We start from the raw sequence: 53373 nt of genomic DNA, 5'->3' as shown, positions 1-53373 counted from the left end.
ATGCTTGCTTCAGCTCATGAAGGGCTATTCATGCTTCACCCACGATTGCATTCTTTTATAGCAAGTGTCACAAGCTTGAATCTGTTTTACAGAACATGGGTAAAAATACCATTTAACCTAATGAGACAGTGAGTGCATTTACATGCACTTAATAATCCGATAACTGCAGATCCGATTTTGTCAGTAATCTGATCAACACGTTTATATGCTCTTGAGTAATCAGATAATGGGAAACTCTGGGTCTACATGAGTCGGGCAGTAATCAGATTTCTACTTTGCAACCAGCCAATAAACTCACAGAAGAAGACGTGACGTAACATAACTCAAACTAAATCGTGCCAGAAAATTACCTGAAAATATGAACATACATCATCATTTAGAAGATGAAGAATATTTAAATCCTTTATTTCATGTTTGGTTTCAGTGCCTCTCCAAAAGTGTTTTGCTGCCATCTCGTGACATCCACCGTCTGTTCTCACACATGCGCAGACTGAGAAATTCGATAGAAATTGAAGTACAAGTTTACATGCACTGAGAAATATAATTACTGAGCTCGAATTCAGCTCTCTTAATCGGATTTCTTAATTGGATTTCTGGATCGGAGTATGGTGTTTACATGACCATTTCAATAATCGGATAACTGCATAAAATCTGTATATGATCGGATTATTGAGTGCATGTATACACACTCATTGTTGTGCAGGTTGTTTAGTGTCATCTGATAACGCTGACTTTCCAGTTTAAAATGGTTTGCTCTCAAGCTGGTTGGTGTAGCATGGATATGTGAGGAGTTGAAATAGATGTGTTAGAGCTGGGAAATGACTAAACTGAATTAGTATCATGGTCTTCCAAGACAGTTGGGTTTAACATCCTTGTTTAGATGAAACACAGGTGCCTGCAAATGCTTCAAACTCCCTTTGCTTCTGGGGAGCTTTCTAACTGCTATGAAAAAGAGCTTCCTATAAAGAAATCCCCTTAGTATAGTGAGACAATCCCCAAAAAAATACAGTACCCTGCAGAAAATGAATGATCCTTACTGATGCTGCTTTTAACAATTTAACCAATGCATTTTTTAACAAGAAAAAAAAAAGCATGTGGATGATTTTATACATGTACTGTTCAATGCTCACTTCTCACCACATCTGCTCAGAAGATGGCTTGGTCATAGATAATTGTTATTTGCAATGTCAAAACCCCTACTGTTTCTCAGTCATGATCTTGGTGTATCCCTGCAAAACACATTTTAGTGCTTTCCTTGCCACAAAACATCCATGTAAAGCCAGGAAGAGCTTGTTAATTAACTGAGCTTGTTAATTAACTGAAAGTTATGTATGTTGGAGAAAAGATAATGTTAAAAAGTGTACTGCAGGGGATACTAAAGAACCATGGCCAGTAAAAATGTTAGAAACTGTAAACCTTCCAGGCATCATGATGCCAGTGACCCCTTGACCCACTGTTGTTTCCTGAACTTCCTCATTCTTCATCAATCCTGAGTAGGATTTCTGACAAATGCTGACACAAAAATGATAAATCTATGATCCTGTTTACACCTGGTCATTTCATGCATCTTGACTATCAGGATGATACTCAGACATGCATTATATATAATATCTTTTTTCTAAAATGCATTTTATCCAGATGGACAAAAGTAGAGGGGAGCAAACTTAAGTAGTGAGTCCCACACATCCCAACACATATCTACACACAGAAACTTCTAAAAATAAGCCTAACTTTTAAACAACAACTAAAAACTGCTAAGCTAGCAATGTTATTAGTTATTAGCATTGATAAGCAATGATTCTCCCTCATTATTGTTGTTAGGACTAACATCCTGCTGCCTCTTTTTTGTTATCAGCATCTGATTCCTTATCATCAGAGTTGTCCTTGTCCTCGCTCTCAAGTTTTTCACTTCTCGAAGTCATATTCTCATCTGTTGAGCTCTGTCTGCCCCTCATTTTGGTCAATTAAGTATGAAACAGAAGTTTTTAGTTGACTGAAAAAAGTGAGTTAGTAAACCCAAGGTTGAGTTAAAGTGAACTATACTGTCATTTAGTTAAAGCTGCACTATATAAGATTTATATATATATATATATTTGTTAAAATTGAAAGTAGCATTTCTGAGTCAGGAGCAAAAAAAACCCACAGAAATATGATGTTTGTGCACTGCTGCGAGTCACCCTATAAAGCCTTTTAAAACTCAAAGTTGTCAGGTTGGATTTTGTGGACCAAGTCATGTCTTTACACATTTACACATTACCATCATATGCACAAGGTCAAAAAGAAGGTCCAGCTCGATGTTTAGGCCTCAAATACAAAATCTACATTATGCTGATAAAGAAATGATGACAATAATAGATTCACTTAGTAAATTCAGTTACATCCTCAGAAGATGCATTCTTCACCAAGTTTTGTCTGAGTTCTCTTTGAATACTCTTTCAGCGTGCTCACCATTATAAGATATGTCTGCTCAGGAAGGGTCTGAATCAAAAACGACCTTACAAAATGTCATGTGCAATTACACAGATACTGGAAATCTGGAATATTAAGATTTTTTTATTTCTACTATTTGTTTTTATTTTTGGTCACAAAAAACAGAAGCAGACTTGGAACAAGGAACAACACAGGAGTTTGTTGTGAGTTGTTGTGCTGATTTGTATATTACGTTCTCTGCAGCAGAGATATTTCAGAATGAGTCACTTTGCATTCAACAGTAAGTGTAAATGCATGTGGTTAAAATCCAGATACAGTCACATGAAATGACCATGTGTTAATGGGGTCTAAGTGAAGTGGCAGGCCAATAAATATACTGTACACCACCATTAAATTCTTACTAGCCTAAATTCACCATTAACTTCTCTTTATAAAAAATTCCGAAACAAACCAACCTTTAGCAGACCTCTTCACTCCATTTTACAGTTACAAACAAGCAAAATGATGGTGGCTGATATGTTGCTAGTTACAATGTCAGAAACAAAGATACTGTAGGAACCACCTGTGATCCCTAATGTATCAAGTGACATAAATGTACCTTCAAGGGCTTGCTATGGTATGCCATGGTAATAGTGTTAACTGACAAGGTCTAGATCCTTATTATGCTTGTGAGTATAATGGTTGACTTAGTCTTTGAGGCCCAAGTGACAAGTATCTTTAAATGTGCAGTTCTTTGCATTTTTTTTAGAGTGTAGCCTTTGATTTATGTTGCTCCATGCTAGCTGGGAGTCAGAAGAATATTCTTAACCCATCCTTCCACTCAAGTTCATGCTGCCACATGAAATTATAAATATACCTCTTTGCTTCCACTGAGAGTATGAACTATCAAGTTACCATAAAACAACCATTGATGAATGTCACTTTGTACTAGCAATGAAACCCTCTAGTTTTCTCACTGTATTCCAAAAGCATATCATGAATATGTATTTTGGTAGCGGAGGGTAATTTGGGGCACTTTACTCACGTAAATAAAAGTTGTGTTACATAGAATGTTATTATAGGTTATATGAAATGTAGGAAGTAATAAGCAATGTTTGCTACATTGCAGGACATGATGAATGTCACATGGAATGACTTCAATGAAACTGAAATTAAGGCACAAACATCATAACAAGAGACTTCCTTAATCTCACAGTATCACACTAATAATCTCTCGCTGTCTCTCTCTCTGTCATATCCTCTATCGCTACCAAGTGCACATATTTAGCAGTCTTCCATTACACTTCAGGGGCTCTGGCAATCTCAGTTGTTTGAGATGCTTTAGACAGAGCGATTTTAAATCCTTTTTCATCTTTCTTCTTTTATTGTCTTTGTTTGTTATTGAATTGAGGTTGAGTGGGTTTGGCTTTCTGTTTAGAAGAAAGCACACCATAGATATCTGATTTACCTCATGTCTTATAAAATGACAGCAATAACTGCAGATTTTTACATTCTTTGTAGAATGCAGACACTACAATACATCCAGTTGTTTGTGCAGAATGGTTTTGGCATTTGCTGTAAGGGTTTGGTGCCATTCTGTCTGCCAAATGCACTGATGTACAATTTTTTTGTATTGATGTGGTTGGTGTTAACTGTCCCTGCTGTTGTTGATGTCTTCAGAAATTGTTATCACCTATTGCAAAACTTCAGAACTGCTGTGTTTTCGTTTTCATGAACACCTTTATGATCTCTGTTGTTACACAACATGTGTATTTCAGAACTTTATGCAATGTCACATGGAGAAATGGCAAAGTCAATGAATGTGAATGATGTGTAAGGTTTAGATCAGCAAATTTAAACGACAGAAACAGAAATATAGAAGTCAGTAGTAGAGATTGTCCATCTTCATAGCTAAGCCTTTTGTTGTTGTCGATCCTCTTGTCATTGTTTTATTTGCTTAAGCATGCCTAGGCTTTTAATATATGATACTACATACTACATGAATACTTTCTACAATTAATTGCTTAAGCATGCTTTAGCAACAATAGGCTTAGTGTAACTTCATATTTGATAAAGTTCATATAAGTGAATGACAAGATGATTTTCTTTTTCCAGAAAAGCAATACAGTTAAAAAAAAAATGTTGCCTGCATGTCTCAAACCCATGTCTATTTATTCTGGAGAATTGATATAGTCTTTTAACTGAAAGTATCCTTTTTATTACTTAATTTATCATTTGTTTTTATTCATTACTCTCAAAGTGATGGCTGCTCCAACTCTGCTTTGTTCTTTCATTTGAAAAACTGAATGTAATTCCACAGCTCCCCAGTCACCCAACCCCTTTGGTTTAAGTCAGACGCCTGCTGTCTGGTGTGGTGTAGCCAGAGAATTTCTAGTGAGGAGAACTGCCACTCTGTAATGCAAAATTGTAATGTGTAAATGGTCAATGCATTTTATACAGACAAATGTACTCATCTTCATAAAACAGCATAAAATGCACAAAAAAGTATAAATTTGCTGTTATATTTTTTGGTGCTTTTAGTGCTTTTCAACAGAACGCTTGATTCACATAAATCTAACCAAAACTTCATTGACCAACAGCACCCTACAGTATAAAGCATGCGTCCATCTACCACAGGCACAACTTTTGCTCAGTGAAGACATCATAAAGAATAATTAAAAGTTCAAATCGGCCAGCTGAGTAAAACAACAGTTCAAATTGGAAAAACTACATGTAAATATTCCTAGGCTACGGCGGACATGAAAAATGTTTTTGGACCATTCATGTCTTTTTTGGATTTATTTTTGGTTTTGGAAATGGGTAGAAAATTACGTACTCTATTAAAGATGGGATCTCGCTATTACATGTCTTCATATTCCCTGGACGTTTTGATCTTTTGAATGCAGCTGGAACTTCAAATCCAAACCCTTGTACCAGGGCCGTAACTATGATTAAATTTTTTTTAGTAAGTTCCATTTCGCAAAAAAAAAAAAAAACCTTTTCTGTTAATTAGACTATTTTTAATGTGAGTAGTTAAGACAACACAACAACTTTGAACATCCATTAATTTCTCATTTGATTGCTTATTTACCACTAGCCAACTTGCCTGTAACGTTAGCCTAAAAGGTGCAGCTACTGGAACTAGACTAAAACATGCTGGCTTAGCTAGCAATGTTATGAGGGGTCCAAATAAAACAGGAATTATGGGGTTTGCATTTTACAAGCATAAGCATGTTAATTTCTCCCTCAAAACTCTCACATCATAGCTATGTTTTATGTTAGCTTATGGTATCTGTGCTACCATCTCAAGGAGTCAAAGTTACTCCAAGTAACGTTAGATAGCATCTCAAATAGAGATAAACATAGCAGGCGGTTACGTCTATGGCCAAATTACTATTATTATGGCAAAATGTCGTGAGGTCAATTGAAAACCAGTCATTGCTTACTGTTTAGTCTCATCGCCGTTTACATATTGAATATCACAAAACTTTTCAAAAACTTTCAAGGACATCAGTGTCCTAATGCTAGTTATGGACACAATAACATACTAAAAGCTTGAGACAGTGGTGGACAGCAGGGGTTGCTTAGCAGTGTTTGGACGGCTGAGAAAATGAGATGAAAAGCATAATGATTTTGACTGGCCAAAATACAGTGACAGCGCTCAAAGAATACAAATCAGATTTCACTCATAATATATATTAATATTTTTTCTCATTCGTTTGAGTAGGCCTGTAATCAATCCCAATAGGCCTGCCCGTGGCTACACACTTGGGCAATACATCCCTCTACTTTCCCAAATTAAAGGATGTTTCTACATTAATGGCTAGAAACGTGTTTATTTGTTTATATATTTAGCCACTGAGCTTCCTTCATCCCCATTAACTAAGGGCGCCCTCTAGTTTTGCAGTCTTTTTTTGGAGGAGGGGCGGGGGGGTTAATGGGAGGCATAGCAAGTGGCCGGGTTCCTGTTAAACAGACTGTGGTGTAGCTATTTGTTTCGAATTATCTGGGCTCTGCTGATTTTGCCTGTATTCATGAACTGAACCAGAAGCTCGTGTGACTGCGTCAGAGCCGGTTTATGAGAAGCCTGGCCACTTTCAAAAACAGGACTGCCAAACAGCAGAGGGCGCCCGCGAGTGAGTCCTCAATGACTGGGAGTAAGTAGCGCTCAACCGCTAAAAACTAAAGGTTAAAATAGTTTCTAATCACTTTCCCAGAACGTTTAGTTAATTTTAGAAAGTAGAAGGATGTATTTCACTAAAAAAGCAAAGAAAACGTACCTAGATGTTTCCTTTTTTCAACAGCAAACGGGTTTTGGGCAACAGGAGGCGGGCATTACTGCTAGAGCGTGATGATTGATTGGCGCGCGGAGCAGCTCATTGGCTGTTCGCGCTCACTGACGTGATGAACATACATGAGGCGCCTTTTAAACTCCTATAGCTCGAGTTTAAAAGCTCTTAAAATATAATAGCGGTGTTAAAATGTTTTATGCTGTTCAGTGTTCAGGAAATGATTGGATTCTTTTATATTAAAAATGTTTAAGCATTTATAAACTATGATTTTGCTCAAATGCTCCATATCAACACATTAATTTTGGACTCCCTCGGGAGCGCCCTCTAGCGTCTGAAAAACCCGGAAGACATTGCAGAGTGGTAATTCTCATCTCTACAAGTTCTCTGGCTGCGTTCTCTCTGGGCTCAGCTGGCCACGTCTGATTAGGCAGCCTCTGCGCTAGAAGTATCCCGCATAACTGTAGTGTTCGGCTAGAATGTTAATCGCATGGAGCTCAGTTCTGCATCATCAGCCTGGCTGTCACACTGGCTCACTGCACTCCAAAGCCTATAGACATGTAAATAAATCTAACTTTCTACAAGAACGCAGCCAAACAGCTCAATACTCTCATTTTAGTTATCTGTATCACACCACTTGTGCCAATTGTACTGTTAGATTCCAATTACGAAAATGCTTGGCTCGCATCTGAAAAAAAATAGGCTAACGTTATACTTTCAATTTGTTTTTAGCGTAGCAGAAATGTAGAGCAATGGAAAAGTCATTCAAGTGTGGACATACCTTCTTGGCAAACAGAAACCAGACATTACTGTAAGATTAAACATTATCCGGTAGCATTTGGAAACGCATAATGCAGTTGTTTATATTGCAGCGCATTCTTTTGTGCAAAGACAGAGAATGAGCTTTTATTTTAAGATCTTCACCAGACGTGACGCGATCCTTAGTGTTTTCAAACCTCAGCCGACAAAATGATGAGATTAGTGAAACTGGATTTTACTGCCTGAGCGGCTCCTTCTCTCACTGCCAAGCCACGAGTATGTGAGATCTGCTCTGTGCTCCACATTCCACTACAGAGAGTATTGTCGCCCCCTGCCGTCTCTCTAGTTGTACTGCAGTTCCAATCTAAAGCTCTAATTTACAGGAGCATCACATAAAAAAGAACCTATAACACAATTTTAAGAGTTTAAAGATTTTAACACACAGTATTCACATGTATACATTTTACACGCAGTTGCAGAGTGACTTCGAAATTGTAACCTGTAGCATGGAGCCGTAATTATTCCCATATTGCACAGTTCATCTGTAAACTGTAAAAAAGAGGGATCCAGCCTTCTTAAAGGAATATTTTGGTCAGAAATGCTGACATTGCTAGCGGTGAAAGAGAGCGAATATCCACCAATTATTATGATGCAAATTAGGTCATGCTAAGCTAATTGATGGCCACTATTTTCCAGTCATCGTTAGCCATGTTAGCATATTTGTTTGAGCTGCTCCTCTAATAGAGCCGTAAAATTTCTGCATGAAGCAACGGCTCAATCCTGTCTTCACTGTCTTTGAGCCCTCTGAAAATGCTTACAAACCTCACTTACAAACATACTCCAGAAAGGGAAAGTGCAACTCTTACTTATTCAAACCTTTCTCTGTGTCCATCAATGTCCTGTAACCATCTTCCTTGACCTTCATGACTATGCACCTCAGTAGTAGATTGTACAAAAAAAAAAACCTAAAAGGAATAGTATAAGAAATAAATGTTTGCATAAAAGTAAAAGTTGTTGTTGTCTTTTGTAATCTCGCTATGCTACTGTACACTCACTACACTGTTGAAGAATTTCTTAAGGAAGAAATACTAAACATTGCTCTTACAAATTTTACGATTTATTTGTGTAGTTTTTACATCAATAAATTATATCACAAATAAATTTCAGGTTTATATTATTTACAGTAAAACGCAATGGAATAAAGAATCACTAATGTTGCATACAAAATGAGAGTTTACTGCCAGAGCAATGCTCATGACTTTCAACAAACCTTAAAGGAAAGTCAACACAATGTGATCAGTTGTGCTTCTTTAGTTTAACCACAGTTATGACCATCCTCACACACAAATGAAAAGCTACACAATTAGTAATATTACAAGAGTAAGCCAACTTTCAGATATTAACCCAATAGAACCTTCAAAAATACATCTCTGACAAAACATACAATGAATAAACAGTGCTATGCCCAGTATGCATTGCTGAGGCCCCCCTTCTGTTTTTTGGTGATGTATTAAGTGTTGGTCAAGATGTTAGTTTTATCATTTTGGCTATGAACTGAATTTAGTAAGAGTTCTACATTTCTACATTTGTTTTGCATAACCTTTATTCACCCAGAATGTCATTTAGGCCCCCCTGACCACAAATACTCAAAAAATAGATTGCATTTTTAACCAAAACCCAGTGATTAATACACATTACTAAGTAATGCTAATTCACAGATGTGCAAATGAAAAACACCAGTAAACATTAGGGACACAATACCAGAGATATTCCAATGAACATCCATGGCTCACATATTCTTTGGTGCAATGAATGTGCAAAAGCCACTGAATAGCAGGAGTATCAAACTGGGTTCCTCTCTGCAGAGATTAGTGTTTTTGTTCTTCTAACAATATTAATTCAACTCAAGAAGGCTTTGCTAATTAGCTGATGAGTTAAATCAGGTGTATTTAATGAGGAGGGATGATGAAGTCTACAGTGCTGTGGCTTGAAAGAAACCCAGTGTGACACCTGTAAAATAGAACATAAAATGGCACTGAAGACTCAAGTCTTACACTTCTTCGGGTTAAAAAAAGGCCATGGCAGTCTATCTGCTTAAATGGATCCCTGAGATACATAATGAAATGCACCACTTAACATGGACAAATTCAGTTATGAACAATACATTGAGTCACTTATATAACCATTCAGGTAAATCGTTGTGTCCTTATTGCGTACTGAGGGCAGTCCTGAATATTAAAAACCAGACTGCACACAATCCAGGGCAGTGATGTTATGTGCAAGCTTATCCTATGACTGACTCAATGTCCTCTTGAAGGATGCATTTCTGCTACTTTGGCTCAAGACTTCTGCTGAAAAGAACAGACCAGAAACAATCAGACTGAGTTCATGCTTCAGTCACACTGTGTAACTGTTATAAGCAAAGTTTGTGCATTTTAAAGTTTCCCAGAACCAGTTTAAGCCCCAATCTGCACATGAGCCTTAAGTCACCATGCCTAATACTAAAGTGATATTTAGGGTGAGTTGAAGCGGCATTTGTGATCTAGAACTTATCATCCAACATCAGTACCTGACCTCACTAAACCTTCACAGCAGTTTTGCAAAAAACTAGTGAACAGTTAGATGGGGTGAACCCCTGATTTTGGAAGAAACACTGGATGAGCAGGTGTCTAGAAACTTTTGGACATGTATGTTCTTATTATAAAATAACACATTGCTTTCATAATTAAATAAAGAGAGACAGGCACAAAGTTTCAATTTCAGTTTCAGTTTCAATATTTTACTTTTGTATTCTACTACAAAACATGACCATCTCAAATATTTTTGAAGGTCTTTTGACATGTGTGTTTGTGTGTGCGTGTGTATTTTGCTACAATAAGAATATTGGCTGACAATGAATAGTTTGCCCTCTGTATCCACATATTGAATGCAAATTATTTTTTTTGCTTTCTTTTTACATAACTGTATAGCTTATTATTTGTTTGTTGCAAAATGGTTGCTCTGAGATACAGTTGCATCCGAATTACAGTATCAGCATAGCAATTTGAGTAAAGAGTAGATTCTCTGAAATATTTACACAAATGTTAGTATTTCACTTCATCATATCTTCCTGAGAATTGTCTGAACATGAGCATCAATGGAAGGGATAAAACTAAGCAAACAAAAAAAAAAAAAAGATCTTTTTGTACAAAGGCCTTAACATGACCAGCGTCATTAATTTGCTAAAATTTGAATAATGCCCTAGAAGTAGTGTAGAATCTTGAATACTTCTTTATTTCACTTGTTAGATCATTTCCATATTTTGGTTTTTGCAACACGCTAAAACCTTCTGTTGTTTATTTCCAGGTTTAAATAAATAAAAAAAAAGAATTCTCTGTTCATATGAAAAAAAAATATGTTCAGTTTTTCACTGACCTCCATGACTGAGTGTACCCAGTTCAGCATCTGATCCATGTTTGTGTAAACACCGGGCCGGCCCTGTCTGGCACAGCCCACACCCCAGCTCACTACCCCAACCAGCATCCACTGCCTATCGAAATACACCAAAGGACCACCACTGTCCCCCTGTGTGTGAGTGTGAGAGAGAGAGAGAGAGAGAGATTCAAATTGTTTCATGTTTGATATATTTCTGCTCTTGATGCATCTGACTAATCTCAGAAAAGCTTTGCTCATTATCTGAAATCAAATTTGAAGCACATAAAACACAAAATGTGCAGTATGTATATTACGCTGATTTAGAGTCACAACAATCAGAATGATAATATCAACCTTACATACCAAAAACATATAAAGCTGTATATTCCATTTATTAATTTGCTATATACAATCAACCCATTATGTATGCCGTCAAAAAATGCATTATGCAGTATGTGTAATGACAACAAACTTAAATTGAATTGTATACCTGGCATGCATCCACTTTGCCATCCAGGTAGCCAGCACAAAGCATTCTGAAAGTGATGCTATTACCATAAACTACAGGATTAGAACACTGAACTTGGTCTATGAGAAGTATACTGGCTTTCTGTAAATCTGACGACAGCTTGCCTGCATGAGAGAGAGAGATACAGAGAAGAAAACTGAAAAACTTGGTAATAGCCACAGGAGACTTTTTGAAGATAAGCAATGCATGGAACAGGGACAAGTTTATAAGTTAGCATACACAAATATTAATAACAGTGAATAATAAGGAGAAGATAAGTGAAATATATGCAGAACACAGTAGGCAGTAAAAAAATGTAAATGTGATACCATTCTCCTGTAGATTGCCCCAACCAGTCACTACCAGAGGAGCTCCTCCTGTAAGGCCAAGGTTATGAGGTGGCAGACAAACTGGCTTCACTGAGGCTAATGAGAATTAACAGAAAGATTAATTTGTAAGTGCAAAACACAGTGATGATCATACAAATCACATTTCTGGAAAAGTTGGGACAGTTTGCAAAATGCAATGAAAAAAAAAAGAATGTGATTTGTTAATTCTCTTGAACCTTTATTTAACTAATTAAAAAGTATGAAAAAAGATTTCCAGTGTTTTCCCTCAAAACGTTGAGACGAGGCATGTTTACCACTGTGTTACATTACCTTTCCTTTTAATTACACTTGTGTAATCATTTGCAAACTAAAGATACTAATTGTTGCAGTTTTGGAAGTGACATTATCGCCCCTCTTGCATGACACGACTGTAGTTGCTTACCAGTCTGTGGCTGTCATTGTCTGAATCTATTCTTCATGATGTACCATACATTTTTCAACATGAGACAGATTGGGACTGCAGGAAGGCTAGTCAAGAACACAGTTTGTGTTCACGAAGCCATGCTGCTGTAGCATGTGCAGAATAAGGTCTAGCATTGTCTTGCTGAAATAACCATGTACTTCTTGGGAAAAAACATAGTTTTGATGGCAGTGTGTGACTTTCTAAAACTCCAATATACGCCTCCCCGTCAATGGTATCTTCATCCATGCACCCCCATATCATGATAGATGTTGGCTTTTGCTCCTTTCGTTGTTAAAAGTCTGGATGGTCCCTTATGCCTTTGGCACAGATAATTCGATGTCCGTTTTTTCCAAAAACAAGCTGAAAGGTGGACTCATCTGACCACAGCACACATTTCCACTGTCATTTGGACCATCTGAGATGAGCTCGGGCCCAGAGAACTCAGCAGCACTTCTGCACAGAATTGACGTATGGCTTCCTCCTTGTGAAATTGTGAGTTTCAGGTTGCATTTCTTGATGCAGCGGCAGACTTTGTTGTGACACCAGTTTTCCGAAGTACTCCTGAGCCTATGTGGCTATATTTAACATAGTAGGATGATGGTTTCTCATGCAATGCCATCTGAGGGCTCAAAGGTCATGCACATTCAACAGTGGTGTCCAGTCTTACCCTACACGGACTGAGATATGTCCAGATTCCCTGAATCTTTTTCCAGTTTTGTGTATAATAGTTGGTGAAAGACCTAAATTCTTCGCAATCTTGCCTTGAGAAATGTTCTTTTTGAACTGTTGACGATTCTCTCACAAACTTTGGCACAAAGTGGTAAAATCTTTGCTTGCAAAAGACTGGGCCTTTGGTGGATCATCCTTTTAACATCATGATACCCTTACCTGTTACCAATTCACCTGCTTATTGTGGAATGTTTCAAAAAAGGTGTAACTTGAATATTCTATAAACTTTTTTTCGGAGTGTGTGCAGACATCAAATTCATAATTTCTTTGTATTTACAAAATACAATCAAGTTGGTCAGCTAAAACATTACAAGTCATTTCTTGGTACTTTTGTCAGTTAAATACAAATTCAAGAGATTTAAAAAAAAAAAAAATCACAGATTTTTGTTTTTATTGTGTTTTACAAAATGTCCCAACTGGAAATAAGTAATTGATTGTAAATCAATGAAACTATTGCACAGCCACGATTTATGCTAGCTTTGAAATATATATATTTTTTTCTGATGTATAATGTACAATAAGAGAATTATGGAATACATATGCAAAATACCATTGAAGTATTTATTATGTGTGTATTGATGAGAACTATTTTATATAATTTTATGTAAGATTTGACATAAAACACAATAAAATCTTTTATATATAATTTTGTGGCTAATGCAACTTTTTCATACTGACTACCTTACCTCCAAAAGTGAGTGGTTTGCTGAGTTTCATCATGGCAATGTCGTAGTCATTGCGTGCTGCATTGTAGTTGTCATTCACAATAATCTTGTCCACACTGGATCCTCCCAGAGTGCTCAAGTATGTCCTGCCTGCCATCACACGCCATCTGCTCACCTCACCCATACTGCTCCAGAAGAGTAGACAATGCTAGTACCTTTGTATAACTTTATCAGCCATGCTAAAATACTCAGCGACAAATGAAAAAAAATAAATATCATGTATTAAAATGGCACTTATGAACACATACGGACCATTGATGACAACAGGCTACATGCTAAAAGAAAAACAGTTCATTATTTTTATACAGTCATATACAGAAGCTTGGGTACCCCTGGTCAAATTATATATTTTGTTGATTTCCTAAGTTAAAAGTAAGTACACATTCTCCATAGACAACACATTGCACATTTTAATGCTTAAGTACTGTTTATTTGCTGAATGTAACATATCGGGGGAATGAAACATAAAATGCGGCCTGTCCAAAACACATGGCACCTTTAATATTTTATGCTGTATTTTTTCCAATTTGTTACACTAGAAAATGAACAAAACATGTAATTTGACTCTGAAGTATTCAAACCTTTGCACAGGACAGTATTCCCATATAGGAACACAAGTGTGCGCAAGGACAAATTTGACGCAGTCACCTGGTGAAGCAGTGGGCTGCTGTGACGACCCAGTTTGGAGACACCAGGGTGCCTCCACATGTGTGCTGCCCATTCTGCTGCAGGCTGACCTGCCATGGCCAGTTCTCAATAAGTGCACTCTGTCCTCCCACTATGCGACTCTCAGGGGCCCGTGGACCACAGTCTACAAACCAGACCAAAGACAATCAAACCTTTACCCAAAAAACACCCACTGATTTTTAGCAATCAGCTACAATACTAATAGCACTTTACAACCGATTTCCAAAACAGTTGGGACACTGTACAAAATGTAAATAAAAACAGAATGCCATGATGGTCCTTAGTGGTAAGTTCTCTGTAATATGAGGGAAACAGGACTGTAAAATAAAGTGCAACTTTACAGCAACGATTTTTCTCTTCTTTGTGGTATGCAGAGTATAACCATACATAGTCTTCATAACCACACATAATGTTAAGATGACGCACAGCAATGGTAAGTGGTGTCTATGTTGCAGTGTGAAATATGAATGAATGAAGCAAAAATAATACACAGGATTAAAGCAAAAATGCAAATGTATTGTACTAAAGCAATGAACTACAATATGCAACTATCTGGATTTCAGAATTCAGGTTTGACCCGCAGGCAACATATCAAGCAACATTCCATTCTACCTGAAGATGACCATCTTAACTTACGTAAAGAAACCAGTAAACAAAAGACACAAAAATGTCCCTGTCTCAAAACCAAACCCACACCTATAACCATAGTCACCCTCAGAGAAGCAGACATGTTATACACAGAATATCAACGAACCACTGAAAAATCCAAAGGCAACGAAACCAGGGTACTCATTGCAGTACGCAAACGCAGGGACAGCGCTAATGCAAACGCTCCGTCCTTCTGTACAAACTCACCGTGCGTTCTAATGTTACTGAGGCGGTTAAAACACTCAGTACTAAAGGGGGGCGACAGAGAACAAGTCAGAGAGGGATCTACTGTTAATCCAACAGCTAAACGTGGACAAGTGACGTTAGAAGAGAGTGAGCTGCTTTACCTCTTTTGTTCGAATGGAAATACAATAATGTATCTTTATGTTTATGTAAGCCATCTATGAACGAGACTCAACTGCTCGTCTGCTATGGCAGTTGAGAAAGCATGCTGGCGGTACAAGAGCGCTTGGACAGGCTTGGCTGTCGTAGCGCTCCTTGTTCCAACGCTCAAATTGCAGCTCGCGCGAACTACGCGTGAAACCCCGTCTACGTAGCTCGAAGGGTCTGCATTTGGGTCCTTGCGTGAAGTATGTTTCGGGTCTTACTGAGTACTGTCCGATTACAGTTCACTCCAGTGCCCTACTTCCACTTTTTCCTGGTTTTCAAGCATGTCGCTGCATGTGACGTCAGCGCGGTGGGATAGATGGGAGCAGTAGTTCTCACGTTAGTTTCTATCCTGAACTCTTGTGTTTGAATCATTACTGAACTGTTTGCTTTTTGAATTTAGCAGCTTAACCGTTTGTTATATTCGTGCATATTTTGTAGATATTCTGTGTTGAATGTCTTGTTTCACTGGTTAGCTTGCATTAGTACAATATATTTCCACTTTTGCCTTAACCCTGTGTGTTGTTTTTGCCTCATTCATCCATATTCATCTACAGGTTAAAGGTAGTTACTGTGTAAGTACTACATACACAATTATACTTTATTTTACAGTTCAATTTCCATCATAATGCATAGAACATACCAAAACAATCTAGTTGAAGTTGAGATCACCTCTGTCTATCCATGTTGCATGTACATATTATCCATAGTATATGAAATATTAATTGCGTTATGAATATAAAACAATACTACGATTTATAAATTGTATTACAGAAAAATATCACATATACTATCCAAAATATTGACTTGTTTTTAAGTGTCCCCAAGCCTTTGATGGGCGGTATGTGTTCAGTGTTTTTATCTTTACATTTTACCTGAGCAGGACAGGGTGACTACTGAACCATAGCTGCATGTTTTCCTACAGGAGAGAAAAAGAAATGTGGAGTCATATACTGTGTTGCATATTTATGGTACGTGGTGGGGTCATCTCATATTCAAAAGATTAATGTATAAAATAAATTAATATAGGCCACAGTGGTATAGACTAATCACAAGGCAAGATTCAAAGCCAATAATAAAATGTCTTAACATGGAGTACAATTGCACTAATTTAGTATATAAAATAATGTAAATGGTGTATTGTTCAGACTGCAGGAAATTTAATTTAAGCATAATTACTGACTTGTTTGAGATCTGGGATTGAATTGTCTGCACACTGTACGGTGCCACAGCATAGAAAACCATCTTCAGCTCAGATGACACATCATCCAATTGGACTGTAGTGTAGGAAGGATTGCTACAGGGAAAGACCAATACAATGAGACAGAAAAAAGAGAGATAAATGGCATCAGTCAGTATTGCTTCTTTCACATATGTCTTTCTTAAGAGGGCCAATGCACTACATTTTTACATAACAATTTCCATCCTCTTTTGTCATTTTAAGGCTGTTTTTTATTGTATAATGTCTTTAAGACTGATACATGTCTATAGCCTCTGTTCTAACTGACTAACCCCTCACAAGAAATGAAATAAAGCACACCATGTTCAAAGAAAGCACCAAATTGTAAAGTTCAGACTAAAATCCTCACTCTGAGAACTCTGCTGCAGATATTTAAAACAGAAAGTTTTTGCAGCTTAGTATCCATATAAACAGTATGGTTTGGGGAGTGAATTTGGGGATTTAAACAATGCATTTTAACACAGAACAACAGAGTTAACACAGAACACAGTAGGAGGGTCTACATTTAATACACTTAAGCTTCTGGACTCAGTTTATCACTATGCCCTCATTTTTATCACTGATCATTCTTACAGTACTCATCATTGTATCCTGTATGCAAAAGTGGGATGGTCCTTTCTGCATGGAAAAAAAAAAAAATCAATGCAGGCTTTTTCATGAGGTCCTCACTGGCAGTATGTCTCCATATACCCATGTTTGCTCCATCACATCTCTGACTATGAATCTATGCCCATGAATAATGTCCCAAACTCTTTCAGTTGAGTGGATTACATTTTAAGAACCTCAACCTTTTACAGAACTTATAATAACTGATTTTATTTATTGTATATCTGTGAGCTGGAATAAACTGTAAAGCTAATTCCCAATCACTTTCACGCAATCTGTAATGATTTTTTTACTTATTTTACATTTTTATATAGGTTTCTTTAATGCGGGCTCTCCCTCAGTGTATTCTGATTTAAGTTAAAAAATTAGTTTTAAAAAAGTTTTCTATTAGATAGACCCTTTAACATTTCTGCAGTTTACAGGTGTGGGATTTCCATACTCACACTGTGTATCCTAGCTGCTGACATGCTGCCTGAGCATGTTGCTGGGTCCAGCCCTCTGCACATACACTTCCCCACTTGTTTTCGCTGGCACTATATATCTGAAGTACCGAGAGATTGGAGAACAATCGTACTGTGGAGACAGAGGGAAATATCTTGAACTTCACTGCAAGGAGTAATGATTTTGAACATTAATAGATATTTAGCAAAAGTACTATATGTAAATATATTATCTTGTATGTGTAGAGAGAAAGATAGTCCCTGAAACTAGACCCACAGGTTTTCTTTGTGCTGACACTGTATTTGTGTACTTCTTTGCAGGTGTAATTGTCAGTGTGTGCACATGTATGTTGCATTATGTCTTACTAGGAAAAGTGGAGTTGGCCATGAAGCGAGTCACACATGTAGACTCATCTTCTGCTTCTGTGCAGTCCTGTTTGCCATCGCAGGCTTGTTCCAGTGGAATGAACTTAAGTGACTTGGAGCAGAAAAAGTACTTACTTTGAATTAGTTGTTGGACTAAGCCGTGATGATGGAAGAAAAGAAGAGAAGAAAGAGCAAAGTAAATGTTATAATAAAAAAGTGTTAATCAGTATGAAAGAATCAAAACCATTTCTCTCTTTTAACACATTTGGTGACACCACAATTTAGGATATTTAATACATCTAAAATTTTAAATTTAGTAATATTCTAGTTACAAAATATCAAAGTGAAATACACAGGAACATAAATAAAACACTTTAAAACAAAAACTGTATGTTCTAAATGAAAATAACAGCAGTTACAAACAGGGGAAAATGACCAACAAAACTTCTAAGCATATGCTAGCCTAAACAAATATATGTTTTAATCAGGATTAATAGATAAAGGGAACCCAATAAAACAAACAGAAACAAGTAGCTGGTGTGAACCTGTTCAGCAGCAATTACTTTAACCAACTTTTCCTGTCATTGTTGATCCGTCCTGCACATTGAATTGGAATTTTGGTCCATACCAACTGCTTCAACTCAGTGATGCTTCTGGGCTTTCAGGTCCAACCACAACATTATTATTGGATTAAGGTTTGCACCCTCTGTTGAGCTTCAGTTCATAGACAGACTCCAATTTCTTTAGAAACTGTTGTGTAAACTCTTCCTGCCTTCCTGCATCAACAACTATTTTCCTAGATCCTCAGAAATCTCCTTTGACTAAGGCATTGTGTGCACCCACAAATGTCTGTGGTGAAGACCTGGTAGTGCAAACTCTGGTTGATGTTTTATAAAAAGGGCAGGGTCTCCTTATTTACACTTGATTGTCATCCAACTGATTCTCAACTTTCTGACCCTAATTATCCTCTGTACTGAATGGGTAATTCTAGAGTTTGACATACTTTTGCCAAAAAAGACATTTAATGTTGGATCAATTTTTACAATAAATGAACCACACTATGAAACTGTTTGTGTTATTATGGTTATCATAATCTATTATTATGGTTTAGATGAAGATCTGATCAAATTTTAGGTCAGAACTATGTAGAAATTTAGAGAATTGTGAAGCTAATTTCCTAGCACTACTGTATGATTGTGTTGATACTTAGCCTCTTACATAAGCCTAGTCTTAAGATTAATATTTATGGAAAAACTAACTACATAAAAATGTCAGGCTATGGTTGTATTTAATTTTTACCAAAAAAACAGTATAATTAAACATTAAGAATACTTACTGAAGTATGCAGCCACAGCCAGGATGGCCAGAATGACCACTACACAGAGGACGGTGATCACCCTTTTCCATGTTGCCCGAGTATCCCTCTGTGGCGTTGTGGCAGACATGGGCTTTCTGTGCCTGCCAGGCCTAACCACAACTGGGGGTGGGGGGGGAGGGGGTGGAGAGAGAGAGAGAGAGAGAGAGAGAGAGAGAGAGAGAGAGAGAGAGAGAGAGAGAGAGAGAGAGAGAGAGTGTTAGTGAATCAAGTCATATCGACCCCTCTCTATATACACAGATTTTACAGAAAGATGGAGTCTAGAGATAGAGAAACAAACACTTCACATGCTTTTAAGAAAAAAAAAAAGAGAGAGTCAGACTTTACCTTGAGGTTTTGGGTTTAAGGGTGTTTGGCTCTCTTCAGCAATCTGGGTATCAGTCTGTATATGAGAACAATGGAACTTAATTATTTCCTTATTTTCTTCATGTAAAATAAGATTTCTAGTAAAGCTCCCGCAGCCTAACTGAACCAAAGTGAGTTCAGTTCAGTGAAGCTACAATCAGGGATTCAAAAAAATAACTGTAATTGCATCAGTTAAATTTAAAAACACAGGAAGCGTGGTCTGGGTGCATGCTAAGTAGTGAAACTCACACATGAGAAAAAAAGCATAAAAGATTACATTTAAAGGAATTAAAATGGCTGTTTGTATTGTTGGTCATTAGTAAAAAATAAATAAGATAAAAGTACATCTGATCTGGCTGACCATGGGATATAATATTGTGGCGTCAGAGCACACTTTGGTTCCCATGATGCTTAGCTCATGTTTGGCCAGGCTGTATTTAGCTCTTAGGATAGTAAGTGAAGGTTTTTGTTTGCATTATCCAGTACGTCATGTTAACGTCTACAGGTAATGTGAACGCTGGAGCAGATCAGGTAGGTACTGTGTTTGTGAGTGTTAGCTACTGTCATCCAGGTTTGGGTGATTCACAACCCCTCGGCAGGATTCTATCAATAGGTTTTAAAAGGCAGGTTCCCCTGTACTTGAAATATTAGGGATTTTTCTCTATTGTACTTTGGAAGCCTAGTCAGTTCAAAATAAATCTTTGGCATGAGCTTTTTAGCCTCACTCTAGAACAATTATGCTTATCAAATAAGCCGTTACATCATTTAAAACTCAGTATATTACATGAAATCACATTTACACTATACTCTCTGTGTATACTACAAATGCACTATGGCTGCAAACTATAATTGATTAAACAGTCCATTTTTGCTTTGATTCATCCATTAATCGGGACAAGAAAAAATGCGGTCAATAGTCTGGCAATAAATATTTCAGGTCATGAACAATTTTTCCTTCAGCAAACTAAAAATACAGTGATTACTCATCTTTATGCACAAGGCTTTTTCAAACATAAAACATCCACTCTATTTCCTAAATCATACTTTTATCAAGATCAACAATGCCACGATATGCTTTCTTCTGCGCTGCCGTCACAAATGCTATTTCACTCAGTGCGAAAGGTGCAGAAACTAAAACAACACATGAACAAATCTTACATTCAGTCCAGGTGCCACTATGGACGCAGTTTGATGCTACAGAAATTCTGCACTCCTATTCAAATGATTTCTCCTCCAATAACAAAGCATTGATAAATTAGTTAGTTTCTCTATAATCAAACCTGATTACCTAGTTAGCACTTAGAAACCGCTGCGTTATCTGCCATGTCAGACACGTTGGATAAAAACGGATGCTTTCAAAGAGTTTTCAAAGCAGCATTACGCGAGAATTGGTATTTTTGTCTCTTGGGCTTTTATGGATTTTATTGCAGGAGGCAAACTTTCGAGGCTTACTTGGCGCGAGACTGACAAAGACTGACCAAACTTTGTGGCGTAAAATGAATTTATTTCTTTGCATACGAGCCTGAAATGGGACTGAGGTTATATGAATTTTGGCATCCGGAAAACTAGCTAACTAACTACAAAACCCCGTGAGACAGGAATGACTCTGGTAAGATTACAGCCTACTTTCATAAATAACATTGTCAGGGCTGTACACTCTGCTGTCAGACTTTCGTTGTTTTTCTGTTAGCTGTGAAACTGTGCATACGTTTATCTCAGCTATCGCCGACGAGTAAAAGCCAGTCCGAGATTTACTCTTGCTTGATCTCTGTTCTCCACTTTCGGCCTTTTGGTAGCCATGATGTCCACACTGGGAATACTGAGCCAGCTTTTTATAGCGAATTGAAGAGCCATAGTTTTTGGTGTGTGACGTAGTGCCGTAAAGCGTTACGCAGTTCTCGCGATAGGTTTCATCCCGTTCCTCCAAATTTACATAACCAGTATTATAGCAGGCGTTCCGGCGTGGCAATGAGAGTGACCCAGTTCTCACTATTGTAAGTCACTGTACCATCAAAATAATTTTGAAGCTGATTTTAAAGTAAAACTGTTACATAATGTTGCCTTAAAATCTCGACCATGGAGAGCAGGGAGATACTAAACCCACCTGTTGGGCGTGTATATTGCGCGAACACTCAGAGCCGACTGATTCGAATTGCCGAGTGAAACAGTCGTCAGCGTAGTGGCCTTGTTCAGACCGATTTAGCGAGCTGGAAGTTAGCTTGTTAACACTAGTAAGCGGGTTAACTTAGCACACCCTAAGGGGGTTGGGTGACCTTATTTTGTAATATTGTGAGATTCAGGTTTTCATTTTGTGGAATTTTGCGGACAGCCGTGGCCTCAAATATTAATAAAGTTGTTCAAAAGGAGACTTTTGTCTGTTCTCTGCAAACCTGGCTAACGTTACTTGCTCCGTGTAATGTCGATGCTTACAAGATAACGTTAGCCAACGTGGGCGAGGTAGCTAGTAGCTAACTAGGTTAGCTAACGTTACTGGTGTCGTTTGTTTACAACTTTACAGCAAGAAAATATAGCTACCTAATGAACTAATAAACTCTTCACCGGTAACACTTTTAAGAATTTAAAGGTAAGACTGAATGCTGTCCTCTTAGTAAAGTTGCTATAATTAAGGCTTTTAATGTTTCATCAATTAAATAAGCAGCCTCAACAGGAGAGGGGGTTCAGTCCCGAAGTGGCAACTCCGCCGTCCGGAAATGGCACGTACTGGCATGTGCCACTTAGCGAATGGCACCTGCCACCGATAACTGGTAACGAGCGCCAATGACACCTGCCACACAGAAACGGCGTGTGCCTCTCAAAACAGGCACATACCAACAGCTCCTGTGAGAAAAGCAAAGACTCTGGACAGCGGCTACTCGGCTAACTAGCAGCACATCATAGCTCCACCATCGGCCATCAGAACCTGGGAAAAGTCATGAAGGAATATTGACCTAAAGACTCTGTGCAGATAGTCTGTCATTTTGTTAGTTCACTGGTTGTGCTGTTGGATGAACGATTCTAAGCGAAATGAGCCGCTTTAGCCGAAGGCTATGCAACAATAGCAGTAATGCTATCTTGAATATAGACTCTTTGCGGGCTTTTGTTGTGGCACGGAGAGCTGAAGAAAGCAGCTCGTGTTACAGATGTACTCAAACTAATTACTGAATTCATTGTGGTGTTATTCATGCTAAATCTAAAGTATGTATAGACTATTTATCGGCGTATTTATTAAACAGGACAAGAGGAACGCAGGCTTGTGTTCTTGGTTTTAATGTTATTTATTATTTTTTCAGGAGTGGCACTAGCCATTTACTGAGGGTAAAGGCACTGGCATGTGCCGCTCAGGAGTGGCACTAGCCTTTTACTGCTGGCCAGCATTTTGCTGGGTAGTGGGGGAGATAATTATATTTACATGTTACCAAGTGCTAAGTTTTGAAAATACCGTCTTATGCTGTTCATAAGGGAGTCAGTAGTGGAAACTATCACATAACGTGACAAAAAATTAATTGATTGCCCCCTTGATCTATATTCATCCGTACTGTCAAGAGCTCTCAACGTTACATCAGTTAAAGTGGGGATAACTTAATGTTTTAAACACACAGGGGTTTATACTGAACTGTCACAGGGGTGGTACCCTCAAGGTACGCCTTGAGTACCTTTTATTTGCGGAGCATAATCTATTGCAACTGTATTGACTGAACATACCCAGTCTTGTCTCCATGCTTTTTTTATTTTATTGTTCTGTTTTAGATTATGCAAATGAACAAATGTATAACCTTTACCTGGGAAAAGCATATTTAAGGTACACAATTGGTTAAATTTACATTGTACCTTAAAAAATGTACCAGTACAGTTCCTTTTATTTTACATTGCACGTGCTTTAAGATTACTCACATAATTCAAACTTTAAATACCCCATAAACCATGAGAACAACACTGTACAATACTTGCAAATGTGGCGAGGTAGCTTTGTAACTATAAATGTTACACAATAGCTCAGGAACTCCAAAATTAGTAACAGGAACACATTCCCAAGAATTACTGAATACATTTGTTGACCAATATTGCTTACGTTTGAGATCAAACTTTGAACTGGTACATTTACCTGTGTGATGTAGGCTAATCAAGAACTATTTTCAAACCTTAGAACTTTGTCCACTGTGTGATAAGCAGCTAGTACTGCTACTGATTGCCACTCCTGAGTGGCACATGCCAATCGCTTTCGCCTCAGTAAATGGCTAGTGCCACTCCTGAGTGGCACATGCCAGTGCCTTTACCCTCAGTAAATGGCTAGTGCCACTCCTGAGTGGCACATGCCAGTGTCTTTACCCTCAGTAAATGGCTAGTGCCACTCCTGAAAAAATAATAAATAAAACCAAGAACACAAGCCTGCGTTCCTCTTGTCCTGTTTAATAAATACGCCGATAAATAGTCTATACATACTTTAGATTTAGCATGAATAACACCACAATGAATTCAGTAATTAGTTTGAGTACATCTGTAACATGAGCTGCTTTCTTCAGCTCTCCATGCCACAACAAAAGTGGGAAACCGAAATGCAGAAAAAAATTAAAACATCCGTATCTGTGAGGACGAGCGAGTCTGTGAGCATTAGCTAGCGAACTAGCAGCGAATAAGTAATTAGCCGCACATTTAGACGGAAATGCAGCCCATCCCTTCAGCCAAGGCTGTTTGTTTAGCTAAGCCAAAACTGGGCTTGCTGAAAAGCAGGCAATGACATGCTGTTTTTAACTTAACTACAGTTTTACTTTTTTCCATTTTCTGCCGTGAATGTGTTTATCTGGATCGTCATGCATGATAATCACACTGCTGTCAAAAGTGAGATCACTTTTACAAATCTTATAGGAAATCTTTAGTCAACCTGGAATGTTCCCATATTTTTTTTTTATTTCTTAGTCGTGTATAACCCTGTAGTGCAGTAGCCGTCATCTGTGTTTTCCCCTTTTCAATCATGTCAGCCCTAAAATATGCCATAAATTATGCAATGTTGAAACCCTAAAGTAAGTTTGGCTTAAATGAAGGAATTAATACATTGGGAATTTCCCTGTAATATACACCTCGTATAGCTTGTGAGTTTGTGAACTGTCATATGGTAACGGTGACTCAGCGGTCAAGATCAGTATCACTTTCGAACAATGACGTGTCTCCAGAGACATCCAAACCGTTGCTCATGAAAACGCACACTTCCCTGAAACATCGCCATGCACCTGTAATCCACATCCTACATTTGTCAAGAAATGAACAGTAACAGCTGGTGAATGTGGTGTGCACACACGAACAGTTGTGAGCAAGCTATCCTCCCTTTCAGCATAAAGAGTCGTTATTTCATCTTCCCTTCTTTAACCCCACCAAACTTCTCATTCAGACTGCCATTACCTTTTTTTTCCCTTTGCTTTGACTATAAGGACATGAAATTGACAACTGAATTTGAGTTTGAGTCCTTTGGTTATATAACAGCTCTCGCTATTCTAGTTCCTGTTTTTTCATGGCAGTTAAAATTGCTTTAGGCCAGCAGCTGTCTGCTGTCAAAGCTCATTAGGGCGCACTTTGTTAAGGGCGGAACCTGATACTCGCACGTCAAGCAAAGGTCATACGTTACATGTCATATGCTTATGCCAGTTTAAATATTGTTTTGTAAAATATAGCCAGACCACCAAATGTAGAAGTGGTGAACATCTGGTGAAAAATCATGGCTCCAAAGCAACTCCCGATTAAAGAAAGGTGTTTAATAGGGTTGTTAGAAAGCTGAGTGACATTTCATCCAATTTCATTGTATTTTACAGTCAACAGAAAACATATTCAAGCCTATGAATGACATGTTTGTTGCTGAACTGTCAGTTAAAGCAATGACTAATTCAGCATTAGAATCTTAGAAGGACTCCTCATTCCAGACAGCTCTGACTCAAATCACCCCCTCACTACAGTGAGATTTCAAAACAAGTTTTGACACAACAGTCAAAACACATGGCCGTGACACACAAACAAGCATAGGCCTTACTGTTTTTGTCTCATTCTGTCTCTGTGATGTACAGCGTTAACTTGCCACAGTTGTCAGATCAGTCAAGTTTCAGTCACAGAGCTAAAAGCCAATGTTAAATTACCATTACACTGCATGTTTTTATCACCTCTTAAAAAAGATGGTTGTGGTGAAATGCCTTTGAAAATGCATTCAACCCCATTGCATTTTTATTTTCATAGACTTGAACCTGTCATCATCCCATTAGAATGGGGCCAACAGCATGCTCGGCAGAAAAGGCTTTATCCATAAACATGATGGACGAAGAGTTTATAGCTGTTCTTACATTTGCAGGTGAGGTGACACAGAGCAGTACATCAACTTACGACGCTGTTTCCCTTTTTATATTTGAATTTTGCCATCATTTGGGCTTGTTGTTCTCTTTGATAATGCAAGTGCATTATTATTAAAGCGTGCAAATGCGTATAAGGGAAATTACATTTGTTACATGTGTTTATTGGATAATCACATTAAGCATAAATATCATAAATATTAGTCTAAATAAAACTACTTGGAAAGCGTCTGAGTCTGTGTAAATGAAATGTCAATGCTAGTATAAGAAATGGTGAATTAAAATGGTAAAACTGAATTTGAATTTTCATTTTGAGTACAAAATTGCACATATGAGTGATACATTAAAATTCAAACGTAAGAATACATTGACATATTACATTTTCACATTAATTTTTACTACTCATAAGCTTCCATACAGACCTAGTCATGCCTCTGAATATAGCTAATCTTATCTATGCAGTAGTTCGTTCAACAGTTTAGTATGGGAAGTTTAGTAATACAACTAAATACTCAACTAGCTAGGACAGTGTGTTATTTAGTCAAGTCAAGGTGTTAATTTAATGAATATATATTTTTCCAAGTAATAGAAGTCGCATTGTCAGATATTCTATCTATTTATGTCACTAGCCAAGTAGGTAATGTAAAATTATCCAACGAGACAGCATAGGAGCAGGAAGGTGAACATATCAGTAGCTATGTTGGCTGACTGACTTCCAACCAGATGTGAGAGTGATTCAAAATGTTTGTAGGCCTTCATGCCTGCCATATATGCTTTATGGAAGGATTAAAGAACTAACGTTACACAAATATACTTCAACAGATGTCTACGCTGAGCTGAGCTATGTTGCCACTTAGAAACAGTGCTCTGTAAGCCTGAGTCTACATTAAAAGCAAAAAGGACAAACAGGCCAAACTGAACCATAACCTACTTGCCATATTGTGATTATATGCTCATAACGCATTGAACACGTACTGGTAACCCTTGATGTGACATTTCTACTTGCCAATGCAGAGCCAACAGAGAAAACAGCATACATTTCTTTCCTTATTTGTATTAAGACACTGTTTCATTTTGTTCCTCTCCAGTGCCACATTTCCGAATCACTCGTAGAATACTGTACAATGGTTCTGGTTATTTGCAGTTGTTAAAATCCAACTTTCAGCAGTATTGTACAAAATGTCAAACCGCATTTAAAGAGCAGTAGAACTCTAAGCAGAAGTGTCCACTAAAATTTTGTTCAAATTTCTGGCCAGATACCAGAGCTAATTTTCAAAAACCATCTCTATTTTGTAAAGCCTTGGAAGCAGTAATGCCCAGTTATTAGTCATTTAGATCAGTGTATATCACAGTTTTATTGTTTTAGAAAAATATATATGCCCATTTTGAATTTAATGCCAGCAACACATTTTAAAAAAAGTTGGGACAGAGCAACAAATGACAGGTAAAATTAATAAAAAACACCTGGTAGTTAATTGGCAACAGGTCAGTAACAAGATTGGGTATAAAAAGACCATCCCAGAGAGGCTAAGTCTTTCAGAAGGAAAGATATGGAGGGGTTGACCACTATGTGAAAGACTGCTCTGGCAAATAGTGCAACAATCCAAGATTAACATTTCTCAATGTAGAATAGCAAAGAACTTGGGAATTTCATCATCTACGGTACATAATATTATTAAAAGATTTGGAGAATCCAGAGAAATCTCTGTATTTAAGGGACAAGGCCAAAAACTAATAAAGGCTGGCCGTGATATTTAGGGCATCAGGCGGCACTGCATTACAAACAGACATGATTCTGTAGTGGAAATCACTACGTGGACCCAGGAACATTCCTGAAAAACACTTCTGTGAACACCGTTTGTTGCTGCATCCACAAATGCAAGTTAAAACTCTACCTTGCAAAGAAGAAACAAGAAGAAACTCTTTCTCTGGACCTGAGCTCATTTAGGATAGGCTGAGGAGAAGTGGAAAAGTATCCTGTGGTCCAACAAATTAAAAGTTTAAATTCTTTTTGGAAATCATGGACACTGCATCCTTCAGACTAAAGACCACCCAACTTGTAATCAGCACATAGTTTCAAAGTCAGCATCCATGATAGTATGGGGGTGGATTAGCGGACATGACGTGAGTAACTTGCACATCTGTGAAGGCACCATTAATGCTGAACGATATGTACAGGTTTTGGGGCAACATATGCTGCCATCCAAATGATATTCAGGGAAATGATTCAGGGAAGGCCTTGCCTGTTTCACCAAGACAATGTCAAACCATGTTCTGCACGTTTTAAAACAGCATGGTTCTGAGGTAAAAAAGTCCGCGTGTTAAACTGGCCTGCCAGCGGTACAGATCTGACACCCGCTGAAAACATTTGGTGCATTATGAAATGAAAAATACAACAAAGGAGACCCCGAACTGTTGACCAGCTGAAATTCTCTTTCAAGCAACAATGGAAAAACGTTTCTACAGAAATTGGTCTCCTCAGTTCCCAGACACTGACAGAGTGTTGTTAAAAGAAGAGGTGATGCAGTACAATGGTAAACATGTCCCGTCCCAACTTTTTTGGAATGTGTTGCTGGCATTATATTGAAAATGGGCATAGATTTTTTCAAAAAACAATAACATTTCTCAGTTTCAGTGGTTGATATGTTATATTTGTACTATTTTCAATTAAATATAGAGTTTACATAATTTACATAATAATGCATTCTATTTTTATTTACATACATGGAAATGGGGTTGTACATTGTTTCTGAGAAACATCAGATATTAGTACAGAATTACTGTTGATTTTCAGATATTAGTATTTCCTGTAGAAACACAGCCACCAGGCCTGGTTCCTTGGGGAACAGTCTGATTTGGTCACTCACTTGTGATCCTGTAGTAGGCCCTTCTCATTAATGGATTGGTAAGTTAGTGGCTGACAAATTGTGCTGCAACAGAAGGCCTTCAAAGTGCATCTATATGGTTGATCATTTTGGGAGAGTCAACATGCTTCAATAAGTAGTGCTAGTACCTTATGAGGTACATGATGTATGTTAACATATTTAAAAGTTAACATGGATAAAATGTGTATGTGTGTGGGAAGTATGTATGAACATAAATGTCAAAGTACAAAAACTTGTAAGAACTATACATAGAAAAATCTACTGATGTAACATGTGGGGCTCATGGCTTTTGCCACATTCTAAGAATAGGCTCAGTTCATTGAACTGACAAGGATTTCTGACAAACCCACTGTAATGTAGAATATGAATATTAGAAATGCAGTTTAATACCCAAAAGTCTTTGCTGGAAACAAATTAATTTCTTATGCCTTTACCATTTTTATTTATACTCACTAAGCACTTTATTAGAAACATTATATTAATGCTGGCTGACAGAAGTAAGCGGGACCTGATGTGGTTTTCTGCTGTTGTAGCCCGTCCACCTCAATGTCTGACATGTGCATTCTGATATGCTTTTCTGCTGGGACCACAAATGTACAGGGTGGTTATCTGAGTTACCATGGCCTTTCTGTCAGCTCAAATCAGTCTGGCCATTCTCTGTTGGGCATTTCCTTGTTGATGAAGCTGCTGACCCGTATCTGCATGATTTTTTGCACTGCCCTGCTGTCACATGTTTGGCTGACTACATAATTGCATGAATTATGAAGGTGTACAGGTGTTCCTAATAAAGTGCTTAGTGAGTGTATTTCTACTATGCGTTTCCCAGTATTGTCTGGATTTCATAGAATTGTACAGTCAAAAAGATGAACATCCCATCCCCTCTCTTGGAATATTTATTTGCTGGAAGAAAAAGAAAAATTTTAACTACTTGAAGTGAGCTTGTTGCCTGTGTATCTGGGTGTTATTTTTAATTGGAAATTAGGCTCCTATTGTTAACAAAGGTGTGCATCACAAACCAAACTGAACATCACAAAACTTTTATATGTTTCTCATATCTTTTATGAAGTCCATAAACAGAACTACTGTAGTAGTTTGTTTCTAGTTTGTTAGTTCTTTTTGGCACTTTGCTTTTAAAAGTGCACAGTAACTGCGCTAGATACCTTACACAGAAGGGAAAAGTATATTAATTTGCATGAGTCTGAGTCATAGTTTGTACGAGTTGTAGAATATTTTTTACAATGAAATGAGCAGAAACAAAAACTGCAAGAAATGAGAAAGCAAAAGATGTTCATAACTTTTGAATTGAGGCACCAGTCTGTCTGACATGTTTTGAAATGGTCAGGTGAGGTTACATTTTAGGCCAATTTTTTTCACTTAAATTAGGTCACTGGGGGGCTGGTTTACTGGAAAACCACACCAGACCAGCTTGGCTCACCACACTTGGACACGCCACAAGATTTAGTCTGTTTGGAATCGGATCATATGATTCGTTGAGATTGTCACACAAAGAAGATCATAGGAGGGTGGAGAACCTGTCCACCAAGTGTTATTCACAGGACAGCAACAATGGGTATATTGTAGATTGAATGTCATCAACAGCAATAAAGGAACATAAATGTTTGAATATCCATTTTGGCTTATTTGTTTATGTAAAATATTTGACATTTGGTCTCTTGATAAGAATTTTTTTTTTCCATCTTTGAGCCTGTTACACTGCACTCTGTTTTCCTGCCTTGCTCCAGGTCTTTTTAAGTGTTTAGGTCTGGTATCAGAAGTATCATTCATTTAAATAAGGCCGCCTGAAAGTGAACAAATCAAGATGTATAAATAGCTCTATCGATATAAATTACAGCTTGGATGAATTTTACACAAAAGTAGAAAACTCTTAATTTCTTAGCCTTGACTTTTCTTGGAAGAAAAACTTGCCAACAGGCTATTACAATATTTTGAACTGTAAAATTATGGAGGGAATGACTGATTCTACTGGACCTTTAGACACCTGTTTACTGTCTGTCAGTGAACAAGATATCAAGTTTCATGTTGAATTCTTTTACAGACCTGCTTTGATGTAGATTAACTTACATTAGACTGAACTTGGCTTTTCGGAATGATGTGCCAAGCTTGGTCATGAAAGCGTATATTCCAGTGCATGCAAATACACTGTAGAACACTGCGTTCACTGCAGATCCCCAAATTCTGACCATTCTGTCAAATTACAACCTGCCTCATAACATAATAAAATGAGTAAGCCTTAACTCTGTCTTCTCTCTCTGTGTACTGCCTCTCCAACAGGTAACCCAGTTCATTTGTAGAAAATATAGACTCACCGTCATGGTTCTGTAGCTGCAATGAGAGGCAGCACTCTGCCAGTAGAAAGAAGACCTCAGACGGGGTCTAAACTGGAGAGCTTACAGGTACAACTCTCCACCCCTCTCTACTTCCTTTCTTGTTTAGGTGTGTACCTTTCCTCCCTCTTTTTCTGCTGTGCTCACTTACTTGTCCTCTTCACTTGCTGTGTACCACTTTCCTTTGTCTCTTTGTCTTCACAACTGAGGATATCTGATACGCAAAGGCATTTGGAACATGTTTGCGGAAGCTCAAACACTTTGCTTCTTGGGACTGCCTGTGTTTGCTCAGATTTATTTTCACTGGCCCAGCCCCCAACGTGAAACCTCCACCAATGCAACAGGATACCTCTTTGCACTCCCTTTTCACCTGTATGCCCTCCTCTCTCTCTCTCTCTCTCTCTCTCTCTCTCTCTCTCTCTCTCTCTCTCTCTCTCTCTCTCTCTCTCTCTCTCTCTCTCTCTCTCTCTCTCTCTCTCTCTCTCTCTGGGTGTGGCTATGTCTGGTAGTTCCTGATGCCAAAATAATCTTACCTGCTGCTGCTGACTCAGTAAGAGAATGCATAAAGACAGTTCAAGGTTCATGATCCTTTCTTGTCACTTTTTGAGTTTCTGTTTTTGATATTGAGAAATGGCTTGCAAGATCTCAGCCTCTTTGTTTATGTTGTTCCAGTTTTCATTAGTGACCTCAACTTTGCCTTAAACCACACCCCAAGCTTCTTTATGGAGATTATCTGATTAGAGTTAATTAGCCTTTTGTGAATCACTTGACTAAAGAAAATGTTATGTATCAGCTTAAAACCAGTTCGACCCGGTCATATTTTACTCTGGCTATGTTTGCAATTACATATGGAACAAACTAAAAGTTCAGATGGTAGGTAAAGGAGGTAGAGGTAAGTAGAGTAGCCTCAAGCCAATCTCAGGGCACTTCTATGAAATAATGACTCTTGTTAAAGTAAAATAACCTTTTTTTTAAAAAAGAAATTGAATAGAAATGCAAAAGTACCAAAAGCACCAAATCAGTACTAAGTACATTATAGAACTGCAGTGGAATTTTAGTACATCCAACATCTATCAGAATAGGATCAGAACATTTACTCTGTTTTTCTCTTCTTTTGACACTTTTACTCTAAAATAAAACAATAAATCTCAAAAGTTGGAAGTGTGACCAAGCACAAAGAAGTACAGATGCTGCCAAAATATATATAAATTAAACAAAAAAAGGAATTAGTGACTAAAAGGTAATTACTAAAATTGTAATTGAGAAAAAAGTAGATTTCCTTTCTCACCAATATGTTTGAGTTGAAGTGACAATATTAATATTTAAGTACACATTCATCAAAATTAAAATTAAAATTTTACTTAAATCAATATAACTAGTTACCCACCTCTGGTTCAGTTGAGGGAATCATACCTAAAAATGGCATGACCCTTGACTCTGTTGGGAATGACCATTGCTGAGAGACACTAAAAGTGAGGGCAAAAAACTGACCGTCACATATCAGCAACATTACCTTGTCATTGTAGTGCTGTGGCTTTCCGAATGACCTACACAATGACAAGCATGACCTCTTAACACTGTGCATGTTCATTCATGGGAGTAGGGAACAGCCTTAATGGATCCCCCTGAGATAATGGCCTGTTTCTTTCTCATGCCAGCTCTCCTCTGGGGCATGAAAACCCTAGAGAGGAGACTGTGTCTGGTTAACAAAGAGCTACATTTTAATTATGCCTTTGATGGCATAATTGGCTTCCATAACTACCTGAAAGTGAGCACAAGGGAAAAGACCTAATACACACAATTATGGATGCTCATTGATTGTGAAGTCATATTGATATTAGTAGATTTTAGTTATATTTTATACTGATATTTGATGATGTATTCATTGTTTGTGGTATGAGCGAAACCTTTCGGCAATGGGGATGCTGAAATGTCTGAAATGTTTTATTGAATTTACTGCATTTGTAACTCTACAAGTAAACATTAAATTTCTCTATCATGCTAATCCAGGTAGGTGTGTATGTATGTATATATATATATATATATGGATAAACAGGTACATGTAAAAAACAGGCCACAGTTCCCATATCAGTGCATATTTTTTCACAATATGGACACTAAATTCTTCAGGGAAGTTGCAATTATGTTCATTAAGTTTGATTTCATGATCATAACTTCAGGTTATAATCAGGTGGACCTGAAAGGGATGAGTTCCCCTTTTAAGCCTTGATTCCTCTTGTTTTCTTCCTCATAAAATTTCAGTGAGCATTTTCTTGCTACTCTTCCTCTAGCCTTGCTTTACTCATTGAATGATGAGGACTTTGGAATCCTCCCTTTTGATCGAGTCTCTCAGAATCCTCCAGAGTTGAGCAATAACAAAAGATGAAGAGCAAAGCGAAACTTAACATGGCAGGCCACAAACCATAGCACCTTAGCAAATTTGCATTTCAGTACAACAGCACCAGTGTTTGTTTCCAAACTGAATGCCATCCAGGATGCTATGACAGGTATATGTTTTCTGCTCACCTAAAGTGGAAGTACATAGTGCTATAGCTTAACATGCGTTGTTAGTTCCTCTCTGTAGCGCCACTAGTTAGTGCATTGCAGTGTTTCACACAGCTCTACAATATACCTGGGGGAGTATCTTGTGTGTGTGTGTGTGTGTGTGTGTGTGTGTGTGTGTGTGTGTGTGTGTGTGGATGTTTGGTGGTGGTGGGGGATTAGGGGGTTGTGGGGGGTGGTGACAGAGTGTGTTGCCTTTTAATTTACACTGTATAATGTAATAATGAGTAACCCAGCATCTTTTAAAATCTTCACCTATTGTTTTAATAGATGTTACTGTAAATGTGTGTTCAGGAGCTCCTTCTGGTGCAGATTCATGGCATCTTCAGACTGCAAGTGATTGCTAGACTCTGTTGGAAGCCACGCACACGAGGGCATTTTCGGTTGTTATAGTGGAGGCACTCTGAATTTCAGCTATGTGTGCCTTTGGAAAACCATGTTGTAATATATTTGTACAGTTTAACTCACCAAAACAACAGAGACTTATAAGCTGTATGAAAAAAATGCTGCAGTTTTTCCTTTAATAGCTTTCTCTGATCCTACTTCAGAGGAGCTTTCTCTACTTCTAACAGTTCTAGAGCTAACATAGCTGCTCTAGGGTAATATATACTGTCAATTTAGCTTGGTTGTTTTACTACAAGTCACACTCAAGCAAGCTGAAGTTCCAAAACATTGCACATTTATTTTATGTTCAGTGCAGGCAAACTAAACTTAATGTGACGTAAAATTAAAAGGGGAAGAGCCATGGGGCATGTGAAGCTAGTATTATGCTGTATAGCAGAGAGAACTAACAGGCAGCTTCTCTCTCTCTCTCTTACTTGACCACTGGGGTGGTGAGTGAAGCCCAATTTCCCAACATGTTTCAACCCCACCCCGAGTTGTTTAAAAAAGTTAATTAGCCCCATTTAGTTTTCTGTCAGTTTCCCAACGTACCAATTATTGGCTTTAAAGCACTGTTCATGGGTTACTTGTCAATCATTGACAGTATCCGATTACATCATCAAATCGCCCAGGCCTACAAGGCATGTAAGGTTTGGGATAAAAGCAAGAAAGAAATTGTGTAAGATCTTGTCATTTTTAATGCATGTTTTTACTGGTAGGTGATATTTTGTCTCATTTTATGCAAACTGTGTAATTTATAGCAATATATTTTAAAAATTGTTAAAATGGGACAAAATATACTTAGGTGGATGTTAAAGTACTTTAGCGGGTGACTGCAGTTCTGTAATGTTACAGGCAACAAAGGCAATTACATTGTTTATTTGCTTTTTAACCAAAGTTTCCATTTTGCAGGCTAAATGAAAGCAGTCATATGAAGCACACAGGCTGGTGAATAGGCCTAAAACATGCACGGACATGCATGTACTTCAGACAAGGTGCTGGAGTGACCATAGATTTTCACAGAAGCCTCAAAGTAACCTACTAAAATAGTTCTTATGGCATATAACCATAAATTAACGTCATGTAATCACACCACTGATATGTCCAAACAGAATTGCTGATTGCATATTAGTGGAAAATATCAGCTGATGCTCGTGCCCTGTTCTGATTGTGCAGTGCTAGTAGCAAGATCTCTACCTTTTGGTTTAGATGTTGCTAAAAATTTATGTCTTGACTGAGTTTTACAGTGAGTCAATACAAAAGCTGTCATTTAAGTTCAAAGTTCAGTTACATTCAAGGCAGACTAAAGATAGCTGTAGACAGACAGGCAATGAGGAAGTATAATCAAGGAGAAGATTTGATTTTACTACTGATTAGAGTAAAATATGAGAGGTTGCAAGTGAGGGCTAAAGAAACAATGCTCTTCCAGCATGTTGCTACTGTGCTGTTATCACATTGCTGTTGTGTGGTAGTTCTCTGGATGACATACACAGAGAAAAGGCATGTCTCCATGGAATATGTTAGGGCTGCATGATAAATCAGATGTTGAAGTAAAAGCAGAAATCATGAGTATATGTGAATTATTATTTATTTTGTTTTCATTATCATACAGTTTGAGCGCTTTAAACTGCTGTCATCTCTGTACATCTAACAAATCTTCCATCAACTCATTGCTGTACGCCATACAGACTACTGTTTAATGCACTCTCACTATAGCAGATGTTTCCAGACTGTTCTATACAGTTTCACAGTTTTTTTTTGTTTTGTTTTTTTTTTTTGCCCTTTACTGGCATAAACAATACAATGACCCTGCACTCCCCACACCCCCCTGCAATTGTCACCTATTGTTCCCACTCCAGTTATAGTGTTTTAAGTGTGTGAGGCAGTACTGGCTGCTGTCACAAGAAACGTATTGAGTTGCTGAGATAATGCTGACTGTTTGCTGTACCTTTCAGTGCATAAAAATCTGCTTGCAGTTTGATGTAAATGCAGTGGCATGCAAAAGTTTGGGCACCCCTGGTCAACATTTCTGTTGCTGTAAATAGCTAAGTGAGTAAAAGAAGACCTGATTTCCAAAAGGCATAAAGATTACACATTTCTTTAATATTTTAAGCATTTTACTTTTTATGTAGTTGGCTAATCCCGTTCTTCCTTTCCCTGTGAGATTCTCGGGCCGTCTTACATGCACTGCGCTTTTGAGTTATTTCCACCGGTTTTCAATGATGTTTAGGTCAGAGGACTATGAGGACCATGGCAAAACCTTAAGCTTGTGCCTCATCAGGCAGTCCATTGTGGATTTTTATGTATGTTTAGGATCGTTATCCTGTTGTAGAAGCAGTCATCTTTTCTCTTTCAGATTGTGTGATGTTTGCTTCCAGCACTTACTGGTATTTTTTTTACTCTATTCTTTCCTCTACCAATAAAATGTTTCCCTGTGCAACTGGCTGCATCATAGGCCCAAAGCGTGACTGATCAACGCCTGTGCTTAACATTGAAGAAGTGTTATTTTCATGAAATTTTACACCCTTTTGTCCAAAATACCTTTGCCTATTGCAGCAAAACTGTTCTATTTTAACTTCATCAGTCCACAGGACTTTCCTAAATGCAAATCAGGCATTGTTTAGATGTTCCTTTGCAAACTTACTGACACTAAATTTTGTGGTGAAGATGCAGGAGAGGTTTTCTTCTGATGACTCTACCATGAAGGTCATATTAGTGCATGTGTCGCTGCACAGTAGAACAGTGCCCCACCACTACAATACAAGCAGTTCTCTCTGAAAGTTTCTTGGTCTTCTAGACCTCAACTTGACCTCCACTGTTCCTGTTAACCGCCATTTCTTAATTACATCATGAACTGAGGAAACAGCTATCTGAAAATGCTGTGCTTTTTTTCTTCTTATAGCCTTCTCCTGCTTTGTGGGCATCAATTATTTAAATTTTCAGAGTGCTAGGCAGCTGCATAGAGGAGCCCATGGCAAGTTATCTAAGAGCTCAGATCTCTTGGGATGCCCAAATATTTAATTCTAAAATTGTACAAAGCAAAAATAATACTCTAATCTTGCTTATAATATTGGAATGTTTCATCTTAATGGCTTTTGGAGATCAGTTCATCTTATACGTATTTAACTATTCACAGTAACAGAAATCTTGACCAGCCCAAACTTTTGCATGCCGCTGTAGCTGTTAGCATTCTTTTTTTATTATTTGCACAATAGTGAATGGTGCATTTGTAATTTTGTATTTAGCTATTCTCTTATAAGAGAGGTTAATTAGTGTTCTGTTTACACATCAAAAGAAGTCTGAACTTGCATCACATCAAGTCAGAGACTTAATGAATCCCACTAATACTGCTTGGTTCTTTGCCCATGCTGACTCAGCAGGGAATGGACATGGTCACACAGGAGGATGTTGTATCTGCTTAATAAGAAGCTTTAATGAGGAATTTACCAGATTATTTCTGTCTGCAAGTGCAATGGGAAAAAGAAAATTAGTTTGTGTCCTTAGATTTGAAGATTTGAAAAAGTGTTGCATGGTTAAGGTAACAAACTTGGTGACTTGGATGAAAATAAGAAGTGAACAAATTAACAAAGGATGTGAGAAAAAAATCAGTAAAGGATGTGAGAAAAAAGTCTGTGTTTCCTGAAGGGCTTCATAATCCAGAACTTAGAGAATGAGTATACAAAGCCCAGTTACTGTAAAATTAAACCATATCCATGGTACCAAGTACAACAGTACAACACAAGTACAAAATACAAAATTAAAACAGGCCTGTATCATTTTCATTTTAATCATCTATGACAAAAAACAAAGACAAATGACATCAAAAACGATTAAATGCCAATAAGTAAATAGTTTTTGTTATTAGTTTAACAGTAATATATGTACGTTTATGTAGTGTCACTATTATTATTATTATTATTATTATTATTATTATACTCTAGCTATACTATACTATAGCTGGCTCTGGTTTTTGGTGCAAAAATGCAGGCAAAATCCAAACAAATAAGTGCTTTTTGAATAACAACTAGGTTGTTCATTTACGAGCAAGTTCACGTAGTACTTTTTAATTATGGTCTTTATTATTAACTTTATTATTAACAGTATTGTCACAAAGTGTTCTAAGTAAAGTTCTAAGTGAAGAAATTTAACATGTTGTGAATCGCCTATAGATGAGTTAGACCACTTAAAAACAACCAAACAACCAACACCCAACACAAACACAACTAACTGGCAGTAACTGTCAGCATTCAAGCCTCAAGCAGGAAAATGTAGATGTGCTGCTTCTTGGCCACGATAACAGATGTGGACTTTAATTTATAGAGAATAGACGTAATTTAATAGCAGTTGCAATATTGGTTAGAAAAAGATCACAGTGATATTTTCCCCACACTAATCAGCCCTAACTACAACTCTTAAAAAGAGTTTACATGTGTCTTACATAAGAGTGCCTTATGTAAAAACATGTTTTATTTTTACACGTCCTGTAACTGACGAGTAGATTACTGTGCTTTTTTTGTGAGTTAATGCAAATTCATTAGATGTTTTACTTACTTGTTTAAAGGTTTGATGGCCTGTTCCGCAGGTATCTGGTCTTAGTGAAGAGTAAGTAGTTATAGCTCTTCCCCTTTTCCACCCTCCTACTCCTTTACCTTTGCTCTGTAGTCTTTGTGGAAGTGAGTTCTCTGTTATAATCTGTTTGCCTTGGCTTTAACCTAGCCCTGCTATTTAAACAAGAACCCTCCCCCCAACACACACACATTTGCTTCTTATTTGCTCCTCATTTGCTAGCCTGTGCCTGTGTTTCTGATACAAAACCGAGTGTTGTGGATTCCTTTTTATCTCAGTAGTCATATTGTCATTTTGACAGTGAAATTGGATACAAGGAAAAGCTGAAGAGGAAATAGCTTTCAGAAAACTGTAATGTATTACACTACAAGCTTGGAGTTCCAAGCAAATAGAGTTCCTTCCAAAAGTCCAAAATTGGTTCAGTAATATTAAAATTATTATTTTTGCTAAACACTTGAAAGGTTTCATTTAAATTTTCAAATGCTAAGGTCTAACTTAGCAGATAGATAGATACAGAATATGGTGTTTTATTGTGGAATGTTTTATGTCCCCATACCTGTTAAAATTAAGGATAAGTATTGAGACAAATGGAATAGAGTAATTTAAAGTGAGCAAATGTACACACAGTAACTACAATAATAGGATGAACCTAATGATCCCTAACATCAGCAAGCTCCTGTTTTATGTCCGTGTCTTTCACATATGCAGGCCTGCCTGAATTATTGGATCATAAACCACATTAATGATTTTACACTTGATTTCTTCCAGTAGGCTACTTATATTTATCTATATGTTTTCAATATCACATCAATTACAAGATTAATCAGTACCAATGACAAGCTAAGTTGAGGACCAGCTGTCAAGGTCATGTAACTAGGGTCATGTACTATGTGTAGACAAGAACAACACATATAAAAATGATTGATTTTTCCACAGGCATTTACGAGAATACGCAAATGGACGGTACCTGGTGGCACATGGGTCAGTAAAAGTTTTTAAAATGGCTCACAAATGACACTCTTGTTTGATGGTACTCCATCACTCTAGAGAATGCAGTTCCACTCCTCTACAGTACAGACAGTGCTTTATATATTTATAGTGTATGTCTACGTATGAACAGTTACGCACTAATTCTACAGGGATGTCAGAGTACAGACAGTGCTGTATATTTATATTGAGTAAATAATTAATATCTGGTTATGACTGCATTCAGATTACCAGATTACATAAGGTAACTAGATTAACTAAACAGGAAAAATCTGTGTGATAAGATGATGACCATGTATTATACTGAATTGTAACATAACCACATTAGTGGGCAGTTGTGTTGAACATCAGCAGTGTCTGTTGGCAGATGTTGGGTCAGAGGTCTAGCTCGAAGAGTATTTGCTCTTTGAAAAATTGTCCAAAAATTGATATTTTAGGAAAAATATCAGAACTTTGGCAGAAAATAATGTAGGGCTTTAGGCTTGCCATTTAAGTTACAGTACTGGTGTTGCACAAAACTACAGCAGCACACAGAGGAACATGTTTTATTATTCAAAAACAGCCCAGGAACATTGGTAGGTTGAGTAATGGAGACTGACTCTTTAGATATCTTATTAGCTAACAAGTGTCACGTTGGATGCTGATGAGGATTGCATAGAAAATTTTGTGATAGCCACACTATTTCTGCCTTCTTAGCTACATCCTGCCTTCTTAGCAATGCTTCCAGAGTAGTAAAGTAAAACAAAAATACCTAATCGCAAATTTGAGCAAATCTATAGTACAGTTTCACTGAATTGTTAGCCTCTGTATTTTTCAGTATTCCCTTGATGTAATGTAATGAATACCCAAATAGTTACCTCACTTTGAAATACTGGTACCTCAAACAGTTTACCTCCAGTACTCGCGTATGTGTGCACATCCTTACTCTGATCTACATCTATGATGTTCTCTTATAGGCTGTTAACTGTGTATGTATAGGCTGTTAACTGGGTAATGGGTCCATCTCTGTGGATTTTAACTAGGTTTGCCAAATTCATCTGCTAGCAATCTGGAACGTAGTGATGACTACCAATCACAACCGAACTACACACACACACACACACACACACACACATTATCTAAGCCACTTATTCTTCTGGGTCGCAGGGGTGCTGGAGCCTATCCCAGTGGTACAAGCTAACCAATCATAGGTTAAAAAATCATTATTATTATTAACTGCCCTCAAGTTGATTTCGAATCCTGGCGACCATATGGATAGTGTTTCTCCAAAATATCCTGTCTTCTGTTTGGGTCTTTATGGTTCTTAATGGCTTGTTTATGACTGTCTCCATCCATGTTGTTGCTGGCCATTCTCTTCCTCTTTTACCTTTAGCTGTTCCATGCACATTGTCTTTTCCAATTAAGCAGTTCTTCTCATAATATGTCCAACATAATTTTTTCAAACAAATCATAGGCTATACAAAAATGATTACATGTAGAATTTTAATAACAGCACTACAGTGGCAATGATATGATTGTGGAATGTTAGCATGTGTTCCACTGTAAAATAACAGGCTGTTTTTGTGTTTACAGCAATATCATTGTCAAAGTAGTGACAAAAACATCATTGTATATTGCTTTTAATTTTATCCCCTGGGAGGTTGTGGCCTATTCTTTGAATCTCACCCTCTTTTCTTGAAGATTGTTAACCATGTTTTGAACTGGGACTGTCATAGATTTCTTTACCTCAGTAATACCTCAGTTAACCGTTTTCAGCACATGCATCCTGTGTCTTGAGTCAGTCGTTAAAGACACCAACATCAAAATCCAAGCTTACCTGGAAATATTAGCAAAATACGTATCAAATTGCGTCATCAAAGTGAAGACCAGTCATTACTTTTCCTTCTTCCTTCTTTCCCTGTAGCAATAACTTGATAGGCCTTGATGAGCTTTCTTTTCTTACTACGCCTCCTGCTCCACTTTGTGTGTATGTGAGAAGGAGTGGAAGAAAAAAGAAAAGGCTGTTCTCTTCAAACATGCATACTCTGCCTGGAAAGGAAGAAAAAGAGGAACGGGAAAACACCTAAAATGTTAATCATTTCTTCCTCTTCAGGGCAGATGTTTATCTTAGAGACATTTCATCACGTCATTTTTTACCCTATTTTAACTTGCATCTATCTTCAGATATGCACTCACCTACTGTGTTTCCATGTTGTCTTGTATGTTTGATATTTTAAAACATTTTCTGTAATGATCAAAGGGTGTGGTAGCCGTTTGGAATGGACAAAAGGTGGGAAATGCAGGAATGTTGGCCTTATTTTTTATTAGAAGCATTGGTTTTGATTGGCTAACATGGTCACTCTAGGAGGATTTCTGATAATCTTGTGTGATCTGCACCACTTGATAGAGATTGTGGGAGCAGCCTTCTCCTATTGGGACCAACAAACATGTTAATATCTACACACTTCCATTTCTCCCAAAAAAACTTTATATTAAGCAGCCTATGAAATACCCTCTGGTGTTTAAAAAAAAAAAAAGAAAAAAGTGGATGAAACTTCAGCAAAGCAAAACACCTTATTTTGAACCTTGCGTGTGTGTACTATTAGACTGTGCATTGTTTGTAAAGCCCTAATCCTGAGAGTGCATTATAGTAGCTGTTCAACTGGGTCACTGTTTTCCATTCTGGCACACAAAAGGTGCTTTCACGTAGAACCTTGAGAGTTTCAGGGTGTGGAAACACAGGAAGTGCGAGAGAACCGCTGCTGTTTCAGTGCTCTGAACTTGCATGCCACAGTTGTACTATGTGCAACATTTGGCCTAGGCCTCTGTCATTAATATTGTGATTGTTTTTATGTTATGTCTCCTTTTATAATTGCTAACTGTCATATGAGAATTTCCTGTACATTTTTCATGCATCACATTTTACCTATGAGAGGAAAATTATGCGGGGAATCAACAGTTACTGTGCCAGTTGTAATATGCATAGCAAACAGTAGAGGGCGGAAGTGTTCTAGTTTTGCATCAAAGGAAAACCTGCTTTCTTTTATGACGAGAACAAGCTCAGCATGTTTACATGTACTTCAGAGTGAGAGCTGTGACGTCAAGCCATTTCTCCATTAACTAGGGTGGAGAGATGAAGTGCAAGTGTGTACAACAACAGGACATACTTGCCATGTGAATTCCAAGAGATTAGATCAAATGCCAAATGAATGCTAATAAAGAATATTAAAAGGAGCCATAATCTCTAAAACCTGCAAAGGGGCTAGAGCAAAAAAAGAAAAAAAATCAGTTTTTATAAACTATTGGTTAAATGGTTTCTATATTAAGGAATAAGGTATTGAAAATAAAGGAAAGAAGACAGGGTGTACCTGCCAAAGTGGAAAATGCTAAAAATGAGGACAAACCAGTTTGGAAAATACAAAGTTATCTGCAGTCAGAGTCACTGGTCACAGAAAGAAGCGAAGGATATGTAGAGAGAATATCATAGAAGTGATCTTTTTCTTTCTTATTAGAAAACGGATTTTAATCTTTTCTTCCTGTAAACTGTGTGAAAGGAAACAACTGTTGGCTCAGCAGGAAAAGTCAGATGGGTAAGAACAAAAAGCAGGACATATGGATTACCTCATAGACAAAAGCTAATGCTAAGCTTTATATATGGAATGGGGTTAAGACCACTAAATTTTCAATCTGAGTTGAATTTCTCGGGGGAAATTGGGGAAAGTATTTGTTACTTTTGAGTCATGATATTGCAAACCAAGCCAGAGACAGGGAGTTGAGGAGGTTGCATTTATAAAGTAAACCATTTGCGTGTGTCTCATAATACCCAAAATGAAACAGTATGCCCTCTCAGATCATGTAATTGCTTTTGGTGTTGCATATATAAAGTTATACAGTCACTGCTCTGGTATTGCTATGATTGTACTGTAGTTCAGATTGACCTCAGCATGATTAGGTAATTGTGTCTTTCAGATGCCAGATCACAGTCAGTGGCTATTGGAATAGCAATAGCATTCTGCATCCTTGGGGTGTTTGTGCTGGTCTGTGTGCTACAGATTTGCTGGAAAAAACTCAAGAGCCGCTGCAAGAGGAAGCGTACGTCTTTTTCTTACTGTCAAACCATTATTCACTGATCTTAGTGGGGTGTGAGAAATAAAAGTCTCCTTTTGTGTCTCCTTTTAAAGGGCCTTCAGCAAAAGATAAAATCCTGAAGTGAGTAAAACTGAAACACACACATGCACACACAGGTCATATGGGTCATACATATCTATGATCTACCTACACTACCTCCCTACACTCACTGGTCACTAAAAAGTACAGCTACCTACTATCTACATTCACTATCCATTTTATTATATCCACTTACCATTTAGGTGCACTTTGTAGTTCTATAATTACAGATTGTAGTCCACCTGTTTCTCCGCATAATTTGTTAGCAATCTTTACTCTGTTTATCAGTGGATCTTCACAGGATAACCACAGGGCAGCTATGGTTGTGGTATGTTAGCATGTGCTGCTCTGGTACAAGTGGATCTAACAGTGTTGCTGGAATTTTATAAAGCCTATATCCTGGAAAGCATAATTGTCCTCACTTTTTTGAAATAAAGAAGTTTGATGTAGAATATAAACATTGTGTACACAGGTTTTAAAACATACCTTTCATTTCCTAGTCCAAATACTCCAAATATGGAATTAGGTTGCAGAACAGTCAGTTTTGATTGAAGTGTTTTTGAGAAGTCACAAAAACCAACATATTACATACATCCATCTATTCAGCCAAAATTAGTTTTGTCCAGCCCCTTTGGGTTGATTTTATTAGGAGTATTTCAGCCTGGACTGTTTTTTGAACGAGGCATTACTAAGAACAGTGGTCATTTACATATATCAGTCTTAAATGCACAGTAACAAAAACTGCCTGTTTAGTTCTAAAGGATTAAGAGATGTTTGTTTTTTGTTTTTTTTGTTTTTTTTTTGGGTACACAAACTCACACAAACATTTTAAAGGGGAATTTGATTCAATCACTGGGTTGTAAACAAAAGCATTGAGTGTTTTGCTTTGAAATGGTTAATTGTAGAGCAACTTACCCACTCGGATTCTTAATAATGGTGGTGATAGAAACCAGGGGTTGTGATGTTTTCAGCATAAATATATCAGAAGCACTTTATTTCACCGTATGTGTTACACACAAAAAGTAATCTGTCTTGGTGAGTGCACACATATATGACATGTAACATACAGAACAGACTAGACAAGCACAAAGATTATTAAAAAGTATTTAGCTAGGGGACAAATAAAATAAGAATATAATAAAATAAAGAATAAGAAAGAATAATAAAGAGCCAATGTAAAAGGAAGGCAAAAAGATGTGGATATCTGTACATATGCAGAAACGAATGTCTGTACAAATGCTGGTCTAAGGAGATATATAAAATAACATAGCATATGATCCTTTATTTAAAAAATGTGCATTTGTACATCTGTGCAAATAAGCATTATGTTACATTAATACATTATGTTACAAGCACAGTAAGGGAAGTTTCTTGGTTTCAGTTAAAATATAAAGTGCAAAGTGTCCATTGTGATTGATGAGCGCTACAGAAAAAGCTGTTGGCATGTCTGGTTTTGCTGGTAATTTTGCCAGTGTGTTTCATCACCCTGCTGTTGTAGATGTCCTGAAGCGTTGGCAGACTACATCCAATTATTCTCTGCGCTGTTCTGATTATTGCTGGAGTCTGTCTTGTTTTTTGTGAGGTGGAGAAACCAAACCAGTTGATTATGGATGATGTGAGAATGGACTCGCTGTGTAGAACTGGATCATCAAGCTTTGCAGTAGGTTGAATGTCTTCAGCTGTCTCAGGAAGAACATTCTCTCTTGGCTATGGAGACTGGGGGTTGGAATGATGTTTGAAGTTTCAAAGCATGTGGAAATAAAGCAAAATTCCACTGATTTGTTGAAGATGTTTGTGAAAATTTGTGCTAGTTGATCAGTGCTTTAGAGTGGATGGAGAGACTAAGTCTGGCCCTGAAACTTTTCCCAATTTTGTCTGCTGAAGAGCCTGTTGATGTACTGCACGTTGATGGTGAGATTAGCAGGGGCAGTGGTGAAAGGGCCAGGGTGTGGGGGGATGGCAGGGGACTGGCAGCGAAAGGCTGAAGGTTGTCCTTTGTGCATTCAAAGCTGCAGTAGAACTCATTCAGGTTGTGATGAGTTGGTGGTCGTTTAGAAAGAGGAATGTTTTTTCCTCACCTTGTTGTTGGTGATCTCTCTAGCCTGTATTTCACCTCTTCATTAGAGAATTCTGTCCCCGCTCCTGAATGCTGCCTCCCTCCGAAGTTCAGTTCAGCTGAAAACCATAGCTTATTGTTGCTGTATTTCACCCGTGGTGTGGTTGAAATTAGAGATGCATCACTATTTTTTTTCAGACCAAGTATGAGTACATGTTTTTAGTACTTGCCAATACCCATTATGATACCATACTGAGGAACCTACTTAGAATTACTTCTAGAATCATTAAAACTTAGCTGATTTTGCATTATTTACCATTATTTACCTTGGATTGACTAGCATTGCAGTGGAGAAGAGTGGGTATTGATCCATGTCAGAAGAGTGCTTATGTAGTAAAGTATGTTTTATAGTTTTGGTCCTCCCGTCCTCACAGGGAGCTCACGTTTCCTGTTGTTGAAGTCTTTTGTTTGGCTGGTTGCACTGTATTTGATTGTCCTGTAAAGACAGGCATACACTGTGCGATTTTAGTAATCTTATTCTTTGCTGACTTACCCTTTATGTTTCATTTACGGACAAAGCCTACAATATATATATATTCACACTGCACAAAAGCGCTCTGTCCTTGCTACACAAAACGCAGCCCTTAAACACAGCTCTGTCTATGGACAATTATCAGTCAAACTGTTTTATTCAGATTAACACACGGCATGCCCGAGTACTGAGCAAACATGCTAAGAAACTGAGTTACAGCAGCTTTGCTAACACTGTGCATTGCAGGACAACGCGATCTTTCCACATTCTATTTTACAAAGACAGTTTTAAAAAAAAATCATCGAATTGACGTTTATACCTTGCAATCCTGCTCAAACAGAGAAAAGTCAGCATATACAGACTTTAGTTCCACAATTTCTTTTTCACCTCCATTTTGTTAGTCTCTCTATCTTACACGTATTGGCAAAGTGGTTGTGATTGTGTTTAAAACTGGCTAAAATCGCACAGTGAATTCCTATTGTACATATTTATTCCTAATATACATATTTATACGTACATTTATCTATATCTGCATCTTTTTATTCTCTGTCCCTTTGCAGGAAAGTAGGTATTAAGAAATCATCGCCTCCTTTCTCCATCAGTGGGATTATAGACAAGAAATGACGGCACATGGTCAAGACATGCATCAGAATGTGGACTTCGCTCCTTTTCTCTGATATGTGGAAACTTGTATTTATTTATTTGTAAAATGATGAATTCTTCTTTTAACTGTCTTTTACGTTACACCTAATGGATGGTGATGTTTTATGATTCATAACTTAGGTGGAAGTGAACTATAATATTTATAACTCTTACACCAAAACCCAAAAGGTGAAATTACAGCTAAATGTGATGGTATTCTCATTTATTTTAAATCTTTAGGTTTTTTTCACATTCTTTTGCCATAAAATAAGAGCTGAGCTCTTGACACTTCTTGTTGCATTTATTACATTTTAGTTTTTGAAAGTGACACGTAAACCCCTTTCTGTCCTAAGCAATAGGAAAAGGAAATGAGAAGGAAAGATATTGCAAGACAGCAGTTGTTGATGCAGGTGGTCTCAGGTGTGGTCATTCTGTTCAGGGTTTCAGATGCTCCTATTTTTGGGCTTGTATAGGCTTAGGGATTTTGCTCTGTTGCACCACTTTACCCTTTTAACAGACATTAATTGACTAATAAGTTGAATATGTGTAAAATGATCATTAATAGGGTACTGTAATAGCATCGAAGCACACATATTTCCTTGTTTGTTTTAATGAAAAATATTCTGATTTTATTTGTGTAAATCTGTTTAAGGCTGGGTTTGCTAGTTAGGGTTCAAGCATGCAGTGCGTAGAACCCTATTGGAATTGTCAAGATTTTTCTTTTTTTTCCTGCCATAAAACGAAACGCACAGACCAAACCACAAGTCCTAGAGACACAGAACGTGGTCAATAGTAGTCCCTCCCGCTACTCAGGCGCATGACATCAGCCCAATCGGCCTACAGGGGGCTCTTTTGCCATAAAATAAGAGCTGAGCTCTTGACACTTCTTGTTGCATTTATTACGTTTTAGTTTTTGAAAGATATGGCAACCATTTTATGTGTGTGTGTGTGCCTGTGTTCTTTAGGTGGTTCTAAGACTCAGAAAAGTATCCAGTCACCATAAGGTTAGCCCCTTAAATGGCCATGGCCCACCAGGGGGGCGTAAAGTTTTCATACACACTACAGTAACCTAAGAAAAGCTCAACCAGTTTGCACTGAAGTCCCTGTAGTTATTGAATAATAAGCCTTAGTACATAATAAGCCTGGAATTTTAAGGGGTTAAAGTTTACATACATGATCATAGTTTGCATTTCAAGAGTAGAAAGTAAAGGTGATTTGCTGCTGTGACAGGATGTGGGACACCAGGGCCGTTGGTTTGTGAGTTGTTGTGCTCGGTGTCAGGCCTGTGGTGGTTTCCTTTTGGTAGCATTAAGCTGCAAATAGCAGCCTAGATAAATCAAGCCTCATCTAGAGACCACTTCTGGGAGTCTGAGCCAGTAAGGCCCCGCTCTTTTTTTTCTCTCTGTAGTTTCATACCAGCGCTAGACAGGCAGCATTAGGTGGAGGATAACAAAATGTCAGCTCTAAACCACAGAGGATGGAAACGTCACACATTAACACGTCAAATGTGTGACCCCACACAACTTCTTTTTAACATTAAAACCTACAAAGTTTACATTACATTAAAATGCATGAATTGTTGCTTCATTGTTATGTCAGATGTCCATTTATGTGCTCAAATTCTGTTTAAAGTTATTTAATTGCAAAATACATGCTAACTGAAAAGAAAAGGAAGTCTTGTTATTTCTGAGATTTACTTGTGCTTTTATTAGGAGGTACTGTGCTTGTTAGCATTGTAACACCAACACTACTTTCATGGCTGTAAAATAGAAAACTTTAATTCCTGTTAAACCCACCTACCTGCATTTTCTCTGCAGTTAGATGACCATGTGCACTATATGTGCTATTGTTTCCACATAATTTCCCTAGGATGGACTTCAACCTCAATAACTGACAAAATAAAGTTTAGATGTTTAAATAAATTTGATTTGGAGTTCTTAAAGTTGGCCTGACATGTAAACCCCTTTCTGTCCTAAGCAATAGGAAAAGGAAATGAGAAGGAAAGATATTGCAAGACAGCAGTTGTTGATGCAGGTGGTCTCAGGTGTGGTCATTCTGTTCAGGGTTTCAGATGCTCCTATTTTTGGGCTTGTATAGGCTTAGGGATTTTGCTCTGTTGCACCACTTTACCCTTTTAACAGACATTAATTGACTAATAAGTTGAATATGTGTAAAATGATCATTAATAGGGTATTGTAATAGCATCGAAGCACACATATTTCCTTGTTTGTTTTAATGAAAAATATTCTGATTTTATTTGTGTAAATCTGTTTAAGGCTGGGTTTGCTAGTTAGGGTTCAAGCATGCAGTGCGTAGAACCCTATTGGAATTGTCAAGATTTTTCTTTTTTTTCCTGCCATAAAACGAAACGCACAGACCAAACCACAAGTCCTAGAGACACAGAACGTGGTCAATAGTAGTCCCTCCCGCTACTCAGGCGCATGACATCAGCCCAATCGGCCTACAGGGGGCGCTGTAGCGCAGAAAAATTTGTTTCGCCTCATAACTCCTAAACCAGATTTTTGACAGACAAAATACATTTTTTGCTTGGTTCCTTGGGTCCAAACAAACAACTTTGCCATTTGGACCATTTAGCTCTGCCTACTTAGATTTTGAGCTAATTTGCATAATATGCGAAATCTACTTAATCTACGAAACTAGTCCTATAGTTTTCGCCCAATCCTCATGTAATTGGTGTCAAAAAATTCAGAAGAGCCTGAACCTCAATAATTATCAAAAAAATGTTGACTTTTTTCATACAGTATGTTTGCCATATGCTAATGAACCCTTCTGGAAAAATTCAAAATAATTCAGAATTAATTTAAAATTCTGTAACTCGAGAATCCTTCAGCCAAAAAAATTTCAAACTTGACAGGCTTATTCGGTAGAAGATTCTGAGGCAGCCTATCGATTTGTATGCACATATGTCATTAGGGAGCGGAGTTAATGCTACATGGCTGTTTCTCAGTATCCGTACATCCGACCAAGCTGAAACTTTGCATACCTCATCTGTTGGCCAGACAATAATTGTATCTCTAAGGACAATTTGATACATTGAAGTATATGGTCGCCATCGGCCAATCAGCATTTAGCAGGCTTTTGACAGGCTTAACATTGACCAATCACCATGAAACTTGAATGGTATCTATATGTAGCTACTTTCTAACAACCAGTCAAGTTTCAAAAGATTTGACCCCTGGGGGGCGCTATTCAAATAAATAAACATATTATTACATGTTATTACTCTACTATTATAATTTTGACCCAAAACCCATATGAATCAATTGTAGTACCTTATTCCGAACAGTTTTGCAAATGCATGTTTATTACAAAACTGCATAGTTTTTTGTAATCGTTAACTGTTTGAAAACCATACTTTTCGTCCTAGTCTCTGGATTTTGATCCAAACTTTTCGAAGTTGGTCTAGAAAAACTCTTTGGCGTCTCTAGGTAAATAATTATCAAAGAAATGTTGACTTTTCTGCTCAGTATGGTGTCGATCTATCAATTACTGCGGCCATTGCATTGCTAGCTTGATTTGCTATAACTCATCAGTCATTAGTCAGATCATCTCCAAACTTCAAGTATTTATACATAATCAAACTCTGATGAAGTACACACAATTCGGTCCAGCTTGGCCTTTAGGGGATGCTTTAGCACTTAAAAACACTTAAAAATCGATAAAAATGCTATTACAGTGTTATTACAAGGTTGATAGATAAACAATTATATATAAACAAGATAAACAATCAAATATAAACAATATATTTGGCTAGTGTTTTTGAGTTACGCTCAAAATTAGCTAAAATTGTCACTACTGAAAGATTTAGTAAAGTTTTGGTAATGTTATGATTAGACTTGGTAGTGACAAAATATAAGGTTCAATCATTTGTTTTAATAAAATAAACATAAGGTTCAAAATTGATTTTTCAACTCTGACTTCAGTTTTAGTAGAATGATCGCTATATATGTAGCCCAAATTTTCAAAATTCCTGAACTATTACATTTCAATAGCTGTGTGAATCAAACTGTGTGGCTAATGATGCAAAAGTAGTGTGTGAGAACATGTGGGCGGTGTTTGGAAACCAACACCAACCTTGCATGACTAAGCTTATAAATGTTAGTGCGTACTGAAGATATGCTTTTTCTAAGCCACAGAAACTCCGCAGATGCCTTTTCTTTTAAACTGTGGGTAACATTCTTTTAAACACCACCTAAAATAAATGACCCACGCCTCTCAATGAACTGATAGTTGCTGTAACTGTATAATTTCAATTTGATGGATTTAGGAAAATTAATGAATTTCAAGCAGGTTTTGTGAATTCTCACACAGGGGACAAAGGTGTATTTAGATATGATTTCTTTTGAGTGTTGTGTTGATTTGTTATTGAAATTTCAAATGCACATATTCCCTCCTCTGAGAATGACTGACTGTGGGATTTTTCTCTTTAGAAGAGCATTCAGATTCATTTCTGCTTCTCTTCCACACTCATACAATCTACTCACTGTTTTTTTATTGTTGTTGATATTGTTTGTACTATTGATTATTTAGTAGTGCAAATCTCATAGGAATTCCTGGAACTACAGATACAGATAGCAAATTATCTTGGGTGGATATAACTGGGAACAGTGCAGACCAGTGTTCTGCACAATATTTTTACAATAGGCACAATCTTAAATCTTGTCCTCACCCCAGGTAAATGGCTTTTATCACTAATTGAAATTGTAAATATTAGTAGACATGTTTTATCTGAGGAAATGGTGCAAAATTAAACTTTGGCTGGGCTAATACCATGTTTCTTTTCCTCAGCTCTATACTTTACTATTGGTTAAGGCTGACTACAGTCAGTCTCAAGACTGTAAAGCACACCATGCATAAAGGGACGTGCTATTTTGTCTTAGCAAATCAATTAAGTTTGAGGTTCCAGCAGGGTCAGAGAAGGTAATAAGGATGGTTGGGTAAGCTCCTGGTGGGCTGGTAATGTTTTGGCCTGGTTACTGTGGACCAACATATACAAACTGTAAACTTCACTACCAAGGCTATATTTGTAGTAATTGTGGGTGTTAAATTACAGGCTCTTTCTTTAAGTGGTATGTAATGATTAACCATCAGATTCAGCACAGGAAATATGAATCGGGCAGGTGATTCTCAAGGATCAGATATAACATAAGACTAGTTAATACATTGATTTTAGACAGATTCAATGACAATACATAGCATTGACCAAAATGCCTATGTGCACTCGCATACCCCTTACATAAAATCTTTTTCATTTTGGTAGTGTTCAGGATTAGACATCCTTTATGCTTATTGTCTTACCCTGTTCGTACCATACTGTGTCACCATAGGGAAAGTTCTCTTGCAACTGTGACATAAATTCCACGTACGAAAAACTAAATGAAACCCTTTAGCTGAGAAATGTAGGGGCAGGTTCAAAGAAAGGACAGTAAACTGACTTATGGACCTTTCCAAAAACAGTGCACAGAATTATGCTAAGAAAAGAACAGAAAGTGGAGATATTTTGTTGCAATAACAATCATGTAGTATATGTCAGGCAATATGTGTGTCATACAGTGGGATACAGTGGATTTTGTTCGTGTTTGACTTGGTAAGCAAAATCCTTTTTGCCTCATACTTATCTTTAGATGAAGGTCAGAGATAGCAGAGATCCCTGTAAGGTTTGTACAGTGTTACCACAGATGCTGTTACAGAATTGAAGACTGTACTGAATCTTTGTTCAGTGTGATTATTTGTTTACATTTTGTTTTTAAGTTTTTGCGGACAAATATAGAAAAGTTTTTTGCATGAATGTAATTCATTCAAGCATTTCCACTCACATGTTTTTCAAAGAATGAAGGAAACCTCAAGAGCCATTAGTCGTCAGTCAGCATATCATTTTATTTCATCTGTTATCTACCGAATGTGGCGTGCTCCATAGAACGTGGTTTCTACGATAGGAAGTGGTGAACTCCTTTGGCGCCACCTTATTTACCCATAAATTCCAGATGATAGTGTTGATTACATCTCCTGCGCCACCAAAACTAGTAGCAAAACTGTTAGTGGTGTGTATTTTCTTATTCCCTGTTTTCTAATGGCTTGCTTAAGAAATAATTACAATCATTTTCCATGTAGAAAATGAGAAAACCTAACTGTAAATAATAGACCCAAACCAAACCAGAGATGACCACAAGTTGGTTTTCAAAAAGAGGGGAAAATATAATCATAA

At 37.4% G+C, this 53373-nt stretch overlaps 2 protein-coding genes and 1 long non-coding RNA gene across 6 annotated transcripts in view; 1 reads left to right on the top strand and 2 right to left on the bottom strand.

Moving 5' to 3' along the window:
* Positions 1-8556: 8556 nt before the first annotated feature.
* On the bottom strand, positions 8557-38922 carry tmprss4a (transmembrane serine protease 4a). Of its 4 annotated transcripts, none has more exons than XM_036557573.1 (14): positions 38770-38886; positions 32663-32741; positions 19702-19756; positions 19336-19476; positions 18000-18152; positions 17637-17766; positions 16531-16644; positions 16223-16266; positions 14274-14436; positions 13587-13750; positions 11709-11804; positions 11362-11504; positions 10872-11021; positions 8557-9808 (listed from the first exon to the last, which is right to left on the bottom strand). In XM_036557573.1, the coding sequence occupies exons 2-14, from the start codon at positions 32699-32701 to the stop codon at positions 9797-9799; spliced, it is 1404 nt and encodes a 467-aa protein (XP_036413466.1). In that variant the 5' UTR covers positions 32702-32741; positions 38770-38886; the 3' UTR covers positions 8557-9796. The 4 variants fall into 4 exon arrangements, with proteins under 4 accessions (XP_036413466.1, XP_036413472.1, XP_036413490.1 ...); XM_036557579.1 differs by having other exon boundaries at positions 8557-9805; XM_036557597.1 differs by lacking the exon at positions 32663-32741 and having other exon boundaries at positions 38770-38922.
* Positions 38923-43175: 4253 nt separating this feature from the next.
* Positions 43176-48227, top strand: LOC118798191. The gene is made up of 4 exons (XR_005005982.1): positions 43176-43340; positions 43720-43842; positions 43932-43959; positions 47066-48227. It is a non-coding gene; the product is annotated as an uncharacterized LOC118798191 (long non-coding RNA).
* Positions 48228-53020: 4793 nt separating this feature from the next.
* Positions 53021-53373, bottom strand: part of il10ra (interleukin 10 receptor, alpha) — a 5823-nt gene continuing 5470 nt past the window's right edge. The window contains exon 8 of the mRNA XM_036557552.1: positions 53021-53373. This exon is cut by the window's right edge and continues 2715 nt beyond it. The gene's annotated coding sequence lies outside the window, so the exon portion shown is untranslated.

Source organism: Colossoma macropomum, unplaced genomic scaffold (genome assembly GCF_904425465.1).
Source record: "Colossoma macropomum unplaced genomic scaffold, Colossoma_macropomum, whole genome shotgun sequence".
NCBI classification, from domain to species: domain Eukaryota; kingdom Metazoa; phylum Chordata; class Actinopteri; order Characiformes; family Serrasalmidae; genus Colossoma; species Colossoma macropomum.
This window is presented reverse-complemented; position numbering and strand designations above follow the sequence as displayed.

What these genes read in the sequence shown, in the direction of transcription:
- tmprss4a (XM_036557573.1), bottom strand. Translation starts at nt 32,701, where the DNA reads ATGCCATTTTTAGGTATGATTCCCTCAACTGAACCAGAG. An exon ending in GGCTGTGGCTGCATACTTCA is followed by an intron (nt 18,153 to 19,335) that starts GTAAGTATTCTT and finishes ATCACGGCTTAG; the next exon opens with TCCAACAACTAATTCAAAGT. An exon ending in CAGCAGCTAGGATACACAGT is followed by an intron (nt 16,645 to 17,636) that starts GTGAGTATGGAA and finishes CTTTCCCTGTAG; the next exon opens with CAATCCTTCCTACACTACAG.